The following is a 71,257-nucleotide window of genomic DNA, read 5'->3' as shown; positions in this document are numbered from 1 at the left end:
CATGTAAGTGAGAAGCCACTGCCCCTTGTCCTGGCACTCCGTGACACAGAGATGGGGGAGAGGAGCCCCAAAAAGCTCCTCAGCAGAAGACCATGTCAAATGGCCCCAGTCAAATCCTTAAAGACAAGGGACTCATATTTGTCTGCTACTTGTGCTCAAACCTCAATAAAAAAGCTTTGAAAATACGCAGATAGCTCAGAGGAGACTCGCTAAGGAAAAAAAGGTATTAAAGGAAAACGTGTTTTCCAAAAAATTAATGAGCCACTTCAGCTCATGAAAGGGATGGGTCACCTTCATCTGTCAGTGCCTGCATGGGAATCAGCCCCAGTCATGAAAGGTCTGGTCAAAAAGGCTCCTTTCTCCAATTAATTCATGATGTTACTTTATTCAGACAAAAGACCTACAGGATTACATCACTCTCCCCGAATTAAGATGTGTGTCTCTGACATATACCTGTATATTTCATTTTATGTGGTTGTTTACATCATTTTATCAACTTCCTTGACGGTAGATTCTAAAACGTGCTAAGTCAGAACCTGCAGTTTAAATTAGACAAAAAAAAAAAAAAAAAAAAAAAAGTATAGTCAACAGAACTGTGATAATTTGAGATATAAGCAAGGAAATCCTCTGTCTCATTTCAATATGAAGGGGTTGGTCACCGTGTCACCTGCACTGTTACCCTGCTATTACTATTATTACTAGTTTGCTCTAGGTGCAGCCAGGACTTTCTGAGAACAATCCATGAGAAAGGAGCTTTTTTGTTTGTTTGAGTTGTGCGATGACTCAGAGCTGGGGCAGACAGGTGACGTGGGTATTCCACCAACCCATCCACTGCCAGCTCCAGTGGGCTCAGCTCAGCACAGCCCCGGCTCGGATTCTTCTATCAACACGCAAAAATCTTGATTGCAATCCCTTAAAAAGTTTCACCTGGATCTAAAAGCAGCAAGAGACAGCAGCACCGACACCTAAAAAAAATGAACTTTGCCATATAAAAAATGGCCGAGTCCGTGTTTACTTTGGCTGGAAGACAAATCACACATCATTTAGTTCTCCTCTACCCACGGAAGATTAACAAATACTTTCTAATCTCACATTCTTCACATTTATACACCAGCGGCATCACTCCTGATCTATGCTAAATGAGATCATTGCCAGGATCGTGCATTTAGGTATTTAAAATAAGCGCTGCGAGCAGCAGCAAAAAGCCAGAAAATGTCAGCACAACTGTCACAAAGCGAGTGGAAGGTCATGGCAAAGTTGTTCTCAATTTACGCAGAACCAGTGACTCACAAGGTAAATAAATTCTCACATTTGTCTCCCCAGGTTTAGTGCAGCTCTGGATTTTTTAGCCTTGCTTTTCTTAAAAATATATATAAAAAAAAAAAAAACTAAAGGCGGCGAATTTATTATTTTGTGTGTTTGGCTTTTCATCCTCTCTGCCCACTAAACATTTCCTTGGCACAAAGAAAACGCAGAGTTTGGTGACGGAGCCATTGCAGGGCTATAAACAAAGTCCAGAATCCAATTGGAGCTTCTCAGCGAAACCTACACGTCCAGTTGTATATCCTAGAAACAAAATATTTTGTTCTGGCTGTTGCTGAAATCACAAGCGCATAAACTGACACAGACATTTCAGGGTGTGTTATCAAGGGAGCGTTCACATTCATTCTGAATTCATCAGGAGTGTATTTTCTTGGCTGACTCACAGCCCCCATATATATACGTATCGTTCACTTACGGGACATTTTATTAGAGGAAAAGAGGTTTACATTGAAAGATTACACAAGTGTGACATTACAGAGCCGTGAGTCACACACATCTTTGTGTACAGCGTTACCATGCATTCAGTGCATCGATTCTGCTCCACTCACACAAGTTTGGCTGCTCCTTCTGGCCAACCTGTGAACTTTTTTTTTAGAATGAAAACTATAGAAAAAAGTTAGTTAAACGAGAGATATGCCTGATTTTAAAACACGCGTAGCTATTGAAAAGGTTCATTTAGTCGCCCTGGAAAGTGAGTTTTCCCGAGGGAGCTGAACACAGGCACAAGGCTGGGATGGCTCTGGTGAACAGGCTCAAAGAGAATCACAGAACCAGAGCCCATGGGGGGCATTGCTCCTTCCCCTCCTGGGACACACCATGCACAAAAGTGAGAGTTTTTTCCTGCTCTCTCCTCATTTCCAGCTCACCTAAAAACCCCTTTAAAAGTGGTTGCAGAGGAACTACGGAGGAAGAGAGGAGAAAGCACAGCACTTTCTTTGAGGAGGCTCTCAAAGAATCAGTCTGTCCCTTGACAGATCATAGTTTTTTGGTGTTTTTTTTTCCCTTTCAGATCTGCCACTTTTGCTCCTGGATGGTGGCCAAGCAGCCACGACCCTCAGAAACAGGAGTCTGGAGCATTTTATCAGAAGTTGGAGGAGAATTGCTCCTTCAGCCTCAGCACCTGAACTACAGGCTGAGGCAGGGGAGAAGAACAATCTTCCCTTGTGAAAAATCAATCTCCAGACCATAAAGTGTCCCCATGATGGGTAAATAGCACTTTACCTTTGGGAGCAGGGCCTGTGTGTCCCTCACTGTGCTCCTGGCACTTCCCACTCCCATCTGCTTTTTCTCAGAGTAATAGGGATAATCTAGTGGTTCAGGGCACAACTAAGGGAGTGAAGTCTGATTGCAGCACAAACCCCAGGGATGAGCTGGGCTGTGGGGCAGCTGCTCTGAGCTGTGGGGGTACCAAACCCCTGATCCATTGTGCCCCTCTTAGTGTCCCCAGGGCATTGTCCCTTCCTGAGTGTCCCCAGGGCATTGTGCCTTTCTGAGTGTCCCCAGGGCATTGTCCCTTCCTGAGTGTCCCCAGGGCATTGTGCCTTTCTGAGTGTCCCCAGGGCCAGGACCCCTCAGTGTTCCCCATCCCACAGCAAGTCCCTGCTGAAGTTTGTAGTTATCAGCTTGTCCCCTCTTGTCACAGATGGTCCCTTTGGTGTTTCCAGGTCCTTGGTGGCCTCCAGCCCCACAGATCCCCCACAGCCCATCCCAGCACAGGGACCCCCGTGTGGGGAAAGCCCTGTAGGTGTTTCCAGGGAGGGTCCCTCAGTGTCCCTGGAGCAGGGACATGGAGATGCCCCCCCCCAGCTCACTGGGGGCACAGCCCCCGCCGTGTCCCGGCCCCGAGGGGATCCCAGCCCGGGCCGGGGGTCGCGGGCCGGGAGGGCTGTGAGGGGGGCTGTGAGGGGGGCTGTGAGGGGTCGGTGAGGGGAGCTGTGGGGGGGGCACTGAGGGGGGCTGTGGGGGGGCTGTGAGGGGTCGGTGAGGGGGGCTATGAGGGGGGCACTGAGGGGGGCGGTGAGGGGGGCTGTGGGGGGGGCTGTGGGGGGGGCGGTGAGGGGGGCTGTGAGGGGGGCTTGTGGGGGGGGCTGTGAGGGGGGTGGTGAGGGGGGCTGTGAGGGGGGCTGTGGGGGGAGCTGTGGGGGGGGCGGTGAGGGGGTCGGTGAGGGGGGCTGTGAAGGGGGCGGTGAGGGGGGCACTGAGGGGGGCACTGAGGGGGGCACTGAGGGGGGCACTGAGGGGGGCCCGTCCCTCTCCGCTCCGCCCCGCTCGGGCCAGGACAAGCCGCCGCCGCGTCCTTTTATACCGGGGCTAAATTTAGGCTCTGCCCGAGCCGCTGCCTCCCGCCCGCCCCGTCCGGGACGCGTTTCCTCCGCCGCTGCAATTGGCCTGGGCCGCTCCGCGCCCGCGTTATAAGGTGCGGAGGGCGGCGGGGCGCTGGTCCCGCACCATGGCGCTCAGCGACACCGCCCTGCCCTCCTTCGCCACCTTCGCCAGCCCCTGCCGGGAGAAAGCCCTGCACGAAGTGAGTGTCCCCCCTTTCATCGCTCCCCCTGTCCCTCCCCGTGCCCCGGCAGGGCAGAGCGGCCCCTCTAAGGTCAGAACGGCACCTCTAACCCGCTTCTCTCTTCTCTCTCCGCAGAGGTGGAGGTGTGAGCAGGAGGCCAAGCCCCCCGCGGGCTCCTGGGGCGGCCTCTCCCCCCGCAAAGAGGATGAGGATCTCAACAACGTGCTGGATTTTATCCTTTCCATGGGCAGCGATGGCTACGGCCAGGGCGCTGCCGGCGGGGAATATCCCCCTGCCCAGGGCGACCCCGGTGGCTTTTACCAGACAAACCCGTCCCCGGGATGCTACAGCGGCCTGGAGCAGGGCAGCCCCCCGCCCTACAGCGCCGGCATCGTGCCCGAGATGATGCGACCCGAGGTGGACTCCAGCTATTGCCCCCCTGGCAGCGTCCAGGGCCGGTTCTTTGTGACCCCCACCTTCGGGGGGCCGCACTTCGCTGACAACATCAAACCCGAGCCCGACATGGACAGTTACGGACCGGTGCTGGGTCTGGTGCCCCAGGCTTGCCCCAAGATCAAGCAGGAGGGGAGCGCCACCTGCATGTTGGCCTACGAGCAGCCCCGGGTGGCCAGTTCCCCCCAAATCCCGGGGGCGGAGACGCCCCCGCTGAGCCCGGACGATCTGCTGGTCGGTGACTGTCACACGCAGATGATGTGCCCCTCGTCCGTGTCCTACCAGCAGAGTTACCCCCCGCCCTCCGCCTTCCACCACCCCCAGAGCCACCTCCAGTACCAGAACACCTCCCAGTTCGGCCTGTTCGAGGACAGCCTGCCCTTACAGCCCTCGGCTCCCAGGGGGATGCTCACCCCTCCTTCCTCCCCTCTGGAGCTGCTGGACTCCAAACCCAAGCGGGGTCGCCGCTCCTGGCCCAGGAAGAGGACGGCCACTCACACCTGCAGCTATGCTGGGTGCGGGAAAACCTACACCAAGAGTTCACACCTGAAGGCCCATCTCAGGACACACACAGGTAAATATTGCTCCATGCGGAGATGTGCTGCGGGTTGGGATTGCCCTGTGTAGAAGAGTTTGCAGCCTGGGCTTTTAAACTGTGAATTTTTACACCCTGTAGCGCGTAAAATTCAATTCACAGCTGAGTTATGTGGCTGCTCATCGGGTCTGTAACATCCAGGTGTTTACCTGTGTAGTCAAAGATTTTCCTAAGGTGTTTACCTATGTAGTCAAAGATTTTTTTAAAGCCCTTTCTCCAAAGATTTTTCACTGCAGGTATGGGTGGCTAAAGGAATTTCTGGTAGTTTAGCTTAAAAGCACTTGGAGTTATATGGCTCCTGATCAGGTCTGTAACATCCAGGTGTTTACCCGTGTAGTCAAAGATTTAGATTTTCCTAAGGGCTTTTAAAGCCCTTTCTCCAAAGATTTTTCACTGCAGGTATGGGTGGCTAAAGGAATTTCTGGTAGTTCAGCTTCAAAGCACTTGGCTCTTGCTTGGTGGCAAATAAAGGGACACGCTACGATAAAACTCGGCCGGTTGCCCGGTGTGTGATGCCACGCTGAGTCACGCTTTGTGATTTCCCCCCAAAACAGGTGAAAAGCCCTACCACTGCAACTGGGAAGGCTGCGGTTGGAAGTTCGCGCGCTCCGACGAGCTGACCCGCCACTATCGCAAACACACGGGCCACCGGCCCTTCCAGTGCCACCTGTGCGACCGCGCCTTCTCCAGGTCAGACCACCTGGCTTTGCACATGAAGCGGCACATGTAGCCCTGAGGACTCTGCCCTGCCAATATTGGACCTTATTTAACTGCTCAGGTGCAGGAGTGTTAAAAAAAGCTGTAGCTGGTACTACATAGGGAGGCACCGAGCGACGCTCCAGGACGGACACGGAGGATCTGAGCCAAGGAGGCTTAGCCAAACCTCACCTGCAGAAAAATCTGCTGTGACTGAATCAGTGACCTGCCCGTCCCGGTCAGGACAACAGGGGGTTATTTATGCAGCTTCTGTGAAGGGTAAACTCCATAAGACTCCATACAGATTGTATAGAAGAAGCTGTAAATATATATATATATTTTTTTTTCAATTCTTACTCCCCATTCCTAAACTTTACAAGACAATGTTTGTATGGAAACTGCCTGAAGTTGACCCTAGAAGAGATAAAAATGAATGTTACTGTAGCTAACAATGTTAGTTTAGATCTCAGTTGAAGGCATGGCTAAGAGAACACTCCTCTTGTCAGACTGTTCGGTTCACAGGTGCAATAGTATTCTTGTTTGCCATGATCTACACTAGAAGTACAGGGCTTGATGTCTTGTAAGAAATAACCTATTTACTGTAATTTTTTTTTACATTGTAAATAATTTTATACAGTGAGAAATATTGTATATGTAAATAGAAGACAAATGGGTATTTTGCCTATTTCTGTTTTTATAAAAACATAATTTTTTTCAATGTTTGAAAACATTTCCGCTTTTTAATAAAATAAGTTTTTAATTGCTGTGATTTTTTATTCTCCTTTGAGACATCCCTGTTACTTTTTCCCTGATGGCTGGACCAGCAACCACCTGGTTGTGTTTTAAATTATCAACAACTGTAACAACTTCTTAAAAAAAAATCTGAGCCGTGAATTTTTCTGAAATAGATAACAGAGTAAGTAGGGTGTTCTCAGTGGTAAATAAAACATAGTACGGTGCTTTATCAAAAAATCAAGTAGGAAAGTAGATCGTATTAAAAATATACTTCCTAAAAATGGTTAAGTAAGCAACGCTGTAATTTCAGTCTCATTTCTAGTTTTTTGCTGGACTATTTTAACAGCAATTCTTAATGTTTTCCAGATGCAGTTATAGTTTTGCCAGCAATGTGTGGGTTTTTACTATAAATTTAAACACTGCATTTTTGTAATTATGGAGGCTTATTTTAAGGCATTCTTGTACATAAATTTTCCTTGTTCTCAAGAGCTCGATGCAGAATTCCAATAGAACAGTAGTGGAATTCAAGCGTGAATTTACAACACAGGTTAAAATACCTTCATAACTCACTCCCCAAAACTTAAATTCACTTAGTAATTTGCAGTGCCTCCTAGATTTCAGGAGTTAAGATTAAGTTATTAACTATTTGGGGGGGGAAAAAATCAGCCAGGAATTGAGAGTCTGAAAACTAATTTCAAGTAAACTGGATACTGCAACAGCTACAGCGGCAAAGAGCTGCAAAACTCAAATTGAAGCCCCAAACAATTCTTGAGAGCTGTAAATGAGCTCAGAAGATCAGGCAGTAAATGGAAGTTGTTGTTCTGACAGTCTGGTGGGTCCCTCTGTCCTCACAGCTCTGGTGTTTGGTGAGTCTTGATACTGGAACATCAAATATGCAGATTCAGCTTAATGTTGCAGCATTTTTTATTTTTTTTTCCTTAACATCTGGATACTTGGAACTCGTTTTTAATCAGGATCGTGACTTTTTTTTTCTGACTTTACGTGTTGTTAGAATACACAAGAATGAAATCAACAGGAATGCGTTTAGGGTAAGTACAAATATAGCTGTTCTTCTGTGAAAGCAAAGGCTGAGGTTGTTCATGTGGAACAGATGTATTTCGGGCTTCTAATCATCGGCATGGAAGAACGAGTTCCACATTTCACTTTTGTAGTTCTTTCAAAGTGAAATATAAGGGAGCTTTAACGTTTCTTCATCACAAACAAAACTCATTTATTTGGTAGGAAAAAAAAAAAAAAATTGCACAATCTAATTCCAGAAACTGAGGATGACTTAAAGATGTTCTAAACTTGGCACATGCATTGTTGCAACAGTTCTAGGTATTTCCTTCTCTTTCCCCACAGCTGAATATTTTCATATTTCAGCATGTCCTTTGGTGTTTATAACTTCTAAGAAAACAACTTTTAAAAATCTCACTCTTATCTCTTCATACTCACCTGGCTTTCCCTTGCTCTTTCTGAAGAAGCTGGAAACGTTTATAGCCATTCCCAGTTTTCAGCATTCCCAGTTTTTGTTATAACTCAGTTTCAGCAATACAGTGCAAGCTTAAATGATTCCCTTTTTTGTGATACGACTTAAAAGAGCTCAGTGTGACTCCTCAGTGCCCAGCCCCATATCTGCCTTGGGAAGGGCCCAGCCAGGGCTTTCCAGTGATGGAGGAGATCTCGGGAGCATCACAACATCGCAACGTTTTTATCTGGCTCTGCTTGTCCCCAGTCCTCTCCTGACCTGTGCCTGGTCTGAGCAGTTTTCTTCCCTTCCAAATCCTCAGCCTGGAGAAGAGGGCTCCAGTGAGACCTCAGAGCCCCTTCCAAATCCTCAGCCTGGAGGAGGGGGCTCCAGTGAGAGCTCAGAGCCCCTTCCAGTGCCCTAAGGGGCTCCAGGAGAGCTGGACAGGGACTGGGGGCAGGGGCTGAAGTGACAGGACAAGAGGGAATACCTTGACACTGCAGGATTAGATGAGACATTGGGAAGAAATTCTTTCCTGTAAGGGTGGTGAAGGACTGGAATAGGATTCCTAGAGGAAATTCTGACTCCTCCATCCCTGGAAATGTTCTTGTGGAAGGTGTTGGTGCCCATGGCAGGGGGTGGAGCTCCCTTTCCAACCCAAACCATTCTGGGATTCTGTGATTCCGAGTCAGCTGCAGACAGTGAGTGGCACAAAGGCATTGTGTGCTGCTCAGGGCCTTTGTGCAGAAATAAATGTCACCACAGTCACCAACCCCTAAAAGAACCCCTGTGGCTGTTCTGCAGCACCCACTACATTGGGTCTTTCTCCTCCTCCTTCTCCTCCTGTGCCTCAGCATGAGAGCATCCAAATCTGGAAGTGTCTGACCTGTGAGGGTTGTCACCTCTGCTCCTGCTCACTAAAAAGTCTTCAGATAAGACAGTTGATATCTGCTTGATATTGTGTTATCAAATAGAGCTCAGACCCTGGTGAGCAGTGGAGATGTGGAAAGAGGAGCAGATGGTGTCCTCTGAGTTTTTAGATTTGTGACTCAACTGAAAACAGGGCAGAGGAATCCTCATACGTAAATATAAAAGATCTCACATAAAAAAAAATCTATAGTCAGTCCTCTGAAAGTGGGAAGGGATGGGGGGACAAAGCACAAATAAAAGTTCACAAGAAACTTTCTTGTCATTGTTTAAGAGAGGGCATCTGTGATAATTGCTGTGTGGTCTTTACAGGAAACTGCACGTTCTTGAATCTCGAGATCATCTTGCAGCAGAAAAAAAAAGAGATGCTGACCTCATTCTTCTCACATTCCATTATGAGTAATTGTCAACTCTCTTTTTTTCCCCCCCTTTCTTTAATTGTTTTGAATGAGCACATCCAAAGATATGTTGCTATAATTCCAGTAATCTACCAAGCCTCCCCCAGTCAGCAGGAAACCACTAATGTTCCACATCATCTAGTAACTGACCATCAGGTTGTCCTCTCTTAAGTAATTTTGTTCCAATTAACCATCTGCCTCCCAGGGAGCATCTAGAGACCAAAACCTGCAGCTATCCTGGATTTGATTTTGACATAGCAGGGAAATGAAAAAACTACAGAAGTTGGAGTTAAACCCGGTGGGAGGAAATGTAGAGTCCATTGAAAACAAGATCTTCACACATATTAATATAAGATAGCACAGCCATGGGCCTTCCTATTGTTGTAAAATAGACTGTGAGATAATTTGGAGAGGTTAAATGCACAAACAAGCAAATCCTGTGCGATGATCCCAGTGAAAGCTGTAGCAAATATTGCCAAGCTCAGGTACCATCCAAAGCAGTCACTGCTCAAAGTCGGATCAACCCACGTGGAGTTTCAGAGCACGGTGTTTCACTCTGCTGAAAATGTTTATTCCTCCCCCACTGACTTGAGAAGAGCCAGTTAAACTCCTCTGAGATGGGACCTCTCTGTCAGAACATGGGATTCTGAAACAGCCCAGAGTGGGACTATCGGCGATTGAAAGAGAGATGGGGAGACTGACCATGATCAGAATCCGATTTTACTCAGGTTTATCCAAGAACTTATACACCATTTCAGTCATGTTAATAATTTCTACTACAATAATTAGGTTAAAAGATCATACAAACAACTCATACATTCTTCAACATATCCATGTAGGGAGTTGATTGAATCATCTTCTCTTGAGCAAATTTCTAATCCCATCTTCTCATGAGCTCAAAGTTCTGTTTGTTCTTTCCAGGGCATCCCTAGATATACTAATTAAGTCTGTCTTACTCTCGTGAATCCCCACACAGGACCAGGTCCAGCCGCTGCAGGGCCCTTTGGCTCGGTCACCTTTTGTCTCTTGGAGGTGACACAGCGCTCTGTGCTCAGCCAGCACTATCGCAGCACCACTCCAGCATCACAGCAGCACCTGGGAAACAGCCCAGCACCACAGGAGCACCCTGGGAAACAGCCCAGCACCACAGGGGCACCCTGGGAAACAGCCCAGCACCACAGCAGCACCCTGGGAAACAGCCCAGCACCACAGGAGCACCCTGGGAAACAGCCCAGCATCACAGGAGCACCCTGTGAAACAGCCCAGCACCACACCAGCACCCTGGGAAACAGCCCAGCACCACTGCCCCAGCACACTGTGCACAACCAACATCACCCTGCACACAACCAACATCACCTTGCACACAACCAACATCACCTTGCACACAACCAGCACTGTGCCAGCACCCTGTGAAACAGCCCAGCATCACAGGAGCACCATGCCAGCACACTGCATACCCAGCACCACTCCAGCATCACACCAGCACCTGGGAAACAGCCCAGCACCACACCAGCACCCTGTGCACAACCAACATCACCCTGCACACAACCAGCACTGCACCAGCACCCTGTGAAACAGCCCAGCACCACACCAGCACCATGCCAGCACACTGTGCATACCCAGCACCACAGCAGCACCCTGGGAAACAGCCCAGCACCACTCCAGCACCCTGTGAAACAGCCCAGCACCACTGACCCAGCACACTGTGCATATCCAGCACCACACCAGCACCATGTGAAACAGCCCAGCACCACTGCCCCAGCACCCTGTGCACAACCAACATCACCTTGCACACAACCAGCACTGTGCCAGCACCCTGTGAAACAGCCCAGCACCACAGGAGCACCATGCCAGCACACTGCATACCCAGCACCACTCCAGCATCACAGCAGCACCTGGGAAACAGCCCAGCACCACACCAGCACCCTGTGCACAACCAACATCACCCTGCACACAACCAGCACTGTGCCAGCACCCTGTGAAACAGTCCAGCACCACATCAGCACCATGCCAGCACACTGTGCATACCCAGCACCACACCAGCACCCTGTGAAACAGCCCAGCATCACAGGAGCACCATGTGAAACAGCCCAGCACCACTGCCCCAGCACCCTGTGCACAACCAACATCACCTTGCACACAACCAGCACTGCACCAGCACCCTGTGAAACAGTCCAGCACCACAGGAGCACCATGCCAGCACACTGTGCATACCCAGCACCACTCCAGCATCACAGCAGCACCCTGGGAAACAGCCCAGCACCACAGGAGCACCCTGGGAAACAGCCCAGCACCACAGGAGCACCCTGGGAAACAGCCCAGCACCACAGGAGCACCATGACAGCACACTGTGCATACCCAGCACCACACCAGCACCATGTGAAACAGCCCAGCACCACAGGAGCACCCTGTGAAACAGCCCAGCACCACTGCCCCAGCACACTGTGCACAACCAACATCACCCTGCACACAACCAACATCACCTTGCACACAACCAACATCACCTTGCACACAACCAACATCACCTTGCACACAAGCAGCACTGTGCCAGCACCCTGTGAAACAGCCCAGCACCACATCAGCACCATGCCAGCACACTGTGCATACCCAGCACCACAGCAGCACCCTGGGAAACAGCCCAGCACCACTGCCCCAGCACACTGTGCACAACCAGCACTGCACCAGCACCCTGAGCTCAACCACCACCCAGCAGGCAGGGCACTTTCAAATCTCTTTTTTTTCAACCCTAAAGTGGAAAGGCTGGACGACAAACCTCCTGGCTTTTCTGGAAATTTTTTTTTTTTTTTTTTTTTTTAGATTCGGTTTTGTAGCTAATCACATCTGGGAGAGGTGAAGGTTTAGTACTGGACATGACTGGCCTCATGCAGGATTGGCACATTTCAACCTGTGTGAGCCCTTGGTTACTCACAGCCATTTACAAACTGCCTGAAAACATTGACTGGCTCTAAACTTTGGTCTTTCATCCACAAGAATGCCAAAATAAGTTTGTCCACTCTTCAAATGATAGGATTGTGTGGTTCTGTGGTTTTCTGTGGTAGCAGCTCTGTGGTTTCTTAAGCTATTTTGTGCACCTCTAACACAGAGTAGCTGTTAGGCCTTGCTTAAATTGAATTTTCAAAGCCAGTAGCCCAAGCTCCAGCAATTTATTTTGCTATATTTAGATAAAACAACTACAACAAAGTCATGTAGCCATCACTATGGTAACTAGAAAAAAAAAATTCAACCCAAACCCCGTGTAATTTAACAGGGAGAAAGCCATCCCCATTGCCAGCATCCAAAACCTGCTTGGTGGCATCTACAAACCTTAGAATTCCTCGGTGTCCTTCCACTTGCAGCACACAAAGGATGCCCAGATTAATCCTAAATTTGTTAGGTAGAAAATTTATTTGATTTATTCTTTTGAGGTCTGATTTTCAGCCACAATTATTTGATCCTATAATATTTAGTGCAGGCACTAAAGAGGAACCATAAGGACTGCTTTATAGAATGAAGAAGGGGTTAACTTTACCTAAACCTCCTTTCTAAGCACAAGGAGAGCAGAAACAACCAAGTTTTCATTTACTCTGTAACCACTGTCAGCATTAGTTACCTGCTGCCATTTTAATTACTTTTAGCAAATCAGAAGTTTTCTGCCTGTTGTCATCAGCATAAATTCAGCAACACAGAAACTGCAGGTGAACTTACCTAGTACAGGTTTATAACTAAACAGAGTATTGCTTCAAATCACTTTTCCTTTGGTTTCCTGCACTTCTTACAGCTAAGAGTATACCTGGAGTTCTTATGTCACCGAGAAGCATCTGGAATATCATTTGGGATATGATCTCCTGTGAGATTTAACGTATTAGGTGAATAGCTACTGAGCCCGAGGCTTAAACACAAAACAAAACACACACAAAAATATCCTCAGATCTGAACAATCACCTTTTTTACAGCCTGTGGGCAATGACAGCATAAAATATCCTCAGATCTGAACAATCACCTTTTTTACAGCCTGTGTGCAATGACAGCATAAGTGGGTTGTGTTTTTTTTAATCTTAATGATTTTGTATTATATTGCAAAATAAGAGATATAGAATGCCTGGATGTCCTTTCTGTGGATGCAAGGGATAGGCAAAGAGCACGGGGTTTTTTAATTTTGAAAACTGTGCTCAAGGACCTTTATGAGAAGTTACACAGCAGAAACATGTTTGTTGCTGGCAGAGTCCTGTGAGATTTCATCAATCAGGAAGGTTACAGCAATTTTAAGAGACGCTGCATCAGCACCAATAAAAAGTTTTAATTGTGGTCATTACTTTAAAAAAAAAAAAAAAAAGCCAACAAGACAGGAGGGAAAAGGTCCTCAGAGTGACTACACTGATAGTCACGTACAGCAGATGGAGATTCAGCAATTCCAGAGATAAACCTGATGGCACCTCCAGAGAAGGGGTGGCACTGATGACTCCAGGAGCTCAGAATTCCAAGAGGAGAGCTGGGCTTGGGACAGATTTAGGTTCAGTCAATGACTGCTACAGTTGTGTTTGAGGTTTAACAGTTGGGCTCAGACCTTGGACAGCCTTTAGGCTCAAATTTCCACATCCTGAACAGAATGGTGATGCTTTTCTTCTCCTCCCAGTGAAGGGGCTCTTAGGCCATGCTGGGTACAGGGGGGGGGCTTTCAGATTAAGCCCAGACAACGTGGGTTAGAAAAGCATTTGGGAAAGCACAGGCATGAGAACTCTGTGTGTGCCATACCTGAGAAATTTGAGTAGCAGCAACATCTGGAGCACTGGGCCATGTTTTCTAAGAGATGAGGAGCATGAACACGATGAGAAGAATTGGGGAGTTGTGCCCATCTGTGACACGCTGCACTCAATCCTCCAAAATGTCAACGTGCTAAAAACACGGGAGAGAAACTTGCCTTGGAAAGCTGCTGCTGACTTTAGCCAGGTGAGCAGGAGCAGGCAGTGAACAGCTGGGAGAGTGAGTCAAAGTGGAACAGCCCAGCAGGGAGGTGTGTTTTTCCAGCCAGGCAAAGGTTGTCTCTGGTGATCTTGGTGTGAATTGCCAGGACATTCAGAATTGCTGCACATGGAAAGGGTGTGGTGTTGGATTCGGGACTGGTCTGCTCAGCCCAAATCTGGCTGGGACAAGGAAGCTTTAAAGGGAAGGACAGGAGGGAAATCAGTGCAGAGGGCACCAGCCACCAGCCAAGAGGAAAAAAAGATTTCAGTGCAGAGAATAGAGTTCTTGTTCAAAGCAAGATTCACACATTTAACATAAAAACTTGTGAAAATTGAAGGCAAAAAAAAAAAAAAAAAAAGGTAAAGAAAGAGTGCTGAAATCTCAGAGCTCCAAAAAGTAACTTTCATTTATTATATTAAACAATAACATTTCTCTTATTAAACAATAAACACATGAGCTGGGTTAAAATTAAAATACCTTACAATTTATTATAATATTTGAAAGATAAATATAATAACCACAATAATGTACATATTTGGAGATATTAGTCAGATTTAGGTCAACATTGCAGTTTCCGCTTTGTGTTTCCACCTTTTTCAGGTCAGGCTGAAGAATGATCTATTAAAAGGGACACCAGAAGAGCACTCTGTACTTGCAACAGCAGAAGAAACCACAGTCACTAGGAGTTTTTCTTTGAAACTTAAAGGGAGAGGCAGAAGTTGGAAAAATGAAAATTCCATTTTATAACAAATTAGCCTTTATTTATAAAACTTCCAAGTAAAAAGAGCAGTGTATCAACTGATCAAACAGGTGGGTTCAATGAATTACAGTTAACGTATTTACTCTAAAAATAAATCTATGATTCCATCATACTCCGAGCAAAATTCCTTTCTAAGAAAAGATGGTTGTGAAGTCTACACAGATGCAAAATATAACCAAATATATCACCAAGAACTTGGCTGTTCCACCAGTAGAGGAAGATCATTGAATTAGATCACTAACAGCAGAGATCAATTCACTTCAACTGAGTACCAGCTCTAAATGAGGATTAAGCAGAAATGAAATTCCTGAGAGGGAGAAATAAAAATGCAGAAGAAAGGAGAAATCAAACTCTTACACAAGGGGAAAGCAATAATTCTACTTGGACCAAAAACTCCTTGGGCCACGGTTCTACAGAACAAATATTCTTCTCAATGGAGAAACACTAAAGAAGAAATAGTTAACCCCAAAAGGATTATAAGAAGAATTCAAGAAAAGTGCATTATCTTTGAGCATAAGATGACAAAATCATTTCTACAATAGTGCCAACAGATTTCACAGACAGGAATTAAAAATAAAAAAGGCTTAACTAGAAACAGCTTGGAATTTCCTACACTTTGAGAGCACAGCACATGGAACAAGGTACAGGAAGGACTGACGACCCTCACAGGGCAGAGGTTCCATGAAGAAAAAAAGTTGCCTATATAAAAATATTTCACACAGCAATTATTGTGGAAGTATGACTTTTACGAGCATCTGTTTTTATTGCAGGCTGACTGGGAGGTTTTACAGCAAGACAATATGAAGGTGTCTGAGGGAAACCATTCAAGGCAAATGTGAACACAGAGTTCTGTGAAGGGAAATGTGGTAATTCAGTATCTGCATCCCACGTGCACTGTCAGCTTCAATGGGAGTAATTGTTTATCTGTCCTGTTTAATTGTTGTGCCTCAGTGCTCTGTGCAATCCAGGCCTTTCCACAAGTCATTCCAGTAGTTTATATTCTGTATAAAACGTGTGTCACCATAAAAACCTGCTCAAGGTACCACAGAGTCTAATCATTTATCTAAGTAGAAAGAAGAATCATCCCCACTCTTTCCTCTAAGCCAAATATGCAATGGGTATTTATTCCTAGTAAAGTAAAAAAGCTTAGGTGGAAATGGAGGAAAAGCAGAACTGGAATCCAGATGACAATTATGTGCAATCAATTTAACTGGAATGAAGCAAGAACAACGTGTTTTCCACCTTTGCCTGGGATTGTTTGGGGTGTGTGTATGGAAACAGCTCCTAAAAAATAAATTTTTTAAAAAGGAAAAAAAAGGAAAGATGGAAGTGAAACTATGAGCAAACATAGGAAAAAAAACCTCATTGCCTCAGCCCAGAGAAGAAAGATGACATGCAAGATCAGCAGTTGAGCCTACATTCCAAACATTGAAAAACTACAAAGAATGTGAAATTCCATCCAGTGCAGGTGATTACTGCTTTCTTCCAGGGTTCTCTTACACCTAATGGCACAGCTAATGAACACAGCTTTTCATATCAATGAAAGAAAAATCTCGATACAAATCGATTAGAAATCATTTCTCCTCTTATCTTTAACCAGGACTTTGAAATTCTCAGAGCCACGAGCTAAACTTGAATTTCTGTAAAGATTCCAATTCTGTATCCAATTCTGTGGTTACAGAATTCATACACACACACGAGCTTTAATATATAGAATATATATGCATATTCTACATATTCACTGTATATATACACATTTTATGTACAGCACAAGGAACTATATACTGAACATAGCATGTGGACATGTGGAGTATATACACATACTATGATTACATTATACAATACTCTCTCTTTATATATATATATATATTTATATATATAGACACAAATAATATGGATCTCACTGTACATTGTATATGCACTGGGGGTATTCACATTTTCCTTATCTTACATTGTACATATTTTCTTCGCCCAAATAGCAACAGGTCTGTTTTGTGCTTTAAAATTTCGTTGGTCTGGAGGAAGAAGATCGATGTCTCGCAAAAAAAAGAGCCAAGTGCAGGTATTGTACAAACACCAAGTTACAGCACGGGGAAAGAATGTGGGGAATCTCCATTTTTATATGGAAAATTATATTAAATACAAGTAATTGGTTTACAAGCTTCTCACAGCTAGGTTTTCTTCTACTGCAGTGACAACACTTGGAATTAAGAGTGTTTCAGTGAATTGAAGGTTCCTAAATCTAATACTGTGCATAGACAATATGTTGTGCTCTGTCCTTGTCCATCTGTTGATCTGCAGTTACTTTCCAAGCAAATATGAAGAAGAGCCAATAAGGAATACAAAAACAAGCCCTAACACTCTACAGAATGCTGGATTAATTAACATTTCTGCCTCCCTGCTGGACAGCTTGAAAACATCATTTCATTGGCCTAGAAGAATTATAAATTCAGTATTTTAGGGCTCTGACAAAGCAACAGAAGGTCTTGTTATGGTACAGAATTTCAAAAATGCATCAAGATATTTAGTCATCCACCTGTCCCACTGGAGTGACATCATCCAGTCCAGAACTGGAATTACTTTCTAAATTTTATTGTAGGGGAAGAGACACCACAGGGACTCAGGTCCAAGTGAACAGGAGGATCTTACACATGGAAAGTTTGTTTAACTTCACTGAGAATCCTCCTGAGCAGCCACTTGCTTTTGAAAATTGCTCTTTCACAGCAAAAGCTTTATCATGTCACCTGAAGACAGACACAAATCAGCTCTCAGAGACTTCAAGTTCTATTATAAACCAACAGAAGAGAGAATGTTTTGACGTTTTAATATGTTTGATCATGTAATCAAACACACATTAGAGAAAAAATCATCGCGATAGGAAGGGATGTCAAATCAAGTTCTGCAAAATTAGACACAGCTTCTGTTGCATCCCAAAGGACTCATTAAAAGACAGTATTAAATATCATTACACGGTTGGTTTTGTTATTAGAAATAAATCTTCTCTCCTCCTGAGGAGAACAAAAGGTTCACATTGTTTATAGTACCATTAGCACAGGAGACACAGAGCAAAAAGGGAGTTGTGACTCCACAAATAAGATCCTAAACATGGATAGATTTGTGTGTCTGCACACCACCCACCTCCTCAGAAAAGCCTGAGACTAGAAAGGACAAGTCTTGGCTTCTTTTCAGAGCTGAAAACTACCAAGATGCTTAAAAAGATCCAATCTGACTCCTCTGTGTAAGGAAAACATCCAGGATAAGGCAACCCCAACAGAACAGGGAAGGATTGTTTTTATTCACTCAGCAGGCACTATCATTGTGGTGTGAAAATAAAAGTAAGGAAGCAAGGATGTAAAAAACCAGAAATGCGTTAAAGATGATGAAGAAATATCACATTAAAAAAAAAAAAAAAAAAAAAAAAAGAGAGAAAATGTTGCTAAGATAAGGGCCACATCAGTAAAAATACTGAAGGTAAAGCTTTTGTATTCCCAGAGAACAAAGGGCAGAAAAGAAGACTGAGGACATTTAAAAACGCCTGCTAGATCTGTACTCTATGAGACAGAAAATTCCAAGGCAAACACAACTGAAGTTTTAGAATTCCCGCAATCAGAAAAGGCATTTAGAGTAAGCAAATTAAATTCACAGACTCGTTTTTTTCTATGACATATCAAATATATCCTGTGTTCTCTTTTCCAGGTGGGAGCACTCCATGCATACAAAACCTGTTCCTACCTGGTCTGAGAACTGCAAACTGTATTTTAGACCAACCAAGACGGTGCTGCCAGAACTGACGTGTGAATGTGGATTTGGCAACTAAAACCAGACTCAACTTGGCTTGATTTCAGCTCAATCTGCTTGATCTGTCACCCCAAAGAGGTGGAATTGAAGAAGCAGAGGTAGAGACTGTCCCAGAGAGTCACTTGGGTAACACAACCTGGTCTTTGTGCTGGAATAAATGAGGGTACATTGAGTTGTAGGGGTGAAAATCCTCAAATATGGCAAATTTTCCACCACTGGATTTCTTGATGTCACCTTAAAGCAGCACCCAATTGTGTATCAGCATCTTACAATAAAGCAAATTTTTTTACTTCATAATTTAACTGTTAAATTATTTATCCCATTTACTACAACTGAATTAACTTCCTCTTTTAGTCACATACAATTATTACAACTCGATGCAAACGGATGTTTAAATTAGAAGAATTACTAATTTCTAGAGTCTTCAAATTTGTACTGTTTTTATAGAGTTCATTGTTGGTATCCATCATCTATAAATTGCCAGATTCTTTTGTAGAAGCCACAACTTCTGGATAAAAAGGGACCACCTAATAATGAATTTATGCTTTCACACAGATGATACAGAAGAATTACTAATTAGTCTACCGTGAATTATTAAATAAATGTAACAAGTGAAAGCTAATTCTATAAATATTCTCTTTTTATGACGTTTTTCTTTGAAATCCATCCTGCAGCCTCAAAGACCCAGTGGAATTCAGATTAAAAAAAAAAAAACAGATTCACAAGCTGCAGCTTATTCTATGCAACAATTGCCTTCCAGATAAAGAAACTTTCAGTACCTTAGGATTATACGTTAAATTTCTTACAAGAAGCAATAAATTTTCTCTAGAACATATAATACACCTTGTACAGTGTTTCCTGCAGATTTTCTGCACTTGAGAAGCCACACGGAGCCTGGTCAGACACAATCAGTCTAGATCTGAAGGTGACTAAAATTATATTTTCACAATATAAACCAAAGGATTTTTAGTATTTTTATAAAAGCTTTGTTCCAAGGTTTTTCTCTTCAACAGAGTGAAGCCCAAGAGCTTCTTTTTTAAGAGTTTGGCATGTCAGCCTTACTGAGTGCAATGGCCAACTCAAGGTCTTCTTGTTCTTGTCTCCGCAACCGAGCCAGTCTTTCCTGCTCTGCTTTTTCACTCTCTCTCTTCGCCCAGGCCAGCTGCTGTTCCTCATTTCCAAACTAAAAAAAAAAAAAAAATGAAAATGGAAAATGAATTATTAAAATTACTAATTACCGGCTCAACGAAATGATGCAAAAAAAAATTTACAAAGAATCAGATTTATTAAATATACAGCTCGAGTACACCAGGCTGGTCTAGATGGACATAGAAATTCACTCACTGGTTTTCTCCAGTGAAGAATTTCACTTCATCCTTTATTTCCTTAATTTCTTCCTCCTTCACTTCCTCCCCTTGATTTATTTCCTTAATTCCTCCTTCCTTTACTTCCTTACTTAGTTTATTTCCTTAGTTTCTTCCTCCTCCCACCTGAAAATTAACCCACACAGGATGCAAGTCCTCGCACCTGTGCCTCAGTTGGGTATGAAAATGGCCAAAAAAAAAAAAAAAAAAAAAAAAAGAAATTAAAGTGTTTGGAAGCAAAGCAACTACAACCATTTCTAAGAACAAACAGCTGGTAAAAGCTGGTAAATATGGACACTGCTGACATCTGGGAAGTTTCATCACCAAATCAGAAATTATCAAAAGTGCTTCTGTTGCTGTTCATAAAATACAGACAGTTATTATTATTATTATTATTATTATTATTATTATTCTTACAGACAGTAAGAAATAATGTGAGAGAATACAATTGACTTCAGCAGAGAAGACTAAGAAAATATCACATTTTATAACATTCAGGTCCTAAACTTGTTTGGGCTTCCCAAAAACACAAGTACAGTGCAGCAAAATTTGTCCAAAATTATATTCTAGTATTTACCATTGAGGGATGCAAAGGTTGAACTTTTTTGAACAAAATCTGAAACGATTTCATTGAAATCACAGCAATTTCAAACTCAAATATAATCTGTTCCCAGTTAATTTGCTGAGGAGGAGGATGGGAATAGCTGCATGCAAATATTTGCATTAAAGCCCATTCTAAAATCTTCTTTGTGCTGGTTTGGTTCTGGTTTGGTTTTTTTTGGGTGTTTTTTTTAAAGAATTTTGTGTGTGTGTGTGCAGGAAGACATTATTTGAGGAGAAAAATTCCAGCTGGATGTATATTGTAAAAATTTCACTGACACAGCTACACCTGCCCACACCAACCTGAAATATTTTTATTTTGAGTTTCTTTCAACTCAAGCTCAACTCTCATTTACTCATAATTTAATCACATCTCTGTATGGCCATCATTCATTTTATTTTTCCAGTATGACTTGAGACTATTTGAGAAAATCGTTATTTGAGAGAAAAAAAATTTTACTTTTCTTCATGCAATATCTCTGTTTGCATTGCTGTAAAAAATTTAGATGAAAATCTTTGCGTTTGATGTTACTGAAATACAACAGAAGTGTCACAACTCTTGAATATTTTACTTTTAAAATGGAGAGACCCTACTACAATTCCTCATATTTAAATAATGTCAGCTGACAGGTAAGATTGAAAAGCTCACTAAGGCTTTAAATAGATTATTTTTTTTTCAAAGTAAAGACAGATATAAATGGAAGCAGGAATTCTCTGCTTAGCCCAGGAATTCAGGTAGATCCTACAGCTGGGATAGAGAATGAACCATTACTATTTTCAGAAATACAAAATGTTTTGGCCAAACTATCTGAGATTTTTTTTTTTTTTTAAATGTTGAGAAACCAATTTTACTTTTATAACTTCCATGCTAGGATAAGGCTTTCCAAAGTTTATCAGAGTCCCAATTATAACTTGTTTATGGGACACAAGTTATATTTTTGTGGTTAAAAGTGCAGAGTGGAAAGAAAAAAAAGGAAAAATAGGCAGCGATTCATTGGAAACAAATCTGGATGTGCCTTATTTGGTTGGCACAAAGTAGGATTTTCAGGAGATAACTCTCACCACTGAGTAGTGAAATAAATACAGAACAGTTCATTAATGCCACAGATTCTTGCACAGATTGTCTAGAAAAAGATAATTTGCAGGCAATTTAATACAATAACCATTTTTTTTTGCATATGTCCAGGTTTCAACAAGGCTATAAATATGTCACACGTGAAATTGCATTAAACCCCTCCTTTTCTTTTTTCTTTTTTCTTTTTCAGAAGTACAGTCAGACCCAAGGCAGAGATGAGGAAAGCAGCAGACTGCAGCAAGACTAATCAAATCACAAAAAGTTTCACTGATTTGTGTGTACTGAATTCCCAGCTTGTGCTGAGACAAAAACTTTAGTGGTGAGTGTTCAGTTTCTTGGAAATTTAAACACTTTCTGTTGGCAAAAAAGGAGCTTTTCTTGTTGTTCTGTAAACTGCAGCTGGAACCCAGAAACACCTGAAATCTCAACTACCAAAAGACTGGTTTTTTTTCCAATGAATCAAATATATAAATGGCAGCAACAAAGTTAAGAATGCAATGAAAATATACAGAAAATCTGGGTGAGTGAATTTGCCAGCGCGTCAAAAAAAGCACCAGATTTTCCTGCTAAAATATAATGAAAGTTCTCGTTCTTGCAACAGTCAAGGATTTCAATTAAAAATCAGGTTGTTTGATTACTCAGTTCTACGTGATTCTGTTCTCAGATTCCGTGGATTCAAAGTAGGTGTCAAAAACCTTCTGGAGGCAAAACTGGTTTTCATTCCCATTAGAAATAAAGTTTCCCAACCATGAGGCAAAGAGAAGCACAATATTCTCAATGATTTCAAGGTCATTCAAAACATTGTACAGAAGGATAAGGAACTGTCAAGTGTAGCAGTTTAATTATAAAAGTAAAAAAAACCCATGAACTGAGGAGAAAAGGGATGAAATTTGTCTTTTCAGCCAAATTCAGTCAATACTTCTTTTTTTTTTTTTTTTTTTTTTTTTTCCTACAGGAGGAGAAATTAATTCAGAAAACATTAAATTTAAAGTTTAAATTTTAAAAAATTGACGTCATTTGATGAAATGTCATTTAACAGGAATTATTTAGTGGCTACTGCTTATTATCTCATTTTTTTCCTGCTTGTTCCTTATCTTCTAAATTTAATCTAAACTGAGAGAACCTGATGGCACAGCGAATTTAACCCTGGAGCACCCACTGGGATTGGGATCAGTGATTTTGTTTAATCAATTTGATACAATCACTCAGAGTAAAACCATGTTTTAACTTAAGAAATACAGTCTGGAAAGTAAGATGACAATAACTGGGTAACAATCATTTCCATTCCATCATTTGTCTTTCACAGGACAGGAACAAATTTTTTTTTTTTTTTTTTTTGCAGGAACAAATTAGATGTTGTTGAAGAAACTTCAGATAAAACAGGTTTTGTGTCTTATTTTTATTAACAATGTCACCAGTTTGTATACAATCAGAATTTAACTGTGCAAATCCAAGTAGTCAAACACACAAAAACAAATCTTCAACTTGGATGTTTCAAAAGTGATAATTTAAAGCCCTTGAGGCCCAACTAAAGTCTGCACAGATTACCTCAGCTAACAATATCAAATAGGAAAGTGATACACATTTAATATTAAATAATAACTAGGAAAAAGAAGCCTGAAACATTAAAAAAGAAACAACCTGAACGATTCAGCTGAAATATCTCCCCTTGTTGAACACTGACTTGTGTCCAGCAGAGTTCAGGAACAGAGTGAGTTTGTGATTTTACTGCGTGGCAACGTCAGAGAACAAAAACAAAATGTGAAAGGAGGAAGAAGCCTCAGGCTGTGGATGGAATAGATTCTGTCCACTTCTGGAAGAATAAACAACCACACAACCATTGCATTGACAATGGTTCCAAATTCCAGCACTAAAACCAAAGCCAGGCTTTGGAAACCCCGAGATTTTTAATTGAATGGGGATCCGGCTTTGTTTTCACACCTTCTGGGACTGTCTTTTGGAGTGCACTGTGGACCTTTCTATCTTATTTCATTTTATCTTTTGTCTTTTCTACAACATCAGTAACAGGAACAAAATTCAACAGCTAAATTTTCAATCTCTGTCTCATCTGTGTCTCTCCATGACCACATTCCATCATATACAGTAAAAATGTTTCAACAGGATTGTCAGAACTTTCTCCACAAACAGTTACAAATAATTATTAGGAACTTTCCCTTTAAAGATTCGCTTCTCGGGGTATGGTGAAATTGCTCTAGAAATGTTTTCATCGAGTGATTTTTGAGTCTTTACATCATCGGCTCCCAAAAAATCTGTTTACAAAATAACCTCCATGCAACAAAAAAAAACAATACACAGATTCTTCTACAAAGAATTTGAGAGTAAAGGCACACTGTACTAAAATAATTTAAATGCACGTAAACCCTTGAAAATTTAGTACGAAACTTCTTTTTTTTATTGAAATAACGCCTTTTTATTACAGAAATATTAATACAAAAAACAATGAGGACAGCGTGAAGGTAACTGAGAGACAGAAGCCAAGGAACAGTAGGTTTGCAGGTGAGACAAAAAAAACCCAACAGAGATTGCTGCAAGCAGAGCAGAAAGTGGTTTGCTCAGAGACAAGGAACTTAACTTACAGAGCTGAAGTCTGCAAACCCCAAGGAAGAGTCTTTAGAAGTTTTACTTGAAGAGGAGGGAGCAAATGGATCTTTTCCACTAAATGGGTCCCCAAACCCCTTTTTACTTTGAAACAGGTCACTGCTGTCAGCCCCAAATGGCTGGAATGGATCATGGGGCTTGGGAAAATCTGCAGACCCAAGCTGGCTTACAGGAGTACTTTTACCTGGAAAGTTTAGGAAAAAAAAAAAAAAAAAAAACAAAACAAAACAAAAGGAGAAAAAGAGAAGTTACTTACCATGGACAATGCAAGGCCCTGAAATAGGAAACTGTGCTATGCACTTTAGCATCATCCATCCTTCCTGGGGTGGGTGAAAATTTAACCAAATATAATGGGATATTCATTTCTCAATGCAAATCATCTCAAACAGTTGTTTTATTGAAATGGATTTATTATCTTATACACACCAAAATATTAATACCATCAAGATTTCAAATGATGAAACTCATTATAAAGTTCAGAAAAAATTTGGTTCAGAAAAAAATTGACAAGCATGACTTTTGCTTTTCCAGGATTAGAGATATTTCAAATTTAAGTTTGGTATTATGTAGAAGACAAAATAAAAACTCATGTATCAGTAAAGACAAGCCACGTTAAATAGGATAAAAGAGTAACTTAGCTGTCACTTTATAGAATGCCTGAATTCTTTTTTTTCCTCTGATACTGGTTTATCCTTCTACCATCACATACACAAAGAAAAGGAGCTGATTAAGAAATCACCTCTCTCTGGGGTGTTTGCTCCACAACCCACCTTTTGTTCTGATATTCTACCCCAAAAACAAATGAAATCACGGAATTATTGTGTATGCTCATAAGTAATATGTGTATATTTCATTTTGTTGTAATCAAAGCCTCAATGGTTGATTTTTTAATTCCCCTTGTCAAAAGACTATTTAGTGAGGTTAAATAACTAAACAGATAAATGTATTTCTCCCCCTTCCACCCCATCTTAAAAAATAAAAAAAAGAGATTGCTCTTGACAAATATTCATCCAGCTTCCAGGGAAAATATTCCTTGGGTGAACATTCTTGATTGCAATGTATATTTGATAAAGGAAAATCTAAAAACATTCTTAAAATAAAGAAATACTTACAACTTCCTGTGTAACAACCTCAATTCCATACATTATTTGTAGTAATAAAGCTGTTTTGAAATATCCAATTCTTTGAACTGTAATTTAATAGGAATTTTATAATTTATTCCCATGATGATATACATACTAGGAAAGCACAGAGAAATGGAATTAACTCCTACATTTCAGAGTGTACTTGGCACATCTAAGTCACAGCCTGAGAGCTTTTCAGAAAATACTTTTGGTACAGGCTCATGAAGCTCATAAGATTCGCTCAGATCTGTGGAAATGCTTTTATCGAAGGGAAATAAAGATCTGCAAACTTGCACTACATAAATGTAATAATAAATGTAAAATCCAGCAATTTCCAGTAAATTTACATCCTCTCTTCTACTCAACTGGCTTCTATCCCCCAAAGTCAGAGGCAAATGTGGACAGTGAGCTGAAGGAATTGGGTGTACAGGGAACAGAAGGAATCAGGTTTTTACATGGAGCTGAGGAAATCACACAGACTCTCATTAGGGAAGTGTCAACATCAGCCTCAGATGCAATATAAGCACCACTGGCAAGCATTGAGCTGAATAGAAAGTGGGAAAAAAAGAAGTTCCCAGCTGAACAACCAGACAGAGAAACACGGAAAACAAGGCACATGCAGCAGGAGATAGAACTGGATTTGTTTAATCCTGAGAGTGTTCAAGCGGAACCTGATCATGGTTCCTGCAAGTCTTCCATCAGGAAAAAGGTGAATGGATTTAGACCGGACCAGAAGAGATTCACATCAGACAATCCACAACAATTTTTAAACTTAAGGATACTTCAGACTGCCCAGGGAACTTATCACATTCACAGGGTCAGAGAACATCCTGAGTTGGAAGGGACCAGCAGGTCCCTTAACCCTAACCCTGACCTAACCCTGACCCTGACCCTGACCCTAACCCTGACCCTGACCTAACCCTAACCCTGACCTAACCCCTAACCCTAACCCTGACCCTAACCCTGACCCTGACCTAACCCCTGACCCTAACCCTGACCCTAACCCTGACCTAACCCTGACCCTGACCCTGACCTAACCCTGACCTAACCCTGACCCTAACCCTGACCCTAACCCTGACCCTAACCCTGACCCTGACCTAACCCCTAACCCTAACCCTGACCCTGACCCTGACCTAACCCTAACCCTAACCCTAAACCCTGACCCTGACCGAACCCTGACCCTGACCCTGACCCTGACCTAACCCTAACCTTGACCTAACCCTAACCCTGACCCTAACCCTGACCTAACCCTGACCCTGACCCTGACCTAACCCTAACCCTGACCCTAACCCTAACCCTGACCTAACCCTAACCCTGACTCTAACCCTAACCCTGACCCTAACCCTGACCTAACCCTAACCCTGACCTAACCCTAACCCTGACCTAACCCTAACCCTGACTCTAACCCTAACCCTAACCCTGACCCTAACCCTGACCCCTGGCCCTGCAGAGCCACCACAACAATCCCACCCTGTGCCTGAGAGCTTTGTCCAAATGCTCCTTGATCCCTGGCAGCCTTTGGGCCGTGACCATTGCTCTGGGGAGCCACTCCATCAACACATCCATGAGCTTTGAGAAAGTTTTCACAAATAACACCAGTTCAGCTGCCTTGAAGCTGGAAGATAAAGGAGATCTATTAAAGCTCACTCCAGTATTATTTTCCATGGTTCAGTACCTGTTCCATCCTGGATAACAATATATGATATACAGATTCCCATGGCAGCAACCACTTGTGCGACTCCTAAAGAGAGGAAGATCAGGCCAGTGCTTTGTCCTTCATGGAAGGAAGTGACACAATATCCAGGGAATTGCTCTCCTCAAAAACACAGACCCTCCCTCACTCCAACCTGCATTTCCACAGGCCACATTTTCCTCTCTGGAATGGAGTGTTGCACTTCCATCCTCAGATCCCTGCGGCCACAGCCATCCCACACCAGGGGACACACAAACCTGCCAAGGGATGGGCAAACTCAGCATTTTGTATGTTTAATGCTCCACATCAAAGAGTTAACTTATTTTAACTCGTTTTAAATTAGAGTCACAGATTTCCAGAATGGTTTGGGTTGGAAGGTACCTTAAAGCTCATCCAATTCTAACCCCTGACATTTTCCACTAGACTGGGCTGCTCCAAGCTCAATCCAAACTGGCCTTGGAGAACTACAAGGAGAATTAAAGTACCTGCATTTCCAACTTCTGGTCAAGGCAAAAAAAAAAAAGAGCCCTTTATGCTATTTCTCCTTCCTCTATCGCCAGTTACCAGCAAGGAAACTCCCCCTCACACTTCACTCTGTATTGCCCAAAATTAATTTGGACTGATGGAGACAAAACTGACCCATTTAAAGCTTTGGTTAAATCTTCTACCAGCGAAACCACTTTGTGAAATTGGTGACTGTTAACACAAATAAACGTATTTGTTCAGCAAGCCTGGTTTTTCTGCGTGGCCTGTTTAAGGTTTTTGCACAAAGCCTCAGGTGGTTTTGAACCTGCACGGAGCATCAGAGTTTTTTGTGCTTCATCTTCACAAAAAATCACTTTGTTGTAAAGGAAATGTCACCATGTAATGAGTTACTGCTAATGACATTGAAAACTTTCATTTGACACACTGAGTGCCCACTTTCTTCAGATTTTTAGATGTTAAAGAATAGAGTGGTAATTTTTCTATTTTTGAAAAATAAAAAAAAAAAAAAGTGAGAGGGGAAACCCTTATGCAATCAGGTTTATCTTTTGCAGAGCAATTTTAAGGGCAGCACCTACTCTGAAAAATTTTCACTCCAAAATCAGCCGCAATTAAACCTGATTTTAATTTGATTTAATTTAAAGGGAGATTTCTCAAAAAAAAAAAAAAACCCAAATTCACATTTTTTTATCCCCAAATCATCTCAGTTTAAACCCATTTTTAGTCTGATTTATTCCAAGGGGAGATTTCCCAGAAAAAAACCCCCAAAAATCACAATTTTCACCCCAAAATCAGTCACAATTAAACCTGATTTTAATCTGATTTAATTGAAGAGGAAATTTCACAAGAATAACCCAAAACTCACATTTTTCAACCCAAAATCATCCAGGATTAAACCTGATTTTAATTTGATTTAATTTAAAGTGATATTTCTCAGAAAAAAAAAAAAAGAAAACCAAAATTCCCAATTTTTGCCCCAAAATAATTCAAGTTTAAAGCCATTTTTAGTCTGATTTAATTCAAGGGGAAATGTGGTTTTGAGGCCTGTCAGAAATTTGTTTGGTTCAGTTAGATGTTCAAATTTATCCGTTTATTAGACATAAATTAGTAATAACACCACCAGTATTATATTTCTGATGTCTTTGCTGACCTATGGCAAGTGTAGTCTCCCGTTGTAGTGAGTGTACACTTAATTACACAAAGATTTTTGTTTAGTGTGTCAAACAGGATCTCTCCAACATAAAGCAAATGTAGCCAAGCCACAGTTAAAAAGTTACCAGCTGTTCTGACAGACACTGGGAAAACTGCAATACTGTAAAATATAGTCAGAACTGAGATTGCATTTATCTTCCATTTGGTGGAAAACATGACAACCATCATGTCCAACTCCAACTCCAAATCTCTCCTTTAGTGCCCTTTGTACATTTTTTTTTTACAGTTTTGCTTTATCATGCCACACTCTGCAAACGTGGTTTTGAGGCCTGCCAGAAATTTGTTTGGTTCAGTTAGATGTTCAAATTTACTCGTTTATTAGATATAAATTAGTAATAACACCATCAGTATTATATTTCTGATGTCTTTGCTGACTTATGGCAAGTGTAGTCTCCCATTGTAGTGAGTGTACACTTAATTACACAAAGATTTTTGTTTAGTGTGTCAAACAGGATCTCTCCAACATAAAGCAAATGTAGCCAAGCCACAGGAAAAAATCACCAGCTGTTCTGACAGACACTGGGAAAACTGCAATACTGTAAAATAAAGTCATAACTGAGATTGCATTTATCTTCCATTTGGTGGAAAACATGACAACCATCATGTCCAACTCCAAGTCCAAATCTCTCCTTTAGTGCCCTTTGTACATTTTTTTTTTACAGTTTTGCTTTATCATGCCACACTCTGCAAACGTGGTTTTGAGGCCTGCCAGAAATTTGTTTGGTTCAGTTAGATGTTCAAATTTACTCGTTTATTAGATATAAATTAGTAATAACACCACCAGTATTATATTTCTGATGTCTTTGCTGACTTATGGCAAGTGTAGTCTCCTGTTGTAGTGAGTGTACACTTAATTACACAAAGATTTTTGTTTAGTGTGTCAAACAGGATCTCTCCAACATAAAGCAAATGTACCCAAGCCACAGTTAAAAAGTTACCAGCTGTTCTGACAGACACTGGGAAAACTGCAATACTGTAAAATATAGTCAGAACTGAGATTGCATTTATCTTCCATTTGGTGGAAAACGTTGTATTTTTACACGACTTTGCTCATCATTCTATGGCAGGCAAACAGTTGTAACCCTTATTTGATTTTCCTGCTAATAGTTTCAGGGGAAAAAAAAAAAATTCAGAAAAAAAGCAAAACAGGTCCTATTCTGAAACCACAGCAGTTTCAGCAGTTACCCAAGTGGTGCACCCAAACCACACCGAGGACTCACTTCAGCAAAAAGAGATGATGAACAAAATGGTTTACCACAGCAAGTGCTGTTACTTACAGTGAACTCCACCCATACAAAGGTTTATCTAATTTCATACCCCGCAGCAAACTTGAGTTTGGAGGGCTGAGATCTGTATTTCAAAGCAAATATAACCTCACTGGTAAGATGCAAACACAAAATTTGTCTTACAAGATATTGACAACGAAGTGAAATATTTCGAGCTGTCTCAATATTTTGTGTTTCAGTGCTGGGCCTGACTTTCTGCTTAGAAAAGGACTTTGTTGAATGGTAAGAAGCAGCATTTTTCCTGCCTTTGAAGCCTGGATGGATCGTGCACATGGGCCAATGGGACAGAGTGGAAATGACACAACTTTAAACTTTCACTAAACAAGGGCTCCTTTCCAGGAAACCTCCTAAACTGAAAAATACCCTTTAAGAAGTCAGAGTTGAGTTAAGTCCATACCTGTGATTATGCCTGACCATATAATCCCAAGGATTTCCACCTCTCCTGTTTTTCAAATGGCAGAAGAAGCCTCAGGTGCCTCCCAGCAAATCTTTCTCTTGAACAGTTTGCCAAATTTACATCTCATTCCCAACTTACTCAGCATGTTTTCCACCAGCTTGTTAAGATTATCCAGCTCCTCCAGTGATGCAGAGTAAAATCTTCATAAAGTGAACTTTACAAAAATCACTGAAGAATTATTACTATTTCAAACTTTGCCTGAAGGTTAACTACATGAAACTGAATTTTCTACAGAATACCTGGAGGCCTTTGTCTTCAACAGAGGCTATTTCTGCGCTCTATTTCAAACTCAACTATTTGATGATAATGTTCTTTGCTAAAAAAATCACAACATTTTTTTTTTTGTAACAGAAAGGAAAAGTTTTACCATGCAAAACCCCCTCAGAACTGTGTTTGCTTAATATTTGCAAAGTTTGCACCTGGAGTTCACTTTTGCTTAAGAGAAATATTCTGCCAATTTACAAACTTCTTGAAAGGTGAGAAATCGTTACACGTTCAGCCCAACAATCTGCTCTGAAACAGCTTTTGGCCAACCCCCTTTTCAACCATCAGTACTGAAATATCTTTGAGAGGCCAGCATAAACAAGAGAATCAAAGCGTGAATGGAATTTTTAGCTTGTGGCCAGGCAGGTGCTCCACCCATGAGTCATTTATCCTACACAACAAGGGATGCCTGTGCTCTAATGCAACTGTCAAGTCTTCTAGAAGACATGAAAAATAATAATAAAAAAAAAAACTTTTCCTGTCAGTCACAACTTTGAGGCTGATTTTTTCACTCTCGGCTGCAGATGAGGGAAAAAAAATAAAGGTAAACAGGTACCGTGGTTCTTGTGAATAAAGTCTTGGTGCTGAAAAAGTTCTAAGGAAACAGGTGTGTGGTATCAGGCAGAAATAAACATCCAACACTCCTGTGATCTCACAATGAGTGAAGAACAGAACTTTATACACCCTGCTCTAGAGCAAATGATTGATCCCCACAACTTCAATAAATCTACACAATTTAGAGTCAAATCTAAATTAAATTAAGGGAATTATATGACGTTATTTTTTTTTTTTTCTGATTAACACAATCCTTTATTTTGTTCCTAACTCCTGATTACATCCATTATACCTAACACGGCTTCTTTCTTTTAAAATTTATCTGATTAAATACATAGAGCAATTTTCTACATGGGGACACTGCACATGGTGCAAGTATAAAAAAAAAAAACCAACAAAGTCCACAAAAACATGATGTGTTTAAACACTAAGTATTCCCAAGATATCATTTTCTTTCAAGAACTGAACTCAGTAAATGCACAAGACAAAGCATTCAGACTTTGGCCTGCAATTGTAAGGAAGATACTGAAAAAAATTGTGAAGCCTTAATTTTGATCTAGTTGAAACACTGAAGACACATCTTAGGCAAACAAACTACTAAAATCCATTAATATGTCCAACTCAAAAAGCAGCAAAGATCTAAGCTTTCTTTACCTCACTGCAAAGTGTCAACATGAGGTCAACATGCACTCTCAGTGCTCTTGGGCTGCCTTAAAGATGAAAAATAAGTGTAAAATGGCAAAAAAACAGTCAAACCATAAAAATGCCTTAAATTAGAGAAGTGACACATACAAAAAAAAAAAAAAAAGAACTATATTTATCATTGACATGAAGGAGGAGGAAGCATCAAACACAAAGGAAGGAGCAGCAGAAGCTGCACAAACATCGCCCTGAGCTGGGCCAGCTGCTGGTTACACACAGAAGGAGCAAGAGGCTTCTGAAATAATCCCAGGGGTGCAAAAGACACCCCCAGAGAGTGAATTATCCAACTTACAATCCTGGTCCAAGGAAAAACCTGGAATGTGTTTGATTATCTGGGTATCTATTCACTTAAACTTTGAGGTTAAAGTGCCATCAGAAGACGCTCTTTGAGGATCCCCCCAGAACTGTGAGCACTCGGTGGGCAAATCTGTCTGTAATTTCCCTTGCAAGTCCCTGCATCACAGGAACTGAACAAAAAGATGCTCTGCTGGTAATTGTTCTTGCATTTCTAGCTTCTTTGGGGCTGACAACAGCCTTCTGCAATCACATTTCTAAGAAAAGGCTAAAGGATGGCCACCCCAAATTAGGGAATTAGTTTTTCTGCAGATGATGGATTACAACATTCAGCACAGCTCTAAGTTTTCAGATTGGTTCAATAAACACAATATTAACATCCTGAAGACCTGTTAAGATCTTAAACCCCAACTCCTTTTTGTTTTTTTTAAGCCACTAACAGGTTTGGATACTGTTTATCAGCCAACTGGCAAGATGAAAAACCAGTAGTTGATCAGTCAGATTTTGATTGAATCAGCTTTTTCTGTCTTTTTTTTTGGTAGGACAGCAAAATACATCCAGCAGTCTTGTAATTAGTGATTTGGTGAAGCACTGAACCCTAACACCTTGACTGATTAATTTTAATATTTTATAATAATTTTTATAATAATTTTTTATTTTATAATAATTATTTTATAATAATTTCTAGTCACTGTGCAAAGCCTTGTGTCTGCACTGAGGTCTGGAGCTCCTCTCTGAGAGATCAGGGTGATGCCTCCTAACCCAAGGCAGCCTACTGTCCCCTCTATTTTTCCCAGTATTTTAACTGTAACAATAAAAACACTGTGAGAACAAAACTGAAGCCTTTAACTCAAAAAGGGCAACACAGAGGTGTTAACCACTAACTTCTGAATGCCAATATTCAGTTGCCATCACAGACCAGAGCTACAAAAAAAAAATAAATGGATCACACAACAAAGCTTTGAAGTTTTTGACAAAATCCCCACGGGCACTCTGGAATAGTAATTTCCCAATGGAATTTATTTTAATACCTGTATTTCAAATAGCAGCTAAGTAACTCCACTGATTTATTTCTTATATAGGATGAATTTAATACGTTATTCCTTTAAATTTACTCAGTGGTTGTGGACTCCTCACTCCTGGAATTGTTCAAGGCAAATTTGGACTGGGCTTGGAACAACCTACTCTGGTGGAAGGTCTTCCTGCCCAAGGCAGGGGGGTTAGAACTGGGTGATCTTTAATGACCCAACACATATCACTCTGAAATTCTATGATTCTATCCATTCCAAATTACATTGTATTTTTCTGCTACTTACATATTGGCACCCCAAAGAAAAAAAACTTAATTTTTAAAGTGCATTAGTATTTAAGAACTTCACAATTAATGTAATATTCACTACCTCTATTATTCACTGGTATATAATAACATAATATAAATGATAACATTTACACAAGCTAAAAAAAAGGTAGTGTTAATTAACTGCATATATTAAATAAACATTACAAGAAAGCAGCACGCTGAAATTGAAAAGTGTATTTTCATCCTGTGTTTTTCCTTCTTTCAAAGTTAAAAAGATGAAAAGTGTATTTTTCGTCCTCTGTTTTTCCTTCTTTCAAAGTTAAAAAGATGAAAACCCCTATAAGCAAGCAATAAAAAATTTAGAAAAGGTTGAAGGTTTTACACTGCTCTGCGGTGAAGGTTCTTCCACTGATATCAAAGAACCCCAGAATGGTTTGAGTGGGAAGGATATTAAAGCTAATCCAGTGTCACCTCTGCCACGAGCAGGGACACCTTCCATTCTCCCAGGTGCTCCAAGCCCCATCCAACCTGGCCTTGGACACTCCCAGGAACGAGGCAGCCACAGCTCCTCTGGGCAATCTGTGTCAGTGCCTCACTATCCTCACAAAGAAGAATTTCTTCCCAACATCCCACCTTGCCCTATTCTCTCTCAGTTTGATGCCACTTCCCCTTGTCCTGTCAGTCCAGGCTCTTGTGAATAATCTCTTTCCACCTTTCTTCTGGGCTCCCTTCAGGTACTGGAGTGTCACAGTCAGGTCACCCCAAAGATTTTCCTCTCCAGGTTGAACAATTCTTTTAGCTCTTCCTCATAGCAGAGCTGCTCCATCCTTCTGATCATCTTGGTGCTTTGTCTGGACTTGCTCCAACAGGTTCATGTCCCTCCTACTCTGGGCACCCAAGAGATGGACACTTTTTTAGTCCTTGAACTTGAGGACTCATTGCAAAATCTCTCCTTCCTGAGAGTCTCAACCATGATGTCTTGGGTGATTCTGAGTGGTTCAAGCATCCTCCACTGCTCTTCAATAAACACCTGCATGCCTGTTATGTTCAAGTTTATTTCTAAATACTGCTCTTAACTTGGAATCTGGGAATTCCAGTAGGGATAGGCTTCCCTTGTCTGTAATCCCTCATACCTGAGCATGTTTCTGCAGCAAGGTGAGAGTGCTGCCAACACAAGTCATGGAAACACCGAGGGTGCCAGTTTGGAGGCTTCAGGGTGAACTTTTGCATGAGAAGACATTTTGAACCTACTGCCAGTTCTAGGGTTCTCCATGCATCCTGAAATTTGGGGGCTTCATCCTTCAGTCCTGAAATCAGGATTAAGGCACAATCACATTCATCCAAGAATGTGCTGACGGCAAAAAATGTCGTCTCTGACCTTCTCTGGCAACCACGTGTACCTGGACCATCATTAGTTGAGCACGGCCAGTAACATCTGTTTGGAGGATGCAAACTAGTGGTGGCACCAGCTATATCCTGCCATTTTAGTACCGTGCAGGAATTCACTGAGTGGTGAATATGGAACATGAATATGGATCATGAATATGGAACATGAATATGGAACATGAATATGAATGCACCAGCAGCCTTAAAGGCACTCAGCTGTCTCTCTGACCCTTGGGTGCATGAGTTACCTCTCCCATCCCTAAGGAGGTCCACAGGAATCCTCAGTGGTAAAACCCAAGACAATGCAAGGCATCGTGGGGAACTGATTGCATCCTACAACTTGGTGTGCCTTGTGCCCTTGGAAGGCAGGTCACACACTCCTGTTGTGGTGGTAATTTCATCGGGAAGGAACTCTGGTGCCTGAAAGGGCACCCAGAAGGCAGATTCAGCACCACACAGTTCAATGCCTTTGCCTTTGTCTCCTCCACATCCTCAATGTAGAGCATCACTAAGGCAGGGCACGACCTGCTGTAATAGGAGGGGTCAATTGTTGCTTGTCCTCCCTGGATACAGAGTGGCTTCCCTGAGGGCCTGCCAAGGAGTCCAGAGCATAGAGAGTAATGTGTCAGATGCTTGTCAGTAGTGGTTAATCTCACTGGTTAACAGCGCTGCTATAACCGCAATGTGGAATGCATGGGGCTGCACTGAAAGGAAGTGGTAAGGGTGGGGCATAAGCACTAGGTCCCACGATCAAAGCACTAAAGCATTTTACTTATAACCCAATCACTGACACCCACACAGCAACTTCCTGTACTTTAAAAAAAAAAAAAAAAAAAAAAGAAAAAGAAAAAAAAAAAATCTGTTTCTCTCGTTCTGTAATCAACAACTTTTACCTAGAAACTAGTTAGCGGCAAAGTCTGACTGATTTCAATCTGCAGCTCACAGCAGAAAACATAATTTTTAATCTGTGAGAACCTACAAGAGCCCTTTTAACTGACAGGTTTCAGTCTACCAGTTCTTTCAGATTTTTTTTTTATCCTTAATTACACAGAAGTCCCAAAAATCCGGAGAACGTGCACAAGAAATATAAAGCAACCAGAAGTTTGGTAGTGCTGAACACCACGGGTCATCCTCTGCCAGAAAATAAAATGTAGTTATAAATCTACAAAACTCAGCAATGTTTTAGGGGAGTTTGAGAAAACAGTATGCAGTGGAACATGGATCCTTGTCATAGGGCACCTTTGTTTAAGAATGTTGAGATACTTTACTATTATTTGCTTTTTGTTTCTCACAGCTCGTTACACAAAGCACTGGCATTTCTTTGGTGTTTTTTCAGCATTTTTCAAGATATAACATTAATAAATTTACAAAACGTTCTACTCCTCTCCCAAGTTCTCCAGTAGCACCTGGTGAACATCAACTTACTCCAGCCAAGTCCTAGGGGAGCCCTATGAAACCTAATGTCCATCAGGAACTTCATGGAGATGAATATCTTCCTGAAGAAAAAGAACATGCACACACTTTTCTTGGGGAATTTCATTAGAACGGTCTTGTCAGAAGAGCTCAAGAACTTTTTTCTTGGCTGATCTTCCTCAGCTTAAAGAGAATCTTAAACCATGTATGGGACAGAGACAGTGACTTTTCAAATCTTTTGGTGAAACAGTAAGTTGGAGCTTTGAGGCACACTGGTATCTAGATTTGCTGCTTCTGGAACACCTTCTCCTTGCTATTCCCCACTGGGATTCACTGAATTATTAACCCTCCTCCAATTCTCTTTAAAGATTCTGCACTTAACCTCTAAACAGTTATACTGAAAAAAAACCTACTCAATAGAGTATTTTACCATAAAAACAAACGTGAAATTTCTCTTGGACCAAGCAAGGATCAGATTAGGACTTTGAAAGATCTAAAAGATCTTGACAGACTGGTCAACAACAGAGTAAGAAAGAAGGAAAATTATTTATGATGAATAAAACAAGCATAAGGCTGAGATTCTACCCAAGATACAACTCTAAGTAAATAATCTCATGATTGTCATATCCTCTCTTAATCTTAGTATTCAAGGAAGGAAAGATATGGATCTGACGGGTGCCTAATCCATACAACACAACAAGGGTTTGCCTAACCTTGATAGCATCAACCAGAGAGAGCTGTGAACTGAACTATCTGCTAATACACTCCTATCACAGCTGCTCCTCAATGTTCCACTGTGAAAAAACCCAAACATCATCTAAAAACAAACACACCAACCAAAACAACCAACCCGTTTTCACTTTCCAAGCAGGCAGCAAACAGCAAAATGTGTAGGACCAGACCTGATGACCCACTGCACTCCTGCTGCCCACAACCCTGGCAGCAGCACAGGAGTTTCTGTATACACTGAGTAAAGACTGTGTCCAGAGCCTGGATATCAGAGCAGCTCCCATGAACCACAAACTTCTTTTAGAGGTCCTTCCAGGTCTATCTGAAGGCCTTTTGCTCTGACCTGTATCACTATATAGCAAACAGAGGTCATGTCCAAAAGGCTCCGTTTCAGGACCAGTGCTCTACAACTTCCTCGTGAAGGACTTGGATGTGGGACTGGAAGGCAAGACTAAGTAACTTTGGTGATGACACGCAGTTGGGAGGAGCTGTTGATTCCCTTGAAGGCAGAGATGTGCTGCAGAGAGATCTCGACAAAGGAAAGGGCTGGGCAATCCCCAACTTAACACGACAAATGCCAGATCCTGCCCCTGTGCCAGGACAGCCCTGGATGCCTGGACAGACTGGGGAATGAGAGGCTGCAGACCAGCCATGTGGGAAGGGTCCTGGGGGTTCCTTGGTGGGTGGCAAGTTGGATTTGAGTCACAGGTGTGCCCTGGCAGCCCAAACTGTCACCACGTTCTGGAGGGCACCAGGCCCAGCATCACCAGCCAGGCAAGGGAGGGGATCCTCCTGCTCTGCAATGGCCACACCTTCAATGCTGGGGGCACTTTGGGCACCGCAAGATTCTAAAGAACCTAAAGCTGCTGGAGAGTGTCCAAAGGACAGACAGAGTGATAGGGAAGGGTCTTGAGGAGAAGGGTTTGAGGAGAGGCTGAGGGCACTTGGCTCGTTCAGCTGGAGCAGAGGAGACTCAGGGGAGGCTCCTCGGGGGCTGCAGCTCCTCCCGAGGGGAGGCGGAGGGGCAGGGGCTGAGCTCTGCTCTGGGACAGGGACAGGAGCCCAGGAAGGGCTGGAGCTGTGTCAGGCCTTGGGATGGAGCTCAGGGAAAGGTTCTTCCCCCAGAGAGTGGTGGAGCACTGCCCAGGCTCTCCAAGGCAGAGGTCACAGCCCAAAGGCTGTCCCAGCTCAAGGAGTGTTTGGACAATGCTCTCAGCCAGGGAGGGATAGTGTTGGGCTGTCACATGCAGGGCCAGAAGTCTGACTGCATGACCCTTATGGGTCTCTTCCAACTCAGGACACGCCATGATCTGAAGTGTTTCCCTGATCCTGTGCTCAGCTCCAAGGGTTTGCACTGCCTTTGTTTTCATGAAGAAATGAGACTTGATGCTGAACTCCTCATTCACCCAGACAAAACGGAGACCCCTTGGGCAAGGGGAGAATTATGGCACACTTTGGTCCAAGATATTGTGCAATCCCTTAATGGATTATCAGACAGTGTTTGCATGTCACATCCAAAAGCTTCTCATACAGAAAAGCATCAAATCAGGGATAATCAGGAGCGATCCCTGGTGGATCCTGTTTACTTTCCACTATCAACTGCCTGGGAAATCAGACAGTTTCCAATGCTTTGCAAAAGTATTTCTATTTTTCTATTTGACTGCAGAGCTTTGAGGACAAGTAAAGTTTTCTTTTAAAGCGTTTTGCACCTGCCTACCAAAATGCAACCAAACCACAAAAGTGTTTTTCAATATTAAACCCGACCCCAACAGAAAGAACAGTTTTACTAAAAAGAGTACAAGCTGGGAACAGAAAGGCAAATTACAGGTTTCTCTGGTAATAACTAGCATTTATTCATCCTTCAGCAAGATCTTTATCACTTATACTTGTTTTTTAATTAAACAGACCAATAAGAAAGGTAAGAAACAACGGAAGTTTCTTGTCTGTTGTTTGTTTGCTGAGCCCATTCTAACACACTTTTTATGCCTTTATCTCCTGCTACAATCGCACTATATTACCATATAATTTCTCATGCTTTAAAGTAACCACTGAAGATTGCCTTCGCTGTGGAAGGAAGGGAGGAGTAGAACTGCATAAGCACATGAAGCTGATTTGCTTTAAAAAAAAACCCTGTTGTTTCCTCCTTAGTCTATTTTATCATAACAACATTTGCTTTTGGCAGAGCAGCAGAACCTCACAAATACTGTATCTCCCTAGAAGAGGGGAAGAGACACACTTAAACCATATTAAACCAACTGATGAAAGGGTGAGTGCACACGTCTAAATTAAAAACATATTAATAAAGCTGAATATTCACCAAATTCCTCAATATGTGCAAGAGAGAATGAGGACACAGAAATCCAAAATCCCTCATGTAGGTGAGTCAGTACTCACATTTGCTGCTACTATTACACTGCATTCACTAAGAGTCATCATGTTTCTATAAAAGGAATAGAAATAAACCACATGTAAGAGATTACATGGGTATATTTAGTATTTATTTGAATCATCCAACTTTATATAGGCCCTGTTATCACTAAAATACTGTATATAGACATTTTTTGAAAGATGGCCACTTGCATTCTTTCCTTGAAAATCAAATAAAGAAAAAAAACCATCATTCGCAGTGTCAAATATCAGCTTTTCTATTTCTCCTTTTATTCATGTCTGGCCTAGCGATTGATATTTGTCAACATGACATGTTATGTGGGGTTTTTTTTTTAATTAGTGAAAGCTCTTTAGTACATCAGTAGTAGAAATTACATAAAGCAAGCTCAGAACAAACTGCTTCAGGGGCATTTCCACAATCCTAGAGCATTTCCTGACAGGTTTGCATCAATCATCACCTACAAAAACTCCAAGATGTCCCAGCAATAAGGCAGAGAATCCACACACTGCAGGAGACATTAATCACTGTTCTCTTTGTATTATGCTTTCTAATACTGTTTGTGGATATATAAAGATACTACATGATGATCAATGTGTTTAGTGCAGAATTCTGTGCCTATTCAGAAGCAGAATCCAACTTTTGTTGGTTTTTTTGAGCCAACTGAAAGTTCCCTCTTAGTATCAACTGAACTCTACCACTTGTTGTTAAAAGGAGACTTGAAACTACATGGCTTCAGTTCTTTAAACAGCTTCACTGGTAGCTGAATATCTTGAAAACAACTCCAGGAGGAACAGAAATTAAAGCTCCACTAAGAGAGATCTTATTTTCAATTCATGAGATTTATATATCTCCCAGATTTCCGTAAATAACGGACTCGAAGCAGGAACAAAGTGATATATATATTCAGAAAGTGTTTTCTGTTTAATTCATGCAGTAATGTGTAAATGCAAGAATGATCCTACCTGGAACAGATAGATCAAGACAGGTCTGTCTAACCATGTTCTTGTTAGTGTTTAGTGGCAGATACCTCAGGAAGAACATCAAAAGAAGATAAAGATGCAGCCATAGTCAGACTGCCTTGCACTGAGCTACAAAGGAGCTAAAGCCAGTATTTTGGCTTTTGGGACACCTGTGTTTCTTCTGAGAATTATCTAGACAATTTTTAAGACCGTTTAAACTTTTTTTTGCATTCAGCATATTGTCTGTCAAACATAGAAATAAATCCTAAATTTAGATCACCATATAATAACAAACCTCTTTATTTTATAAAGATGCTGCCAATCTAATCTTATATTGTCTACTTAGAAAATACAGAGTTTTCCCCCCCTGTTTTTTCTTGCCATATGTGGTTTTACAGATCTGTCACAGGACTCTCTCATCATCTGTTTTCCAGTTTGATCAGTCTGGTTTACTGATAATTTTGTCAATTTACTGATAACTTCCTATCTTCCTCCATGGTTGAAATATAAGACAAACAGTAGACTGTCAACTTGTTCTAATATCCAGCAATACACTATAAATTGAAAGAAGCAGCTTTTAAAAGAAGAAAACCTCCTTACCACTGGGTGGTTTTGGTCGTGGAGGGACATTTTTCTTCGGTGGCAACGCTGGTGTGTCAGATTTGGTTTTGAAAGGGTCATCTGCAAATCCTGCCCCTCCAAACGAGGAGGCAAAGGGGTCTGAAGCTACTGACTACAGGAGGGAAAAGAAAAGAAAAGGGATGTGAGCACACTGTGGAATATCTGTGTTTTCATGAAGCTACAGGTAAAGCATTAACTTCAAAACCTGAGGGCAGATGTAGAGAATTATGGATGGTGTAGGATGTTAATGCCCAATGACAGAGGTGTGAAAATTCCATTAACATTCAAAACACCTCGTGCTCTTAATCATTTAAGTACTTCTAGAACTTCTAGTCCTAGCAAAAAAAAAAAGCTGATGAGAAAATAAAAGGAAGTAAAATTCTGCTTTTTTACTATTTGGCAATGAACAGTCATAGCACAGCCTGACCTTGAGTCTGATGAACACAATCTGGAAAAACACTGTGGAAGGTGTAACTTTATTCCAAGCTTTTCTTAAGTTACAGACAGGTATTTTGACTTTTTAGCAAAACCTTAGGGAATATCCAAAACCATGTGTTTAAATATTCCTATATTCAGATGGCTTTTCTAAAGGACTGATGAAGATTTTCTAAAGGATTGATTCAGAAGCTCACAAGTATTTTGCCATGCAGGGAAATTTATCATTGTGAAATGAAGAAAGAGGAATTTTGTGAGCAAAGGTGAAAATCGCAGTCAAATCTTGGCTAAAATTTCTACCTCAAGCCAGCCATATCTATCAGTAAAGACAGGCTGTTGCCATCTAGTGGAGAGTTAAAACCTTCCCAAAATAGTCAAAGTTAGGGAAGGGGAAAAAAAAAACACACCAAGAAATGTAACTAGTCAAAGTAAAATGTTAATTTGTTTTCTTTTTAACATTTCTTCTACTGTGTTCAAGCTGTGTTCCTGTAGAACTCATGTAAGGAGTTGGGAAATTCCAAACTCCACCTCAGGAAAGTAACAGCAGACCATGATCCACTTTTTTCATGTGTGCCCTGAACCTTTTTTCTTCATCTTCTATTTAAAATGAACAGAAATTGCACATTTAAAACATTAAAATGGGAGAGTCTGAATGACTGTTAAGAGTGGAGTAAGGTTAGTTTACATACATTTATTCGTTAATAGTTGGATTCAATCTTAGAGGTCTTATCCAACTTTAATGATTTTGTGTTAAGTTTAGAAACAAGTCAGGATAATTACTATGAAGTAACCAAGACACAAATTCCAGGACTTAGACAAAGGCTAGACATATATTAATTATATTAATATAATTAATATCCACAACATATATTAATATCCACATATATTAATATATGTTATATATATTAAATATATTAATATCCACAACAACTCTTCTTACAAGTTCTTAGAACTACAAGTTAATTTCTTTCCCTGATCTGGTATTGAAAATATTTGTGAAAAGTTTATTTATCCCTATTGAATCTACCAGTCTTAGTAAGGCTTTGCCATATCTGACAGGATTGGAAAATTCTTTGCTGTGTTACTGGTGAGACTGATTGGAAAAAAAAAAAAAAATTAACAAAAGCAGATTGTTAGCTGAAAAGTTACAATCATATCATACTCTTTTAAAAAGTGTCTGTACATCCATTTTTAAAAGGACAGCTGCTTTCCTTTTAACCTTTACCTTTGACATCTGACTGAAGTCTGCAAATCCCTCACCACCACTGAAAGCACCACTTCCAAATGGATCCAGGGTTCCAAATGGATCTGGAACAGATACAAAGGAAAAAAAAAAAAAAAAAAGTTATTTTGAATAATATTTCAGAATTACAAGGAATGCTTGATGGTGCCAATGAAGCAGAAAACTAGGCAGGTCATTAAAACACACCTGCATTTTGACCTGCCATGAGATGTTAAAAGAGAATTCCACAAAACAATAGGTTTTCTACCAGTTGTTTGGAGGGGAAATACAAGAAAAAAGTGACACATACAGTGCCACAAAGACAATTTTCTTGAACTGTAACAAGACCGTGATGCTTTTTGCCAACGGCTCACGAGACTCTTTATTCTCAACTCTCATATCTGATTCTTCTTTCATAAAAAGATGCCTCCTAATACAACTTTGTGTGAAAATGTTTATTTCTTACCTGGACCTTTTGAAGAGATACTGGAAGACGTAAAAGGATCGGTGTTTTCAAAAGGGTCAGGCTAAATGAGAACAGATACATAGAATTTTTTTTTTTTTTGCTGGACTGTATACATACCTCTGCATGCCTATAGACAAATCATTTCCAATTTCAGACCACTCTATTCAGCAGACAGAGTAGAATAAAATCAACTGATCATGTGAAATGTACATTATCAGTGCATTTTGTTACAGATAACCTTGAACACAACACCAGGTACCTACAAGTGAGAAGAGCATCCCACTGAAATACATGCAACATTAGTTACCAGGGCAAAAAATGAAAATACACCCAGATGTGTTCAGTCTTTAACCTTTAACCAACAGAGACAGAATATTTGGGTCATGCATTTATATTATTATTAATTATAAATTAATTCATTTATAATTATAAGCCTGATTGATCAACATCGGTTAAGTCAGTCTCCCTCTTTCCAACAAAGAAAAAATATCCAGCTAACAGTACCTTCATGGTGAATGATTGCCTTAACAATCCATACTTATCTTTTAAGAATACAATCAATAATATTTCATCAGTTAGGAAAAAGTATCTTGTATTATTTCACTCTTTTTTAGCTTTCAGACAATGAGACTATCAATAGTAAAGAAATCTATTAAGTGTAGATTAAAGAATGACTGACCTTTGAGGGTAAAGTGGAGGTTTTTGTGAATGGATCTGAGGTAAATGGGTCACTCTTCACCTGTTTCTTGAAGAAATCCTCAGGGGCAGAACTACGAAATGGGTCACTTTCCTTAAATGGATCTCCTCCAAAGGGATCTACAAGGAGCATGAAAAGGTAAACAGAATGTAGCACTAGTGAGTCTATAAAGAACATTCTATATTTCACCTCGCACTCACTGATAAAATTTTTCTTACACAAACACACAAAAGTGTTTTGGTAAATCTGACAGACCTCTAGAGACCTTTCTACAGAGGGTATTTACTAAGTTTGAACAAGTACATGTTTATATGAAGCTTTCAGATTTATTGAAGAGTTACACACTTCTCATTCAACATATTGATTCTGAATGCACACCCTGTGCATTCATGGGTTTCTATGTTCCCACATGCAAACCAAAAACTTGAAGGCAGGGAAACCTTAATGCCTCCTTCGTGTTTGGCTACAAATTTTTTATACCACACCTGTGCTGTCATTATTACCTGCTGAAGCAGGTGCTTGCTCTGCAAAAGGATCATGCTGGAACGGGTCACCTACGCAGAAGAGAAAAAACAATTTGTTGTTTTTATCTGCTGTTTAACAAGATGATAAAAGTTGGTTAAAATATGATTTATTCAACAATTGGTCCTCAAGGTCTTAGATAATAAGCACTTGCCACTTACTGCCTTTGAAGGGGTCTGCTCCCTTAAATGGATCAGATTTGAAAGGATCTTCTGACTGGAATGGGTCTGTATGCAATTCTTGCGTATTATTGGTAAACATCAAGGCTTTATTCTTAAATGGATCATCCTAAAAATTAAGATGAGAAACAATCACAGCAGCTTGTCACGATAAAAAATGCCCAGTTACCCATTTAGCAGAAATTGGTTAAATTAAAATTAATTAAAATTAAACAGCTACCTTGGTTCTTGTTTAAATAGCCTTTAAAATTACTCCCGTAAGAATTTCTGAATATGTGACTTCTCTGTAGAAGTCATTACACAGCAGAAGGAAATGTGGACCCCAAGGCTACACAGAGCACCAGAAGATAACAGTACATACAGCAATTAAATGTTAAACTGTTGCCCATATTAATATATTCAACTCTCAAACACTTAAATAACAAAAACAAACCAACCCTAAACATCACAGTATCAAAAAAATTCTTCTCCCCTATTACAGCTCAGCTTCAGGTACGACACTTATGTAAAAGGAAAGGATACATAAATAATCTGTGGACTACAAATACAACAAATTACTACTGAAGTTATGAAACCTCTTCATAACATTCATTTGCATGATATCCCTGGCTTGGGGAATTCCAGGCACAGTGAGAGCCATTCCAACCCAATGGAAGAATATCCAGAATCAACTACCCACTGACACTGTCCCCAACACCAGAGAGAGCCTGGATTTCTTTCATCCCTTTACAAGATGCAAATGAAAACATCCTAATTCAGAATAGGGGGAGGAAGGCGGGGAGAGAAGGAAGAGGAAAGAAGAATTGAGAAACAGGAAAGTGACACAATGGTTTGAAAAAATTGCTATGAACATAAACTGGTGTTTTCTGCCAGTAAGTGGCTCCCAGGTTTTGCAAGTAAGTGAAACATCTGTAAGTTTTCACTGGAAATTAAATATATTTATGCAAGCCATGCAAGCACATGAACTCAGCACTGAACTGTTTTAAGACCTTTAAGTACCTGTTTCTCAATGCACTGTTCTTTTTTTTATCTACACTGCTCTTCTTTTGAGCAGTTTGTTTTTACAAAGCAAGTGTAAAGTAATGCATAAAGGCAGAAATGCCCAGTAAATATTTACTAACACATGATATATTTAATTCAAACTAAACCCATAGCAAATACTGCACTTACAAGGGTAAATATGTTTCCATAATGAGGAAGGGCCACGCAGATGTGCAATGCAATTTTTATCTTGTCTTATTTAAGAAAAGAAAGAGGCTTAAAAAACAAAAGAAGTTCTTGTGATTTAGAAAATTATTTAATACCTAAACAAACGTTAATGAAAAATGTTTAAGAACTTGAAAGATTTTATAATTTGGGGAAAAAAAAACGCTGATTAAATAAAAATATAATCAATGAGAAAGATGATGATGGAATTATTTAAGCAAAAGAGAAGGATCCTTTTGGAAAGTGAACGTGAGATATGTAATAAATACAGCTCACTGTAAAGCAGAAATTTGTAGAACTTTTTTTTGGAAATAAGAAAGAAATCCGTGACAAAGGGAAATTTACAGCAAGAGAAGATTCCACCTTGGTAAACTGGACAAGGTGCAAGAAAAACAAACACCTGAGCTGGAAATAAAGCTCCACCTCTGTCCTGAGACTGAACCTGGGACAGGTCACAAAACACAATGCATCAAATACCAACTAAGTAATACTCCAAATTAGGTGCAAATCAGAAGCTTAATTAATGTAAAATATACAAAACAATTGTATTTTTTTTTTACCATAGCTCCATAATTACTTCTTTCTGTCTGCCCAAGGCCTTCACTCATGTCTGCTAAATTTGTCAGACTCCCACCATGAATCCCATTGAGAGCTTCATTGTACTCCTCAATGCTCTTGTTCACCTCCTGATGGCTCTCTTGCAGCTGAGAGAGTTTATTTCTTGCCTGAGAAGGAAAAAAATGCTTTAGCATGTTACACATTCAACAACGCTGTCATTCTTACAGTCTCCTTAAACACTGGTGCCTGACAGTTGCATTTTATCCCCACCATAATTGAATATTTCCTGACTCAAACCAGGAATTAACCTACTAAACACCAGCAAAAAAAAGCTTATTTCATGAACCAGGAATTTTTTCCTCCTTTGAAAAAGAATTTTTTCTACTCAGCATTTCAAGAAGCAAAAAAAAAAAAAAAAATCATACAAAGTACAGTGAGTACCTGGTTTATTTCTTCCTGGGTTGACTTTAAAGATTTGATTATTGTTTCAAGCTGCACTTTTCCAGCCTGGATACTCTGCTCTAGCTGAGTCTCTTCTTGCTGGAGGCGATTCAGCTCTGCTTTTGCTCTATTCAGGTCATCTTCCTGTAACTTTAAATCTGATTCCTGAGACTGAATCTGCATTTTTAATGATGAAATCTGCAACAATACAGTAGAAAAAATCAGAGTGAAATTTGTAATAAATGAGACTTAATAAACTGTGAATATATGATAAGTAATAGAAAATCGTAAAGCAACTTATCAACTACTAAGGAAAATATTTAGAACTTAATATGCAGAAATGCATGCTGCTTCTGCTGTTACACAAAATCCTTGATAAAAGCATATTCAATAAAACCAAGAAATACTATTATGAATCAGAGAAATACCCCACTACTCATAAAGGTAATCAAAAGCTGTTTCCTAGACGTTCACCTTCAGAACTTGGTTCCATTCAAACATTTATCAGGTAGTTTAAGGTTGATTTTTAACTCTGTTAAGAGTTAAATTTACAGAGTTGTGTATAAACTTCCTTACACACTTTCTTACGTGACTTCCTTACACAGAAAGTTTCTACCTTAAGGTGACATCCTATTTCCACTAACAATTGCATCAACCTGAATAAATAAATAAATGAACAATTCCTGTAGAAAGGGACCCCTGGAGATCATTGGGTTCAACCTTTCATTTATGAACATTATGAAAGGTGTTGAGGGAGGGAAAAAAGGAGGGAGGGAAAAAAGGAGGGAGGGAAAAAAGGAGGGAGGGGAAAGGAGGGAGGGAAAAGGAGGGAGGGAAAAGGAGGGAGGGAAAAGGAGGGAGGGAAAGTGAGAGAAAGTTTATTCATTAAATAAATAGAATTTTCCTCAACAGAAGATACATTACTCTTGAGCAGGTCCAGAATTAACACACTTACCACCTGTGTTTCTTCCTGGCATTTCTGCCTCACATCACTCAGCATATCCTTCAGTTTGGCTTTCTGCTGGTCCATCTCATCCAGGCGGTCTTGGGCATCTTGTTTTTGAGCCTCCAGCTCTTGCAAGTTACTTGTTTCCCTATCTAAATCATTTTGCAGCTCCTGAAGAAAATTTCACAACTTGTAATTCACATTTAGCTGCTGGCTTAAGGAAAGACCAGCCACAGACAAAGAATTTAACAAAATTCAGAGTGTTTTCTACATTATACAGGCTAAACTCTGCATTGGCCTGGTTTTGGTTTTGTTTCTGCAGGGACTTGTGTAAGACATCAGGAAACAAATCACTGCTCCTGAGAAGGAAGCAGGACTGTGACACAGAGCACACAATATTGAGTTATCCTAATTATTAAAGCCAATATTCTTCAAACAATGATTTCCTAAATTACAGTGTTAGTTAAACACCAATGAAAAAGACATTTCAAATTGTTCACATATACTGTGCTTACATCAGCCAGCATCAGATGAAAACACTTCTGATGGAGAACAGTAAAATAATTTTTTGTTTCTGCCAGTTAAGAGGAAAATCCCAAAAAAGAAAGAATGCCAAAAATAATGATAGAATGATAAAAAAAAATACTTAGATTAACACGAAAACTACTGATGATAAACAGAGTTTTTACCTGAACTTCATTGGTTTTCTGTCTGATTGATTCTTCCTTTTCCCTAATGTCCTGCTCCAGAGAATATTTTTCTCTGTCAGACAAACAAGAACATGTATTTGTGATTAGTTAAATAATACAACACGCCGGCAAAAAAATCAACTAATTATTATTCTGAAAACACCAGACAAAAATGACAGCCCATATTCCCATGTATTCTTTAAAGGAGAAAAGGTGCATTTGTATTAATTATTCTTTGAAAAATTAATCCCATCATCAATCTTCTGAAATCACCTGATAAACCTGTAGGGTATCACTAGGAAATTCATCATCAATTACCGCAACAAATAACGACAAAAATGATTAAAAGAAAATAAAATTAACTGACACATCTGTACTACAGACTTATTTTGTTATTCTACACCAAGATTTTGTTAACAGTCCACAACTCTTACCTCTGCAGCTGTGCAATTTCTTGACTAATATCATCCAGCTCCTTCACTCCTGTAAATTCTCCTGATCCAACAGAACTTGCACTGTCCTGTTAAGAATGAAACAATCTATTAAAATGTCCCGTCGTAACAGAAGGTCTTCCTTTAACAAAGGCTGAGGACAGAGATGGGATACAAAATCCTCATTATTTGCATTTGCAAAATTCTATGAGAGACATCAAATTATTCTGTAACAAGCAAAGAACATGCCACACAATTGTACCCCCGAGACAGGAGAATTTTTAACGTGCCTGTTTAACAGACAGGACAGCTGAACACACAGCAATGAAAGGACAAAAATGCCAACAAGGAAATTGCAGACTATGGCAGAATTAAAATTCAAAACCTAAAACTCAGTTCTGCTCTAGTCAGTAGCAAAGTTTACAGGGGACTTAATGAAATCAGATTGTAATTCCAGTCTTCTAGAGCCTTGCCACAAATTAATGGCAATTTCTGCAATTATACCCCATTTCCTGGAGGTTGTTTCTACATTTATTCAAGTGTAAATCAGGAAAGATACAGAGGGCATCCCCTGTGTTCTAGATAAGACAATCACTGTCAGAAGTTAAGGAAGGATGGCACCATTATAACTGGTTGTTATAATAAAAAGAATTGCTCTTTGAAAAAAAAACAACAACCCACTGCAACTGAGTAAAAACTGTATCACTGAACTCACTGCTAGTATGACAAACCAGGAGAACCTACAGTTTTTATATAACATTTTAAAAAGAAGAATGCAGAGTTTGCTTGCTTCCCTCAATTTGAGATTGCTGTGGTAACCACAGAAAGCTTCGCTTTATTAAATATTAAAAAACAAACAAGAGCCCAACCAACAAGCCAATACCAGTACAGTAAGATGTGACATTTTTGTAGAAACAATGGTCAATATACAGTTTAAATAATTTAATTAAGTCTTCACTTTTGGGGGATCATTTTTTTTTTTTGGTAATATGCCATTAAGTAATCACAAATAACAACAATACAGACTAAGTCTTCGAGGTAGCAGATCAAAAATCCCTTTTATACAGACCAGATACAGATTTTCTGGGAGATCTCTACTGAATGCTGGACAGGATCACAACCCCAACATGACTATAAAATACATTAAAATGAGTTGCTGCACTGGTTAGGATAAGAGTCACTTAACTACACTCACAGCAGCACACAGTTTATTTTATCTTATGCTCAGCTACACACAGACTACATGGAAAAAAAAATGCAATTAATTCCTGAAAATAGCAGGAAACTTAAACCTCTCACACCAAGATACATTTACTGCTCACAGCTGCAGAGAACCAGTCCAGGAATAATTTCAACAAGGAAATTCCTGCCAGATCAAAACATCTCCAGTTGTTGGAGGGAAGGAACATCACCAGGTGAGCAGCCAGTGCTGGGCACTTCCCATTGCTGTGCCAAGAGCAAGTGGCACAGAACTCAAGCACAGAGACAGGCAAAGGTGTAGAAATAAATTAGAAATAATTTTTTTTTTGAAGTTACAAAAAGCATGCATTAGAAATGTGCATTCCTTTGGACAGTGCAATTACTCACACGCCGCATTTCTGTTAGTGCTGAGATCTCACTTCCTACAGGGGTCAAGTAACCTGATAAAGTCTATAGGAAAAGGATATAGGGAAAAAACCTTAGGAGGATCACAGCAACAGCAAGAATTAAAATATATTTAGAGTTGCAAAGCTTTTGGTTGGAGAAAGCAAATAGAAGTAAAGAAAAACACAAATACGATTTATATAAAAGGTGAATGTAGTGACATGACAAAAAAAAAATTTATGTTTCCATGGGAGGATTTTAGTGCTGATCCCAGCCAGGGACAGGCTGCTCAAGCAGCTTTTAATATTTACTGTTACAAGTTCCCTGACTCAACCTTCTGTATGACAAAGGATTATTTTTTTATGCTAGATTCTTTCCAGCATTATTACTCCTTGGTTTATGGAATATTTTACTGTCTTTTTCTTTATTTACTGTCTTTGTTGTTAAAAAATCAGTTATATTTTCAAATGTTAAAAGAATTTTGTAAGAGGAGATAAAAAAAAAAATATTGGCAATTCTTTATCGTAACACTAAAAAAAAACCTATACAAAATTTATATTCAAATTTAATTATTTTTAAAACACATAAATTCAGTATTTTCTACAACAAATCCCTGACTTACCTGGATGGGTGTGTTCCTGTCTGTGGGAGGGATCATATCTGGAGGTAACACTTGAGGAGGATCAATCCCTTTGCTGACCTTCTGCTGAATGAGATACATGGCAAGTGCAAACTGCTCTTTGCTGAGCTTTCCCATCTGCCTTGTGTCTGCCAAAGCCCTAAGAAAAAATAGATGATACTAACAAACAAGAAAATCTTATTTCTGCTTTACCAAAAAGCCTGAAATACACACACACACACACACATATATATATATGTAATTTCTTTTTGGTTCATCCTCATCACAGCTTACTTATTCTAGTTAGATTTCCATAAAAAGTGCAGTATTTTATTACATATATTTAACTGAATAGTGTTAATCTGAGAAAATATTTAAAGCACTAGAACTTCAAAAGACAGTCACAATTCACAGACTGACCCCACTCCCAGAAAAGCAAAGGGTGTATTTATTTCTCCCTTTATTTTCCACATAGCCCACATATTGCAGTATGTGGACAAGTAAAACAAATTGGGTTTTTTGTTTGTTTCTGGCCTTTTTTATTGTTAGGATCACACTCTGAATCCGAGTTCCCAGATCAGCAAGTTACAAAAACCCAGCTAGTATGGAATTCTTACCATATATGTGCTAGGAGATTCTGAGACAGACCTGAATGCATAAAAATGTCCTTTACTTCTTGGCCACTCACAAACCCATCCATGTCTGTGTCGGTTTTTAAGAAAATTTCATCGTATCTCACTTTTTCAGACACTGGTACCACCCAATTCACAGCTGGCTGCAAAACAAAATTCGGTATTTCAAAAAAAAAGAAACTGTCTTTAAAAACACACTGAGTATATATGTCATTATCCAGAGTGCTGAACATCCAGGCTGCCTGGTAAGTAAATGTATTCACTGCATGTTTTAACTTCACACTTTTTATCTGAATAAAAACACCCAGAAATAGTTTATTAATCAGTTGAAAAGCATTAATTCTTTGGCAATACAGACCCAACTAGGCATATAAAGTCCTCGTGCTAATAGCAAGGAGATTTAGAAGTAGATTAATGATTTCTTTGGTATTAAAGCAGATACACAAACAAAACCTTTCTATGGTTTCATTTTCTACATAAAGTGAAAATTCCCCCTAAGATTTGCTACCTCGTGGGCACTGATTAAAACTCACCTGATGATCTTCCAAGTCTTACCATTCTCATTTCACCCTCTTCACCCAAATCGCCCAAACACAAGTGCTCACATGAGGCAGAAATCAAACAGTCACCTCACAGCTTACCTTTACAGCTTACAAATCTACAAAACTCCAAAAATAAGAAAAAAAAAGACGTGTACCTGTGCTTGTTTGATGCTGTGCTTGGGAGACAAGCTCCCTGTGCTGTTCAGACTATTGACACTGCCATGGGATGGGGTGGAACGGAGGCTGTCCTTTGGTGGAGGACTTGCAGGGAGAACAGGAACTGCACCAGGAAAGACCGATGTCTTCTTTCTTTTAGAAGGTGGTATGAGAGAAGGGGGCAATTGTGAAGGAACTGACTCTTTCTCAAGAGCTCTATAAACCAAATGCATTGCCTGCAAAGGCAAAAAAAGTCAGATAACATTCGTAATTATTAGAAAAAAACCAACAAGGTTTTCCTGTGTCAGTCATTTACATGTTAGTAAAACAAAGATAGTAAGACTAGAGATGTAAACAAGAGCAATTAATTTTGAATGAAATTCCAACAAGTTTAATCTTGACACAGGTAAGAGTCAGTTGATGGATTTGAGGAAGGTCATTTAAGAGCTCCATATGAACAATTTAGATTAGCATAGTCAACTGTAGCACAGAAAGCTGCAAAGCTCTTGAGAAAGAAATGGGTTATTCACTTTGACAGACTGACTAGACAGTGAATTGAGAATTTAAAGCAACCTACCACAGCAAATTCATCCTTGTCCAGGTGACCGTCTTTATCAATATCACTGAGATCCCAGACCTACAGCAATTAAGATTAAAAAATTATTCGCAGACCAAATTACATTTTATGCGTTGATCGTATTAACGTGCCCTCTAAAGACTCCTCATAGATTTGGTGAAGACCATATTAGTTTTATTACCTACCTAAACAGACTGGATTAGAGTTTTCTGGCCACATGAATTAACGCCAGCTCTAACAAATTCTGGCTACAACACAGGCAGGTTTTTCATCTTTCTATGATGCAATTAGAGTCAACAAGCTCAGTAAAATCATTCAGTGGTGGATTTCTGAACTGCCCAGAGGGTATGGGGTGGCAGACCATTCAAATTCCTCATACAGAAGTTCAATAAAAAGGTCAACACATCTCTAAATCCTATTCCATTCCTAGATGATCAGGGTTTTCTACTAAAAACTACATGCAGCTCCCTCTGGCCCCACTGAACTTCCTCTTGGAGAGAATTTAAGCATTTATTGGCTTTAGTTCGTTATTACGTCAGGCACAGTCAAAATGAAACTTGCAGAAGATTTAGAGAGATATAAAACTTTGTGAACTCCAGCACAGCGCTGTTTTAACATCAATATGACCTGGAGACAGCAGAGTGCACAAAGAGTCAAGACTTGAGGCTCAGTTGTGAGAATTCTGCTTTATCACTGGACCCTTGACAAATTTAAGCTCCTTGATGAGTCTTTTGCCCATTTTCTCAGTGCCTTACCTTGTCCACAAACTCTTCTGGAAGAGGCAAAAAGCTTCCTGAATTTCTATTGTGACAATAACAAGATAAAGCTCAAAGCCTTTCAAGACTTCACAATACTCAAGTACAGAATTAAAACAAATCCTACTTAGATTTTGTAGATAATACAGAGCAAGAGGCACATCTTCTTGAAAAGTGTGTAACTCAGAGCTCTTACACAGAATTCTCAGAAATATAAATATGCAAAGCATTAAAGGACATGTTTTTACTGAAGGCAGAAAAATACTTTAAGGTCTGAACCTAAACTCAGACCTCAGAAGTATTTATAAATACACATGAAAGAAAAAAACAACTTGACAGTTTGTACTACAAATAAAAAAGGGTATTTTAAGGTATTCTCCTGTACAAACAGGGGATGGATTTAATGGTACGTCCAATAACTCATATTTGTAAAAATGACAAAACAGCAGAATCTAATGTTATAACAACTATTATGCTTCAGGAAAGCTTTTTCTTGTTTTCAAACAACCAAAACCAAAATTTCCAGCTCTTAAATGAACAGAAAGATAATGAAGCCAATCTACTCTAGGGTGGAAATTACTATTCTTATTTCTGAGTGGAAGACTTCAGAGTCTTAATGTTCCTGCTTTTTTTTTTTCCTTTTTCCATGCACACGATGCAAAATCTCAGCCAAAACCTGATCTCTGATAATAAATTACATTTTTAACATTGCAACTACAAGAAGCTAAATAGAGACAAGCTAAATCTAAACCAACTAACTTACCCTTCCGAGGATATCAAGAGGTAGCTTTGAATTCATCAGTACTGGTTTTACTTTGTCTCCTGAAAGTAAACCATTTACTGGCAAAAGGCTTTCAAAAATACCATCAAACTTTGCTTTTTCTTCCACCTAGTTGGTAAGAAATAGTCTGAATAAGTAAAAAAGTGTGTTGGTGTGAATAATGAAAATGAGATCTTGCAAGAAATTAAGACTGGTCAGTAATGTAATTCATCTGAAATTTCGAAGCTTTCTTGCAAGTGCCACTGTACTGTATTTAAATGTAAACCCACAGAGAAAACTTTGAAATTAAACTCCTAAATCTGAGGTTACGATAAATGAGATTTTACCATGCAGCAGACAAAGTGCGCTTCTGTTTTAAACTAAGTTTGATAAACTCTGTAGAACTAAAATTTATTCTTCCACTTTGGAGTACATGTAACTACAAGTTTTTTTTAATTAAATTTCTACTTTTTGGAGATGCTTGCGGTTGAAAATTACCTATGCATAAATATCCCCACATATGCATCAAAAGCTATTTTTTCCAAATTATCTATATTGTTTGCAGAGAAAGGGGGGGACTTCTGAAACGGGGAAATTCGTTTGATACAAAATTCTCTCACTGGGAAACTTACACACAAGAAAAATATTTACTTCTAAAAAAAAAAATGGATGGAATGTGTTCTTTTACACTTACCCTAACAGCCCAGTGAGTCTCTGTCGAGGGTGGTGTGATCAGCAAAGGACTGCTAGTGTCACGCTAAAAAGTAGAAAATTTTTTTTTTATATATATATATATATATAAATATAAATAGATAAAATATGCATATTTCTGGCTCTAATACTTACTACTTGCATTAAGTTCAAGATAGTCATAGGCATGAAGCTTACTTGGGTAAGGACATTCATTTGGTATCCCAACACAGAACCAACACAAGCCAAAGAGGTTCTGCAGTAGCCGGGTGGAGAGCAAAGCTGCAGCTGTGCCTTTGACCACTCATTCCTGTTGACCCAGCCCTAAAATAATCTTTTTTCTTTCCTTTTTTTTCTCATGAATTCAGAGTTTAGCTATATCAGCTTCCTGACCAAGCTGCCCAGAGTTAAACACACATTGGTTTTGCATCCCAGAAGCGGCCAGTTTCTTGTCACCCAGCGTGGAACCAAGGAACCCAAGGAACTGTCTGACAGCAGCCTGAAGCCCCAGAACCACGACATTTATGAAACAGAAGATTATCCCACTGTTCCAGCTGAAGCCTTAATTCTCACATAACACATACCTGCATTTAAGTGGATATTACTTACAAATTTAGGAGGCGGCACAGTCAAATTCAAACTGCTCAGGTTTACGTCGTGGCCATTCTGTGCACAAGCCACAAGGCGCAAGGCGACATAGAAACCCTACAAACAATTGTGTTGTCTATTAAAAACCAGTTTATATCATAAAAAATAACCCGCTTACAATTTTTACTAACACTGTACGTGTGCAACTCCGTAAAAAGAAACCCCAGATGTACAGCCCCATAATGACAATGTATCCCTTTGCTTTTAAGGATGAGTCAGGAAAAAATTTTACAGTAACAGGAAACAAAGAGAAGAAAACTGGAAGTTAGTTTTTTTATGAAGAACTCTCTCCTAATTAAAATTCAACAATTTCTCTTAAAAATGAGTAGTGTTTTGAAAAAGTTTATTTGTATCTATAAGTAACTTGCTATTTGATATTCCAAGCCGTTTTTCATAAAAATGTTAAGATTTCTTCTCCTAAAATCAAATCATACTTTTCATTTGTGACTCTGCATCTACACAGTACACACAGTGATTATTTAAAAAAACAAAAGAGATACAGAAAATTAAAACCAAACTTCTGCAGCCTCACTGAGTAATACACTTGGATATGAGCAGTGCTGGGGGAAAAAATTCATCTTGTAAACAAAAATTCGATCCTGAAAAAGATAAAGATAACCACTAGTGGTACCAGGGATTGATCGAAACAAGGCTAATCTGGGAAATGTAATAAAAATATAGGAAAAATATAGGAAAAATATAGGAAAAATATAGGAAAAATATAGGAAAAATATAGGAAAAATATAGGAAAAATATAGGAAAAATAAAATATAGGAAAAATATAGGAAGTCTACATGAACATCTAACTCACCTGTTTATCTAAATATCCTTTACCCTCTGGGTCAGCCAAATCCCATATCTGTGGAGATACAAAAAAAAAAAAGCCACTGTGAATTTCAAAGAAAACTTAGCTCAACAGTTCCTACTGTAAATCTTCTTAAAATGTTCATTCCGCTTTCAAGTCATGACATACAATGTTACTGAATTGTCCAGTTAACAATAAAAATGTTACACAAAAGACAAATTTTCTTTTTAAATTTTTTCCTTGCACTTAAAAGAAGTGTACAGACAATTATTGCATTATCCAATTCCTTCAACTTACTTTTCCAAGGATGATATCAGAGAGACCGGATTTTTTAAGAAACAGAGCAGCTTCACTTGCCCCAACTCTTCCTGTGTATGTTGGATCTACCTGAAGAAGAAAAATTAACATTTAATTGAAACGTGACGTTGTGAAAGCAGATTAAAGAAATGCAATGTGTCTCTCGCCTCTAGGTCAAAAGGAGTTACACAAACTGCAATGGGGAAAAGAAAGAGAAGGAAATCTTGGGGAATAAAAAAAAATGCACTTTATTTTTACTTTTTTTTTTTTAAAGAACATACCTGCTTATAATATGTTTCATATATTGGATTCCCAGTAGAAAACTGGAACACAAGTAAGAAAACAGAATAAACAATGATCAGAATTGACAGGAAAAGAAACCTATAGATTACTTCTATTGAAAAATAAAATAGTGTGTTAATTTGATGTGTTACAAACTGGACACATGAAATTTCAGTGTGGATAACAGTGATCCACCAAGACCACAGGCTATTGTCACCTCTTCAAATTTCTCATTAATCAGGATTCCTACCTCTCCTCACATTTTTATTTAATGACACTACATAAGGTTTTGAAGAACAGATTTTAATTATTTGCTGAAGTATTTCAGATCTCAGGATGAGAAGTACCGATAACAAAGGCCCAGCTTTCAACACAATGCTGACCTGATACCTCCTGCACCTTATCCATCCTTACAGAATATTTTCAGCAATTATACACACACATAAACACACACAGAGCCCTGTGCCTGTGTTAACACATTTTCAGGACTAGGATCTTAAACTGAAACAGAGCAAAATAAAATAAAATTTAAAAAAAACCAAACAAACAACCCCAAAAACAACCACTAAAAAAAACCCAACTCAACCCAACCAAACAAACAAAACATAGCAGGAATGGCAAATTAACAACTCTTGCAACTCCCAGACAAGACTTTTGGAGGATTTTATTTTGCTGCAGTACACTAAAGCTGCACAGCCAAGGAAAGCCCTGCCTTTTCACTGCACTAAACCAGCAGATCCCGGCCCCTCTTGCTGACATTCCAAGCAGATGGGAACAGGAATGCCAAAAGATGCAGAAACCCCTAAAATCTATTTTCTCACTCGCCTCCTACAGTTGCCACAGGCTAGCCCTGTGCAGGTTATCCCTCCACACAAAACACAAAAATCTGATTTTACGCCGAGAGAACCTTCTTGTGAGTTTACAATAAATTTTCATTTAAGGAGCTATCCATAATAACTAAATTTTCTGAATCGAGCGCAAGCAAACACTGACTCTCTGAAGATTACAGTTCTATTTGAATAGAAAAATCCTGATTTTTCAGAACAGTTTCCTAAACATCTTAAATGTACTTCACTTATATCCATCAACAAAATAAGCTGCCACATTTTCCAACATCAGCATGCTCCGGAAACTCTTGTTCTTCCTGATGGAAGACAGGATAGCAGAAGGATGCTGCAAACATAATTCATAAATCTGACTATTCTTTGTGCTGGCATGTAAACGATAGGCACAGACAAGCATTGTGTGCAGGAAACACATGATTCAGAGAAAAGGTGGAAGTAGGAAATAGCCTGTTCCACTCTGAATAAAACCTCGCATGTTTTCAGCCAACTATCACCAAACTCTGCACCTCTTGTTTATCAGAGACTCAACCACCAACTGCAAGCTCCTCTAACCGATGCAGTGAGTGACTTAGAGAACGCAGAGACTGGATTTGTACCAAGATACAGAGCAAATTGCTCCAGCAGCAGGACTGAATGATCTCATCCCATCACCAGACATCCCTGTCACCCTGGTTTGATATTGGCAGCCACGACGTGGAGCTGACTTACCTGGCAGAGGCGGCACGAAGCCAGGGTGATGTTGCTTCTTCTACAGCAAAATTACTCACCCAAACACTGCTGGGAAAGCACTTCAGGATCGATTCTCTACTTCCAGAATTTTACAAAGATTCTCTGACCGATTTAACCTAAATGACTGCACCTCTGTGATGAAGCAGCCCAGACAAAATGGGTTCAAGTGATAAAAATAGCACAGCTCTCTATCTACCCATCATGGCATGTGATGGCATCGCCATCCTTCAAGAGGATTCTGTAATTCGGTGACATCTGCTCATCAAAGACCAACCCAAGCCTGTCAATGCCAGCAGAGACAAAAATTTTGAAGAGCGCTCAGATGTCAAAGCATAACCTGTCAGAGAGGTTCAGTTTGACTAACAGTTTATCCATCCCATGGTTCCTGTGCCTGTTCTGTATTCCCCAAAACATCCCAACTAAAGACCATTGTCCCGGGTTGTGGTGTAGGATGTGCACAAAGTATTTATTCCATCCCCATCCCCATGAGCTGTTGGAACCAGGTGGGGCAGTGTTTTCCCAGGCCCCTCCTTTGGGCTCTTCTGCTCATGGCCCATCAATGCCTTGCCCAGGACTCACAGGGAACTCCCTCCAGGAGCTCTCTCTGTTTAATGGGCCATCAAGGAGCCACTGCACGACTCCTCATCCCATTGGGAGATGCTCCCAATGCCCAGGGGGAGGAGCCAAGCATTCCCACCTGGAGAGAATCTGGGATTTGGGACAGGACAAGCAGCCCTGAGCCACTGGATTCCCAGAGGAGCAGAGCTCCCAGACCTTTCTGTGGGATCACTGCTTCAGGAAGAGCCCCTCACCTGGACTGCTCCCACCACCCTGCTCAGGCTGTGTTCTGACTCTGTCACTGCTCCTTTGTGTTATTGCATTGATTTTATTTTATTTTTACCTTTTTACCTTTCTTCTTATTTATATCTCTGACTTGGAGCCTCTCATGCTGCTTGAATTACCCATGCTGTTTGCAGCTCTTAATACGCTGGTATCAATAGCTGTATTTTGTATTTTCTGAGTGGACAAGCCTCAACATTATAACACATGTACCCCCTCCTATTCCACCTAATTCAATTTCTGGAATTTCCATTTGCCTTTATTAACACACATCTCCTTAGTAATCCCAAAACTGAGGCTATTAAAAGGGGAAGTTTATTACTTTAAAGGAAATTCTGTTCACTGCCCCAATTACAGCGAGATTACTCTTGACAGTTCAATATAAGGAAAACAAGTTTTAGAACTACAATGCTTCCACTGAATTAGTTGGAAAATACTGCAAAAATAACTGATAAGTCTACAGAATGTGGTCCTTTATCCCCGTAAATGCAACATTTTCTATCAAAAGGAATACCATTGATGCCAGTATCTCAAAGATCAACAAGAATTTAAACAGAGAAACTGGAGTTCTAGAGTAAATATTTGATAATTATTTGATTTTTTTACCAACGTACTACAGAAGTCTCACAACTACAAATCCTTTCATATCCAGAGTTTTTGACTTACATCTGTTGCACCACGTTAATCACTTGAAAGGTTCTGATAACAGTTTGTGTGCACGTGGATTTTTTTTTCAGATGTTTCTGAATATGTTCAATTAATTAAACCAATGTTAATTAATTGTTCTTAGTAAGACACGTAGCAAGTTATGTCATCCAGGCACCACGTAACTCCGTTGAGAGAGAAATTTTTAGAGTACTGCAACTCAAAGATCATCATTAAAAGAAAATCGAGATATTTAAATAATCTGAACTACTAATTCAGTCATTCCGAATGCCTGACTGGCCTTGGCACAGTGTAGAAAACACTTTTAATTTCAAGACATTGAAGGGAGTTGGGGTGGTGCTGCTGCTTTAAAGCAAATAAGTAAAGTGACTCTCTTTGCAGGGTTATGGGAAATAATAAACAGCGATCATCACTTCGCTTAGGCTTGAATTATTTGGGTAAGAAATCAATTAAAAAAAAAAAAAGGAAAAAAAAAACCTTGTAATAACAGAAATCAAGGCGGGGATCCCAAGCCCTCAAGCAGAGCTGGAACAGACTCTCCCAAGGGTCAGGGATGTGGGCCCTGTCCCCGGCCCTGCAGAAGCTCATCCTCCTCCTCCTCCTGACAGGCGAAGCCCTCCTGCTCATCCCTCAGCCCTTCCCGGAGTCCCCAGACCCTCCTGAACACCCCAGACCCCTCCTGAACACCCCAAACCCTCCTGAACACCCCAGACCCCTCCTGAACACCCCACACCCCTCCTGAACACCCCACAGCCCTCCTGAACACCCCAGACCCCTCCTGAACACCCCAAACCCTCCTGAACACCCCAGACCCCTCCTGAACACCCCAAACCCTCCTGAACACCCCAGACCCCTCCTGAACACCCCAAACCCCTCCTGAACACCCCAGACCCCTCCTGAACACCCCACAGCCCTCCTGAACACCCCAGACCCCTCCTGAACACCCCAGACCCTCCTGAACACCCCACAGCCCTCCTGAACACCCCAAACCCCTCCTGAACACCCCACACCGCTCCTGAACACCCCACACCCCTCCTGAACACCCCAGACCCTCCTGAACACCCCAAACCCCTCCTGAACACTCCAGACCCTCCTGAACACCCCAGACCCTCCTGAACACCCCAAACCCTCCTGAACACCCCAAACCCCTCGTGAACACCCCAGACCCTCCTGAACACCCCAGACCCTCCTGAACACCCCAGACCCCTCCTGAACACCCCAGACCCCTCCTGAACACCCCAGACCCTCCTGAACACCCCAGACCCCTCCTGAACACCCCACAGCCCTCCTGAACACCCCACGCCCCTCCTGAACACCCCAGACCCCTCCTGAACACCCCAGACCCTCCTGAACACCCCAAACCCCTCCTGAACACCCCACAGCCCTCCTGAACACCCCACAGCCCTCCTGAACACCGCACACAGCCACGACATCCCGTCACAACAACAGCTCAGCGGCTCCAGGCGGCACCAACCCCCCCGGTACGAACAGGAAAACACGAGTGACGTGCAGAGCACCAGCGCTTTGCCTTCAAACCCCCGGCCCGCGGTAATCCAGGGTGGGGAAGCGGCAGGAGACCCTCAGCCCCACCCCGGGTTCGCGGCTCCGAGGCCTCCATGGCGCCGGTGCAGCTTGTGTCCCTCCAGCAGCGCCCGGCCCGGCCCTGGGACACACAACGGGCTCCTCTCGCCCTTGCCCTGCCCGTGTCCCGCTCCCCGACCCTCATTCCCCGCGGGCCCAGCCCCTCCCGGGCACAGGGCCTGTCCTCAGCGCCGCTCCAGCCCCGGCTACACCCGCCTGCGGTGCGGTGCGGCCCCGCTGTCTCTCCGCTCGGCCCGTTGGGGCGGAGGCCGCGCTCCGCACACAGCGCGGTACCTGCTGGCCGAGGGGGATGAGCGCCGCCATCTTGCTCCCGCTGGGTCGGGCCGCGGCCGGGGCGGGGCGGAGCGAGGGGCGGGAGGCGGCGCGGCCGGGCCGGGCCGGGCGGGCCTGAGGGGACAGAGGAGCCTGAGGAGGTGCTTTATCGAGGTTCCGCGGCTTTATCGGGGTTCCCCGGCTTTATCGGGGTGTCCGCGGCTTTATCAGCGCTCCACGACGGCAGTTCCCGCTGCCCGCAGCGCTCTGCAGAGTCATTGAATCATTTAGAAACGGAAAAGACCTTCTAGATGGTTGTGTCATGTCGTCCCTGAATTTCTTGCCTTTGAGTCTTTGCAGCAGCTTTCTCACGCTGCTTCATGTAAACAATATTGTATTCTTAAAATTTATCTGTGTGTTTTGCATTCTTGTTCTCTGAGAGAGAACTTGACTGATGGTCACAGTGACCAATGGGGTCAGGAGGTTGTGACCTCTTTGGGCCAATCTGGGCCCTCTGTACAAAATGTATATAAGCCTATTAGAGTCAAATAATAAAAAAGCTTTCCATAATTCACCAAGCTGCTGCCTGCTGTCCTCTGTCAAGGTCCACTCCCACGTCACAAGGTGTTGCCCCTTCTTCAACTATTGCTCAAAGTATTTTTTTCTCCATAGTCCTTTCTCTCTCCTCCTCTCTTCTCTTGCTTTACATTCATTTCCTTTTTCAGGACCATGGGATTCCAATTCCCTTTTTTATGCACCAATAGTTTCTCAATCAGATTAGGCAAGCGATTTTTAAAATGTGGAAATAAAGACTGAAAACACCAATGGGATTTTCATGCTCGCTTCATTTCTCCCCATGTTCCATCTCCAAAGTCTTTTTGCATAAACCTCAGCATTTGTTATCAAGAAATTGTAAAAAATTGTGCCAGCTTTCACTTTGGAAGGAAAACAGCAAAAAAAAAAACCCAGGAATTCTGTTTTTTTTTAAGAGTCCTCAGATTACCCATCTGATTCGGTTTTCGTTCCCGGTCGGATGAACTTTCCCAATGTTCTGTTGGGAAAGACGGATTCTCCTACAATGTTTGGAATAAAGTCAGGCAAAGAAAGTGGCTCAAGGTTTTTCCCCAGCTAGGAGTAGGAAATTATTTATAAACTGTATAGAGGAGTCTTCACCACAGTAGAATACCGTTCTGTAATATTATTATTATTATTATTATTATTATTATTATTATTCATTCCAAAATTCAGGTCCTCAGCACTAGTTCCATCATGGGTTCAGGTTCATCCCAATCCTTTAAAAGATTCAGGAAAATAAGAAAGCAAAACCAGTGCACAGTTCAACTATATTAAAAAAAATAATAATCTAGTAGCACAGAATAAAGAAAACAAATTACCTCAGGTTTGATGCCATTTAGATGATAAATTCGGATTCAATCATGCCAGTCCGTGGGTTTCTTTGATCATTAATTTTCCTCAGTGGTAAACAACCTAAATCATCTTGTGGGTTGCCACAATTTTGTTATCAATTTTTATTTCATAAGACTGATCTGGCATTATAATCAAAATATATAATCGGTATATATAGCTGCAGATATCTGTCATCCAGAGTTTTAGAGATAGCAAGGCAAAGTTTTTAGGAACCTTAAACTCAAGCCTTAGGAACTGCCTTGCAGCAGAATAACACAAGAAAGTACTAGAAAACTAACCCAGAAAAATAAAAAACTAGGCAAAATAAAATTATCCATGGCATAAGCTCAATAGCTATGTAATTGTATTACAAGTATATAATGATGCTAAATAATGCCAAATTTCACTGTGACGCACAAAATACGAGTTTCGCCAAGTCCCTGGAAATGACACACAAGTACAAAGGACAGGTAATAGCCTACAATATGTTTTTTCAGTGAGGGGTTTTAACGCAAATCCTGCTGAACAACTGGATTAATTCCCAAATCGCGGGATTGTAAAAATCCTCATTCCTTGACCCCGGTGCATGCTGGGGCTTGTAGTCGGGGCCCCTGGTGCCCACGGCTGTTAACCCGCTTGTGATTGGCTGGCGGTGCCGAAGCGCTCGCATGTAGCCAATGGGTGGGCGGGATATTGGGGAGTCGCGGACTCCAGGGCCGCGCACCGCCCTCTCTGGCTTGGCTCAGAGAAGCCCTCGCCGCCTGGGGCCGGGTGGAGCTGGCAGCGTGTTTTGTGACCCTGTGCCGCCCCATCCCGTCCGTCCTGCTCCTTTCATCTCTGTTTCGTTTCGTCCCGTCCCGGATGGCCGCGGGCCGAGGGCAGGTGAGGCACCGGCGCCCTATCCCAGTCTGTACCCAGGCAGCTCGGCCCGGGCCGCTGTTTGCGTCCTGTGTGGGGAGGGATCTGTACAAGCCCCTTCTTTCCAGCTCCGTGACAGAAGTGTGCAGTCTGGTAGTGATCCCTCTGCTACCAGAGAACCAGGGACAGGACGAGAGGACAGCCTTAAGTTGTGTCAGGGGAGGTTTAGGTTGGATACCAGAAAGAATTTGTTCACAGAAAGGGTGGTCAGACGTTGGAAGGGGCTGCCCGTGGAGTCACCATCCCCATCCCTGAAGATGTTTAAGGAAACACTGGATATGGTGGTTTGGTCTGTTTAACAGCATGGATATCAGTCCCAGGTTGGACTCGATGATGTCGGGGCTTTCCTAAAGTCAGTGACTCTCTGATTCTTGGCAGGGCCGCAGCCACGGGAGGCCCAGCACCCGTGGGCACCTCAGGGCGGTGGACACAGAGCTGGAGAAGGCCGGGAGAGCTCCGTCCCACCGCGGCAGGTTCCTGAAGGTGTGCGATGGCAGCTCCGGTGGCGTTCAGCGGTGCCGGGGCCCGGAAAGCACCGCCTGGGCCGGGAGCAGCCGGGCGGCCCAGAGCGCTCCGGGCAGCGCCTCCCACAGGCGCCTAAACTCAGTCCTGGATAAAGTGGCACAGCTAGAAAGCAAAATCATGGGTCAAAAAAAGCACCTGGAATTACAAAACACTGACTCGGGCCTAAAGCTTTTGGATGAGGAGTGGACTTCACCTGCCTCTGGGGATGAAGGTGGTGCCAGAGCCAAGAAATGCTGGAAGAATTACGGTACCACCAGTGGGAATGGGACCTGCAGGGATGACTGTTCTGAGAACATCCAAAGCCCTAAAAAAAGGAATGTTACAGTTAAACAGCTTGATCTGGATAGTGATCGAGAGGAAATGAAAGAATTGATGGGGAGCTCTTTGGGGTTTTCCAGTGGAAATGGGAATCGGAAGGTTCTGGTAAGTGATGCTCAGTGGGGTACAAAGGTAATTATGAACTTTGCTGGATTATGTATTTTTATTATATATTTTTATTATTTTATCATATATTTTATTATATATATAATATATATTTTTATTTTTATTATATATAATAAATATATTTATTATATATTTTATTATTATATAATTGTTTTAATCGGTTGACTGCTTTTTATTTAGACAACACCGGCAAATAAATTTTAAATTTGCTTTTGTCTTCTTGCTCATGATAGGATTCAGGTTCACATCTTAACATCTTAGAATTACTCTCTTTTACCCACAATGATTCGTTCTCCTTTCAACAACGAAGTAACACACAAATCTCTTTTTTCATGTTCTTCAAAAAGAGCAAGACTCCAGTTCCATCAGGGATTGCTCCTCCATTTCCTAAGGAAGTTTCACCAGCAGAGTTATCTCAAACATCTTCTCTTCAGGACAAAGACTCAGAGAAAAGTGTGTTTGGTAAAGACAACACTGTAAAGGCTGCTCTGCCTAAAGCAGGCTACACCAAACAAAGGCAAGAATCCCTTCAAAGTGACAGAAGTGAAATAAAGTCATTAGATGAATTATTTTCTAAAGGAACTGATGCAGAAGATCCAACCAGCAGCAGCAGCTTGAAGAGTAAGATTTTTAAAATACTGTCTCAATAGACCCAGTATGAATTGTATTAATAATCTCCTCATAAATTCTCTTAATAAACATGAGGAAAATAGTCATTTTATGTAAAGTATTACATAAACCAAGGCTTGATAAAAGTAATCTCTTTCTTTTTTCTAGTGTAATAGGTTTGTATTTTTCTGGGCTTTTGACTTAATGGGTTCAGATTAATGCTGCTGCCCTGAGTGACATTATGATGTCAAAACAATCAGAATATTTAGAGTAGTTTTCATGTATCAGTGGCACAATGTACCAGTGGGTCAGAGTGAGAACAGCTGGAAACGAGAGGCAGCAAAAATCTCCTGAATTTCAGCAGATCAAAGGAGGAAATTTCAGGAGTTTTAAAGAATCAATGACTGATTGCTATTACTTTTCAATACTAAAATAAGAAGGTAGTACTGATTTTTTTTTTTCTCCACTTTCTTTGCTTACAAGAAAGCGTAATGTAATTTTCATGCAAATTCTCACCTGTGGGTGTCATTTGTTTGCAGACTTCAGACTGAATATCCTGAGCCTTGATGATTTGGCACCAGATATTACCAGTGAGGCAGCAGAATTAAAGCAGAAAGTAAGTAGAAATTTCCCACTAGCACATATTCCCAGTCTGCCTTTGGTGGAGTGTGGAAGTTCTAAAATAAATACTTTTACAGGGAAAAGACGTTGAGTTTGCTCAAGAATCAAATGAATATGTGAAAAAAGATACATTGCTAGTGGAAGACAACCAGGCTGCTCTTAAAATGACCAGTGCAGTAACTGGTGTGAGTGATTCTTCCAAAGAGGATGTTGAAAAATGCGTCTCTGAAGCTGAAATCTCTGAACATTTAAGTGGAGTTTCCTCAGATTTCCCTGCGCGCAACCAGGATTATCTTAATCAGAACGAGAGAACTCTTAATTCAGAATATTCAGAAGATTTTGAAAGCTCTCTGTCTAGAACAGACAAGGAATCTGTAGAGGGACGTGCTGGGAGCTGCACAGGTTCTGGAGCACAGCCTTCTCCAGCGTCATCCCCGCTGATCCCCCCAGAGCAGCAGAGCCAGGGGCACCGAGTGACGGTCACAGAAACCGCGGTTCAGACAGCAGAACCTCCTCCCTTCACCTACTGCTGGCCAAAGGGTGAGTGCAGCAGTTACTGCCCTGCTCAGGCAAGTTTTACACTTTTATATAAGCCAGCCCAGCCAGCCTTGATAGAGCAGTGCCAGCTTCCCCTCGCTGTGGGTTTCCCGGTGTCGCTGGCTCCGGCCAGCCCTGGCACCAACACAACTTGGGGGTCTTTGAGTCAGTGAAACAGAGCCACAGATGAAATGAGAGACGGGACTCTCCGATGAAACAGCAACTGAGGTTTTATTCCAACCCCAGGGCCGAGGCTCCAGGATTGAGAGATGGAGAGCAGGAGAGACAGAGAGACCTCGAGCGCCTGAAGGGTTCAGTTTTTAAAGAGGGAAAAAGAACACGTGGGACAGCAGAGCATGGGGACCAATGACAGGAATTCAGGGTACAGAATTTAACTTGTAGGAGGGGGAAACCCTGGCTCCAGCCAATCACCCAGGACTCTTCTTAGAAGTTTCCAGACACTGGGAGAGGTCTCTGGTTGACTGGCAGGAGCAGGTGCCATGTAAACAATAAGATTGATGGATAACTGCCATTTGGTTTTAAGAATAGGAAGAATAAGGGGTAACAAGGCATGAACTATTGAACATTAACACATAACATATCAGCAAAGGATAACCATCAGTGCTCATCAACCCACGGCCACAGGTGAGTGCAGCTGTTACTCCCCTGCTCGGGCAAGTTTTACACTTTTATATAAGCCAGCCCAGTCAGCCTTGATAGACCAGTGCCAGCTTCCCCTCAGTGGTGCTAAATAAAAAAAATTTATAAAGCCCAACACTTTAATCTTCTGTCCGCAGAAAAGACTGTGATTGAATATCATCATAAGAAATGTTTTTTTGCTTAAAAATACTCCCCAGCAACAGAGCTCACAATAGCACGAGTAGTACTCTCAAATGAAATTCAATATTCTGATATCTTTATTGTCGTAAACAATAGCATTGGAGTGTTACTAAAGTGATTGCTCATTCACAGAGTTCTTTTGCATTGTACTCCTCTCTTGGGAAAACATGATGGCCCCGTGGCAGGATCAGGTCCAAGCTTTCACATCCTGAGGGGTATCTACCTGCCTACATCCCTTTATTTAAAGGAGAAAGTACTAAGAGCCACCATCCCTTGCCACACTCGAGGAGAAAGCAGAAACTTGAGTGTGCTTGAAAAGAGAAGCATTGAGTACAAAAGTCTTTTTTTTTACTCTGCCTACGGTTAGAAAAGGGGCTTTCTGCAATGGGGTCGTGAGCCTAAGATTAAAAAAAAACCTATGGAAGTCGTATAACTATGTCAACATTATTTTGCCTTACATAATTCTCCTGTTTAGGCTGTACAGTGGTTTTATGACAGCTGCTTCACCAAAAAACTGGTGAAGAACCAAGCAGTAGCACTAAACCTCTCCACTCTCCCCAGCTGGTAATTCTGATGCTTTCCCTGTGTACAGCAAACCCCTGTGCAGTGCTTGGCCCAGCTGCTGGAACCAGCTACGTGGATCCCGTGCCAATTGCCAGTCACGCCATCAGCATGGATGCAGTGGAAGGTACCAAAACCAAGTTTATTCTTCTTTTTTCACTCTTGTTTTCTGCACCTAAGCCCAGCTTGGTTTGTTCAGCCCTTGCTGAACTGCCAGCTGTGCCTCAGTGCAGTGAATGCTGTGTCCCTTTTTTCTCACAGCCCTGACTGCCTACAGCCCCTCGGTTCTGGTTTTACACGCCATGTGCAAGCAGCACCTGATGCTGACCCAGCAATTTGTCGAGAACGTTCACCACCTTCACACATCCCTCGTGGAGTCATTAGAGCATGAGAAGTTCCATTACCACACCCTGGAAGAGGCTAAAGAGGTATTTATGACAAAGCAGAGACTGAGCATATATTCCTTTTTTTAAACGCTTGAGGTATTTGCAGCAAACCAAATTTCTTTGCATATGATTAATTAATCAGTCTTTTTTTTTCCTTTTAAACTTAAGTCCTGCTGGAGGCCAGAGTTTTTAAAGATTAAGATTTCTGCTATAACATTTAGCTGGCCTCAAATGAGCAGGGATCATTCAGATGCTGCAACAGAAAGGTCATTTTCTGGTGCTGGTACAGGTATCTTGACATGAAGATTCGTTGCTTTCTACTATTTAATAAATAATAATCTACATAATAAAGACATTAGTTAATTAACTTTTTTTTTTTTTTTTTAAGTACATCAAGAATCACAAATCCCCACCTCTAACAATTGAGCAAGCGCTTGAAGAAATTCGGAGAGCCCAGGAGAAATAACTGCTTGGATACTTATTGAACTTTAGTGACATTTATATTTACAGCTCTATGGCTGAAACAAGAAACCTTTCCAAATTGTGCAGATAAAAGGTTTTAAACTGTACTGGAAGGATTCGTAGAAACTGATGTTTTAGTATAAATTAGTTAGTACAAGTTGCTAATTATTATATATAACTTACTTATCTATAGCTGAATGTTTAACTCGTGTGCACAATACAGGGATAGGAGGAACCTTCAGCCAGACTGTGGCAGCAAGAGACATCAAGGTAAACTTCTGTCTAATGGGACCGTGCTAAATCATCACAGTGCACACACTTATCCAGTGAATTGTGAGATCTGTGATCACATCTACCATCGTGGAAGAAGTGAAAGTCTCTACTACAAGCCCTGAGAAACATGACCAGAGCAGAAAATTACCATATCCTGACTTTAGTGCCGTTTCCCAACAGCATTTCTATATAATGTTTCCATGGGTGGCTCCTCTCCTCACTAAATGTCAACCAATGTAAAACCAGCACATCATCCTTGTCAGATTACAACAAACCCATGCACACACTTGGGTGTGTTTATTAAGATAAATTCAAAACAATGAAGGCCTATAGTCAAGGTACAGGAATTCACTTACTCTGAAATCTCAGCTGCCTTTTTATTTAAAAAAAAAGAAAAAAAAAAAAGTTTATTGGAAGGCAAAACAACAACATTCACAACTTGGTAACATACAGGTGTTGTATGCTGATTCACAGACAGGTACAGTTCCACAGCTACAGTAGATCTAGAACAAACTGATATTCCACCATGTTAACTGTATGGTCTTAAAGAGGGTTTTTGCTCTACAAAGGGAAAACCACCAGGCAGACCTGGGGAGTGGAAGTGCAGTGTAAGGGCCTAGCAGCTCTAGCTGGTGGTCTCTGGAAACATTTACAAAAAGTGTGTTTCTGTTTTCATTTAGATGACAGCAAGCTTACAAGAACACCTCCTCGATAGAAATGTGTAGAGCAGAGAAAATGCATTCTCTTCTATTGAAACTAATTAGCTTTTATTAAAGGGTGTATATATACAAAAATATAAAAAGCTCAAAGACTGTGTTCCATTACAAAGCATCGCCCATCCCTCAGAGTGCTGGGAAAGCTACCAGAGAACTGACCCTTGTTTGTGTCTTCTGCAGCAGCTGCTGGGCAGGGCCCGGAGATGGGTGGAAGGTTCTAAAAGCTGGCACAGTGCTCACAGGTCACCTGCACTGGAATTAGATGCTTCATTCCCCACTTAGACATTAGGATACACTGCTCAGCATCAGTCTGACTTGATCCCAAGGCAGCACCCCTCCACTTCAAACAGAATTAACCTTTTGAGAGAAATAAACACACATTATGGAACTAGAGAACATACAACCACATCAGATAATGTCTGTGTTCCACAAGAATGAATGAGGCACAGTCCTGCACTAAGAGCAGGGGTTTAATTCTACTATAAAATGGGGAACTAATTAGAAAGTTGTGCAAGATAAATGGAAATTTTTAAACTTGCTAGACATGTCATAGTAATAACTGGCCTTTTTTAAGCACTAATTGATGAGTGTTGAAGTACATGTCATAGCTTTCCTTTTTTCACCATAGTTTTAAAAGCAATTCATTTGTCACTTCCTCCAGATTTTAATCCGGATTTCTACAAGTTTAATGTTTTGTAGAAGATGCAAGACATCTTTCTTCAGAGAGTCTTATTCGGGT

General features: G+C 40.9%; 4 protein-coding genes across 7 annotated transcripts in view; 2 read left to right on the top strand and 2 right to left on the bottom strand.

The window, feature by feature from the left end:
- Positions 1-3,753: 3,753 nt before the first annotated feature.
- On the top strand, positions 3,754-6,337 carry KLF2 (KLF transcription factor 2). The gene is made up of 3 exons (XM_083880086.1): positions 3,754-3,847; positions 3,965-4,856; positions 5,432-6,337. The coding sequence occupies exons 1-3, from the start codon at positions 3,773-3,775 to the stop codon at positions 5,605-5,607; spliced, it is 1,143 nt and encodes a 380-aa protein (XP_083736212.1). The 5' UTR covers positions 3,754-3,772; the 3' UTR covers positions 5,608-6,337.
- Positions 6,338-19,456: 13,119 nt separating this feature from the next.
- On the bottom strand, positions 19,457-62,288 carry EPS15L1 (epidermal growth factor receptor pathway substrate 15 like 1). Of its 4 annotated transcripts, XM_083880166.1 has the most exons (25): positions 62,241-62,288; positions 57,285-57,329; positions 57,004-57,093; positions 56,713-56,760; positions 55,863-55,958; positions 55,258-55,320; positions 54,567-54,692; positions 53,049-53,108; positions 52,471-52,707; positions 51,759-51,916; positions 51,145-51,301; positions 50,526-50,588; positions 48,942-49,027; positions 48,508-48,580; positions 47,828-47,989; positions 46,873-47,070; positions 46,434-46,598; positions 44,650-44,776; positions 44,470-44,520; positions 43,949-44,085; positions 43,270-43,330; positions 42,807-42,889; positions 41,126-41,258; positions 24,258-24,463; positions 19,457-19,804 (listed from the first exon to the last, which is right to left on the bottom strand). In XM_083880166.1, the coding sequence occupies exons 1-25, from the start codon at positions 62,268-62,270 to the stop codon at positions 19,658-19,660; spliced, it is 2,802 nt and encodes a 933-aa protein (XP_083736292.1). In that variant the 5' UTR covers positions 62,271-62,288; the 3' UTR covers positions 19,457-19,657. The 4 variants fall into 4 exon arrangements, with proteins under 4 accessions (XP_083736292.1, XP_083736293.1, XP_083736295.1 ...); XM_083880167.1 differs by lacking the exon at positions 50,526-50,588; XM_083880169.1 differs by lacking the exon at positions 24,258-24,463 and having other exon boundaries at positions 19,664-19,804.
- Positions 62,289-64,405: 2,117 nt separating this feature from the next.
- LOC310920150 (uncharacterized protein C19orf44) lies at positions 64,406-70,015 on the top strand. The gene is made up of 8 exons (XM_083879933.1): positions 64,406-64,508; positions 64,923-65,492; positions 65,861-66,134; positions 66,662-66,738; positions 66,821-67,283; positions 68,713-68,808; positions 68,943-69,109; positions 69,456-70,015. The coding sequence occupies exons 1-8, from the start codon at positions 64,488-64,490 to the stop codon at positions 69,531-69,533; spliced, it is 1,746 nt and encodes a 581-aa protein (XP_083736059.1). The 5' UTR covers positions 64,406-64,487; the 3' UTR covers positions 69,534-70,015.
- A 183-nt stretch (positions 70,016-70,198) lies between these two features.
- The window catches only part of CHERP (calcium homeostasis endoplasmic reticulum protein), a gene marked incomplete at its 3' end in the record, with an annotated part of 12,644 nt that continues 11,585 nt past the window's right edge, over positions 70,199-71,257 (bottom strand). Inside the window, exon 18 of the mRNA XM_083879932.1 lies at positions 70,199-70,875. Within this exon, the coding sequence (XP_083736058.1) occupies positions 70,871-70,875 (5 nt within the window). The remainder of the gene's footprint in view (positions 70,876-71,257) is intronic.

This window comes from Zosterops lateralis, assembly GCF_965231275.1.
Source record: "Zosterops lateralis genome assembly, chromosome: 29".
In the NCBI taxonomy this organism is placed as follows: Eukaryota; Metazoa; Chordata; class Aves; order Passeriformes; family Zosteropidae; genus Zosterops; species Zosterops lateralis.
The sequence above is the reverse complement of the archived record's forward strand: the minus strand, read 5'-3'. Positions and strand labels throughout refer to the sequence as shown.

Excerpts from the sequence above, each read along its gene's own strand:
- KLF2 (XM_083880086.1), top strand. The coding sequence starts at position 3,773 with ATGGCGCTCAGCGACACCGCCCTGCCCTCCTTCGCCACCTTCGCCAGC. Across the intron at positions 3,848-3,964 it reads GGGAGAAAGCCCTGCACGAA|AGGTGGAGGTGTGAGCAGGA; the intron begins GTGAGTGTCCCC and ends CTCTCTCCGCAG. Across the intron at positions 4,857-5,431 it reads CCATCTCAGGACACACACAG|GTGAAAAGCCCTACCACTGC; the intron begins GTAAATATTGCT and ends CCCCCAAAACAG.
- EPS15L1 (XM_083880166.1), bottom strand. The coding sequence starts at position 62,270 with ATGGCGGCGCTCATCCCCCTCGGCCAGCAG. Across the intron at positions 44,521-44,649 it reads AGCAGACCCCTTCAAAGGCA|GTGACCCGTTCCAGCATGAT; the intron begins GTAAGTGGCAAG and ends TCTTCTGCGTAG. Across the intron at positions 24,464-41,125 it reads ACGACCAAAACCACCCAGTG|GTAAAAGTACTCCTGTAAGC; the intron begins GTAAGGAGGTTT and ends TAAACTTTCCAG.
- LOC310920150 (XM_083879933.1), top strand. The coding sequence starts at position 64,488 with ATGGCCGCGGGCCGAGGGCAG. Across the intron at positions 66,739-66,820 it reads CAGCAGAATTAAAGCAGAAA|GGAAAAGACGTTGAGTTTGC; the intron begins GTAAGTAGAAAT and ends ATACTTTTACAG. Across the intron at positions 67,284-68,712 it reads CACCTACTGCTGGCCAAAGG|CAAACCCCTGTGCAGTGCTT; the intron begins GTGAGTGCAGCA and ends CCCTGTGTACAG.